This window comes from Anabrus simplex, chromosome 4 (assembly GCF_040414725.1).
Source record: "Anabrus simplex isolate iqAnaSimp1 chromosome 4, ASM4041472v1, whole genome shotgun sequence".
NCBI lineage: Eukaryota > Metazoa > Arthropoda > Insecta > Orthoptera > Tettigoniidae > Anabrus > Anabrus simplex.
This window is the reverse complement of record NC_090268.1, coordinates 128,030,829-128,102,917: the sequence shown is the minus strand read 5'-3', so window position 1 is coordinate 128,102,917 and position 72,089 is coordinate 128,030,829.

Here is a 72,089-nt window from a genome sequence, read left to right as displayed (position 1 = left end):
AATAATTAATTGTGGCTCTACTATCTGATTAACGTACAGCACAATACTTCTCTAAAGAAGTTTTCGTGTTTGCTACTAATGCTACAAGCATAAAACGTCCAGAACGAGAGAAAAAGTGCATTTGTACTTCGCGTGTCAATGTTAATATCCTATCAACATAAACGCCGTAAATCGGCATGATTTGTAGAGAAAATGGATAGAAATACATTGTTTTAATTGTTCTTGCTTCGCAGTAAGGCTCCGGAATAATGCTGTCAATATATGTACTGTCCGTTATTAGTATGAAATACCCCAGAATAATCTTTGAATGTGCGTGGTTATTTATTTATTTATTTATTTATTTATTTATTTATTTATTTATTTATTTATTTATTTATTTATAAGCTCAATCGAAAGTTATGTATCATGTATGTAGCTTTGAGAATAGGCTTATTAAATGAGGACATCTCGCTCGAAATTTCCTTTCACGCTTCTTATTACCTTCCTAAAATAATAGAATTAAAGCCACGATGGTGATGATATTTGTTCTTTAAAGGGGCTAACAACTAGGTCATAGACCCCTAATGATACGAGGTGAAAGGAACGAAATGGCAATTAAAATAGAAAAATGTATCCACTGACTGGAATTTAAAAGAAATTATGATGAAAATAATAACGAAATTTCAATAATCAGTGGATCGAATTCGCAGTGCCTTATTTTCGTACAAAATCATAAAGAAAAATCAACGTACAATAAGACATTGCCATCAAGTGCAATTAAATATATGTAACTCAGGTTTAAAAATTAAATATACAGAAAAAACTAAAGCAGAATTAATAGAATAAAACGTAGTTAACGGTAAAACAAAATTAAAAGCAGATAAAAACTAACTTTTATACACTATAAAACAGGCCACTATTCCCCATAAAATGGATGACGAGCTGTGTTGAATGCTCGTCATTTCATACGATGAGAGAGATGGTAATCGAAAGTTTTAGTTTATGGCGCAGATCGGTCAGATCCACGCACTGTGTAAGGATGTGTACAACGATAAGATGACCACCGCAAGTAGGGTAATTATTGCTTTAAGAGGAAGCACAACTAGGCAACCATCCTCTATATAACACTATCGGCCAAAGAAAGACAAAGGCCGTGAAGGGCTATAAAATTAAAAGTCACCCCAGGTCTCGCAACTTATAACCGTCGGGGTCGAAAAAAACAAGAGTTGCCAACGGAAGTCGGATAGGATAGATGAAAAAGAGGAGCCTGGCACAAGTAAGTGGAAGCAGTGCAAAGACTCAACTAAGAGACCCGTGGACGCCAACACATGCTCCAATTTCAGAGCCCCTGGAACGCCTTTTAGTAGCCTTTTAAGACAGGCAGGGGATACCGTGGCCACTGCCGTAGTGCACTAGCCATGCGTCTTGGTGGGTGTGCTATTTACCACCTGATGAGCCCAATTTAGCACACTGAGGTGAAACGCTGGCAACCAGGAATGAGTTAGCTGGAAAATTGCTAATGTCCAATAACGGACCAACTACTTTGGTATTATATAAATTTACTCATTCGGGACAAATATTTCAAGTTCCCTATGGGGATCAACATCTATGTCATCTGATGGCCAGCCAGGCATCAATTTTTGGAAATGAGACAAAGTCTCTCATAGTGCATTGGCACTGCCGATGGCTCCAAGTAGCCTATGCAGTGGCCTCCACGGTATGCACTAGTCATGCGTCTTCGTAGGTGTGCTATTTACCAACTGATGAGCCCAATTTAGCACACTGGGGCGAAACGCTGGCAACCAGGAATGAGTTAGTTAGAAAATTTATAATGTCCAATAACGGACAACTGCATTAGTATTACAGTGCTTCATGTCCCCCATCAACTCATTGTCAGTGTTCAAGGTGAAATTGTGGTGGAAGACAACTCGTCGAATCGAATCCAAGGTTTTGTGCTCTCCTACTTTGACGGGGATTTCGGCAAAGTGGTTTCGCTTGAGCAACCGATCAGCTAGCACGTCTGTGCGCGTCTTTAACAACAAACTACCGTTGCGCATTTTTTCAGTTTTTGTTTTCACAATTTGCTTTACGTCGCACCCGACACAGACAGGTGTTATGACGACGATGGGATAGGAATGACCAAGAAATGGGAAGAAAGTGGCTGTGGCCATAAGTAAGGTAAAACTCCAGCATTTGCCTGGTGCGAAAGTGAGAAACTACGGAAAACGACCCTTAGGGCTGCCAACAGTGTGGTACCAACCCACTATCTCACGGATGCAAGCTCACAGCTGCGCACCCCTAACCGCGCGGCCAACTCGCCCAGTTTTTTCAGGTCTACCAGTTCACCGTAGACATCTTCGATGTGTCTACTAAAAAGATTTTACCAGCTTAAAGCAATTCCCATCGGTTCTTTTAGCAACCAGGAATCTAGGGAACCTGGATCCCATACTAACACGCTTCGCATGTTCCCACGGAGTTGCCCGTCTGAGGGAATCAAATTTTGAAGACTTCGGTGGCGGACCACCTTGGGCAGACTGTAATCGTTTTTTTTTCAGCCATGCCCAGAGACATCCTGCCTGAATGCCACCCATTCGGATCAGGGTCCTCGGTAGGCGAACTAAGCCGTCAAGGCAATAGTGTTGGCTACTGAATGCATGATTCGAAGCAGTGTATCGATTCCTTCAAGTGTCCGAGTGAATCGATTCACAGGAACGGCGAGCTCAGGGCACACGATTCAGCTTGCTCCCAGCGGACAGTGCTGAGTGGCGCATTCACGGCTCACTAGCGGGACACTGGACGTTGGCGAGGAGCCGAGCTTCCGCTGCAGCGAGACAGTAAATCATGGCACACCGAAAGAATCGTGCGCGAGCACGGCTTAGTGAGACACAAGATAAACACGGCTCCTTATCTGCACACTGGACACTGGCGTAGAGCCGAGTTTCCGCTGCAGCGTGACATACTGTACCGTACCCAGGGGTCGTAACCCACTAGGACGATGCCTCCATTCCTGTATGAACATCCGACTAACTCAGGGTTGGGCAAAGAAGTGGGTTGGTTGTCGATGGGCTAGGCTAAAAGTTGTAGTTTCTCACTTAAAGATAAGTAAATGACAGGAAAATGGAGGTATAAATCGAATGAGAAACAATAACATGGGATAGGATGAATTTATTCACAAAATAGCCCCGAATCATACTAATATAAGACAAGAAAATCAAAAATAAAGATGACATTGACATAATCTTAAAATTTGAAGAAAGAACTGGACATTAAAAACGTTCATTAATAAAAATATTAAATGTGAAATGAAATTTCAAGCACAAAATTGAATACTTGTGATCTTTTCAAAATATTCTTCATCTGATTGTCCAGTGTTCATTTTGTGTAATAGTATACGTACGCGTATACTGATACGTAGTCGATTCGCATGGAGCCACATAATTTAAAGTATCACATTGATACGGGTTTAATTTTATCGAGTCGTCGCAAGATTAAACGTTAAAAGAAAATGAAGATAAAAGAAAATTACGATAAAAAGGAAAATTAAGACGCAATGGAACACAATACGAATTATGAAAAATACTAGTGGCATTTCCCTACTCTATATTTACAGTGAACATAAAATAAGCAAAGTATCTCGCATATCTACATCGGATAAAGAAGAGGAAAGACTTACATACTACACTGACTCGACGTGAAACGCGGTTCACCAAAGGATCTAGTGAGAACTACATTGACCATCAATATTACTCAGCACTCGGGCTGATCCCCATTAAACAACCAGACAACATTTCCGAACAACACGAAATATCACAAAACACCATCCTGTAAGAGAAAACATATTATTATCCTTTATTAACCATGTGGAAAGCAATGGGCAACATTGCCTTCCTCTGCTCCATTTGCGCACCCAAAAGCGCGTTCATCCGTCACATATTTCCTGCTGTGCTGTGGGCTGAAAGGAAATGTTATAACTCAATACTGTACTGAGGCTTGGATTCTGTTCGCCAAGATTGTATCACGGAAATACCATCTCATTCACGCTGTCTATGTAAACACGGCTAACAAGTAAGCTTGTGAGGCAATGTCATCTTTCTTCGACTACACGGAGACTCACGTACAATAGTACTTCTTACTGGCATGCTTCGATAATTTATTACACACATCAGACTCCTTGCTCTGGCAACAATTTCCGTCAATTCTGATAATTAATATTCTCTCAGAAGACAATAGCACGGACATATTCACTGCACATCATTCTTTTCACTTCATCAGGCATGCAATCGGCCTGCATAATCAACTTCATAAATTAGTATGCATTAAAACCTTTTATATTTCTTATAATTCTCATCAGCCTTTTCCGTTATGAATCTAGGTTCGATTCCCGTACAAATCATTGGGCGAAACAGTTTCCAACCTACATTGGAAGATCCTATTCATTCAACGTTGCTATGCAGGTCCACACATGTCAGCTTCTGAAATACCATGCGTCATGCAATCTAACTGTTACTAACTTTCTAAGTGACCAAAATTATATTGAATTTACTCTCAACGTAGCAAGTGTTTAAGTTGTAAATTGGATGATCTTGTCAATCTAATCCTCCTATCACTGATATACAAGGAAAAATCGGAATAATACTAAGCTAATTATCATGCATAATATAACAACAAAATAATCCTAACAACTCCCTCGTTATCCCATCTAACTAATCGTAAATAAAAATATAGAGATCATGCATTCTTCTCTTATCCGTATTTACAACATTAAAAAAATGAAATAAACACATGCCGTCAGGCTTAATTTACGTTAAAGAAAATCCCTACACTAAACTGCACTAGTATTTTAACATAACCCATATAACATTCCATAATTAAAAACATGCGCCTTATCTTGGACGACTCTCAGGACACTGGCAACGGCTCACATCCTTGCCGTGGTATGCGGTTACTCCATGTTGATCACTTATTTAACACATAGAAACAATCTTCCTTCTTCCATGGGAGGTGCCATTTTCTTGCTGAAAGTTACTGAACACTGCAACACAAAAGGCTTAGATGAATGTCTCTTCACCGCTCAATTCTGCACGTGCCGAACCAACCCTTGTTAGCTGTGAACTCAGCCAACATACTGACAAACAAATACTCTTGAAATTTAACAAATTAGGGTTTCTATATACAGTTATTAAGAGCGGCTCGCGGTACGGTTCGAAAGTTCTTCGCGAAACGCGACCGGCACGAACATGTGAAACAACTGAGCGTCTCCTCTTCACTTTCCAGACTGCGGCTAATTATTACCGTCTATTTATCTGTAGTGAACTTTGCGCCATAATATAATCTGCAATTTCACACTGCACCAGTTAATTTAGTCAACTGCACGACTGAAAACACTGTTAATCGGTCTTAAAAAACCATACACTGTTATTTATATATTCACGTGGCAACTTTCACGTACAACTATCGGAGCAATACCGAACAACGTTCACATCACGTCGGCTTCCGCGATCAGAGTGACCCTCTCCAGAGCTTGAGAGGCTAAGGAAGCGTGGCTAACGCCGTTGTAGCTATGGTATTCCCGCATGTTTAGAAAAACCACCAATCAGCGTGCTTGTCGTTCATCATGACTTAATATTAATTATAACATACCATAAAACAACCCCAAATAGCATCCAATATCTTCAGATTATTTATATCGCGTACTCCTGATTATATTTCACTTGTCGACCTGTGGAAATCCGTCAATTAAAGAATTTATTTCATGCAATTGCCCATGTTGGTTAACCTGGGATTATGACTTCGCCCGATCCAGACTCCATATTTTCCACCCCTACGCGTTCTCATTGGCTGAATATTACTCTTGGGCAACATCTTCTACACGTGCTGAGATGTGCTAACTTCTGGTGACGCTAAGCCTTTCTCACGGTCCTGAGGAAGTATCGCGCAATATCCAGCGACTTGATGTCTGCATGGGCTTCCGGTCTCCGCTATCCTGCGATTCATTACTTTTACCAAATATGACTGAAATTTATTTCAATAAAATTATATATCATGTCAAATAATAATCTGAGTATCTATTATGAGCCGTCAGGATCGTACGCAGTCACGGATCAGTGAGACACAACACACACACGGTTCATAATCGGTACACTGGACATTGGCGGGGAGCCGAACTTCCTCTGAAACAATAACAGAGCCGTGGTGCACTGAAAGAATCGTATGCTATAATGGACCATCGAGCTCAGCTCTTTTTAAAATAATACCACTGGCATTCACTGTCCTTTTCTTACAGGGAGGTTTGAATAATAGATGGATTTATTTGCAGTGTTAAAAAGGTAGTCAAAACATAATTCTAAAGTTGCTATTAAGTAGGTAGGCTATTAGGTTATACTATTTACTGTATTAGTTTAATGAATCTTAGTATTATAACTTAGTTGACATTTGACAATTAATTAAACTCGACTCTAGCCTGCCCTATGACTATGAGTCATGCTCATGACCACTCAAAAGTACCGGTTTTATCTTGGGAAGAACGGCTCAGTAATCTCCCAGTTCGAATGTCACATCGTTGCACAAGACTTCAATCATATGTGGACAGTAAGTGAGCCGACTGACGCAATAACTTAACCAACAGTATGTTGAATCAGAAAACCAGTGGGCTACTGTACATCTCGGGTAGCCTATACAAAATATGACGATTTTAAAAAAATGCATATTTTCAAAAATGACTGAGCGAGTTGGAGGTGCGGTTAGTATCGCGTAGCTATGCGTTTGCATTCGGGGGATGGTGGCAGCCGTTAAGATGGTTTTCCGTAGTTTTCCCATTTTCACGCCAGGAAATGCTGGGACTGTACCTTAATTAACGGCATGGCTGCTACCTTCCTAATGCCAGACCATTCCCATCCTGCGTCGCCGGAAACCTTCGATGTATTAGAGTGACTAGCATTTTTTCTAAGAAAGAAGTTCATAGTATGAAGACCAGATGGCAGCAGCGATGAATGCTGTTGCTGCTGTCTTACCAGTACATACTACACAGATGCAGTAGGAGTGGTGATTCTGATGTGCCGTGAATCGGATCACTGTATCGATTCAGTAACATGAACGGAATCAAATGAATCGATTCAGTAAAATGTATCGAATATCCCATCAATACAAGGCAGTACTCACCTGTTCGCAGCAGATATTGCCCAGGGTGCGCAGTTGGACGATTCCTAACACGGGCTGACTGTAGCAATGAGCACTAAGACTCCCTTCCTCGAATTACCCGCAATAGCAATTTCCTGGCAAGCAGCACGCACATCAAGAACTTTGATTCGTTCCACAACTAATTCTCATATAAAGAAAAAAGTGGAACGATGGCCACATGACCCTTTTAGTCGCCTTATACATGCAGAGATTACCTGTGGATGTATTCAGCCCATCCTATCCACAGCGGGGTCCAATTCATGGTATCAAAACTACAATTCATTTAACCGCCTAGGTCGCCCTTTTCAGTCGCCTCGTACGACAGGCAGGGAATACCGTGTTATAGTCTTCATCTGCGTTCCCTATCCACAGCGGCCGTCTCCCCTTTCACTAACCTCTTACGGCACGCAGGAGATACCGTGGGTGTATTCTTTGTCAGCGTCCTCTACCCACAAGTGGTATTTTTCAATTTTATTTCACAAACGATACTTAACACCCTTAGCGGAATCTCTATTGAAATGGTGGCACATTTTAAGTACCTAGGGATCTGATTAGGACTAGAACGGAATCCAGATGCAGAAATCTAAACCAGACCCGACATTTAAGAAGTGTGTTGCTCGTGAGTGTCTCGTGAAATGTTGTATGTTATCGATGCTGCTTCACGTTGCCAAAGGTTAGACAATTAACGGCTTCGTCGATGCACCAACTGTACCAGTGAACTTTTAAAATGTTGATATGCCGCTGAAGAACTCATGCTGAGACCGTGTTATCGAGGAGCAAGTACTCTGTCGTGCCAGGATATCATCCGAATTACTAACCCTCGCGAAACTTACGAATGCAGCACATGTGGGCTGCCTCTTCCGAAATGACAAATACAGGTTATAATAGACAGCAGGACCGACGGAAAACGTGGTCGTGGATGGAAAAGTTATCCTCGGTATGGAGCCTCCAGCAGTGGTTCAACATGCACGTCACGGAAAAGCGAAGGCGGGAAGAGCAAAGTACAAAAAATACTCCATGATAGAACCAGAAGAAGTTTGGAATAAACAATACAAAACAAGAGATGTTGGATGAAAAAGTTGAAGTTGGGATCTTGCTTTAAGTGGAAGTAATACCAGACTCATCTTAAGTTGCCATGGTCATCTCAATCTCTCAAGTTACGATCCGTTAGTGGGAGTGTTTGTCCCTTGATGATGATGATGATGATGCTTGTTGTTTAAAGGGGCCTAACATCGAGGTCATCGGCCCCTAATGGTACGAAATGAAACGACAAAGTAAAAGTTCAAAATTATCCACTGACCAAAATAAAAAATGTCATGAAGAATGAATGAACGAATGAATGAATGAATGAATGAACATGAATTTAAAACAATCAGTGGAACCGACTCAAAAAACTATCAGAGTTAATAGTATTACTGACCAAGGGACAACTTCAAAAAGCAAATCGAGGAGGCTTGGTGTCTAAATGGGTCCAAAATACAAGTCAAAGGCCCCTCAGAATGGTACTTATCGCTAGTAATGTAGAACCATGGTATCTGTCCTGTTGCGGTACTAATCAATGGTAGCAGAGACTTGCGGTATTCCACACATTATTGTACTACTCAAAGCTTATGAAATTCGACATAAATACAGACCTATGTTTTTCTCACTCTGCGGCGCCATTCACATGCAACGCTAACCTATGATGTTCATCACATAAGAGTACTAACCGCAGGGACCTCTCCCTATCCCGTGGTGTTCCTCATATAGTGTGTACTAATCACAGGTAAGGCAGGTCCATGGTAGCTATCATCCCATGGTCCCGCTCATATGGTGGTACTAATCACAGGTACTGCAAAAGCCGACCGCGCGGTGCTCCTGTGTGCTACTAATCACAAACCTATTTCGTACTTAATATAGTGGTACTACGCACAAGTAAAAGCGACCCTTGGTGTTCTCCGCGTGGTGGTACTAATCACATGTAGTTGCATGGTTCGAATACAATCATCCCTTGGTCGCCCCTTTTAGTCGGCTCTCACGACAGGCAGGGAATACCGTGGGTGTATTATTCGTCTCCCTCCCCCACCCACAGGGGGTGTGTGTTTGGTCCGCGAGAGGTATTTTATTTCCCTCAAGTCCGCCGGCAAGCCGGTTAGGACCCCCCTATCCGCCACCTGGGACGCGCCACGTGGGAGTATCACCTCTCCCCCTGCTACGCCTGCGTAGCAGGTTCGTGGTGTTTGTCCCTTATAGTTGCGTCCTATGATACGTGGAAGATGTCGTGAATGTATTCTACCACCATACCCACGTGGGTTAGAATGATGATGATGATGATGATGATGCTTGGTGTTTGAAGGGGCCTAGCATATAGGTCATCGGCCTCAAATGGTACGACATGAGACGAAATGAACTGAAAAATTAAAAGTCCAAAATCCTCCACTGACCAGAATTCAAAACTTAAGGGCGAAGAATGAATGGATGGAAATGAATTTAAAACAATCAGTGGATTCGACCCGCAATGCCTCACATTCACAGAAACTAACGTAAAACAAGAGTATTACTGACCAAGGGACTGCTTCTAAAGCACAATACTGAATCGATGATGCTTGCACTCTAAAAGGGTCGAAAATCCAAGTCATTGGCCCCTCATAATGGTAGAACCACGGTATTTGTCATGTTGCGGTACTAATCAAGAGTAGCGTAGACTCGCGCTATTCGACACATGGTGGTACGTACTACACACAGGTAATGAAATTCGCACATGTAATATAGACCTATGGTGCTTCGCATATTGTGGCGCCATTTACAGGCAACGCAAACCTATGGCGTTCATCACAGAAGTGTACTAACCACAGGGACACGCACTATCCCGTGGTGTTCCTCATATAGTGGTTACTAATCGGTGGCAAGCCAGAGCAATGGTGTTGCTCACCCATGCTGTCTAATGCTGACTTATCTGGTACTAATCACTGGCACTGTAAAAGCCGGAAGCGCACTCTGATGCTACTATTGTAACTGTTCGACCCTAAGCTTCTCAGTAGAGGAGACGAAAGTTAATACCTTGGGACACATGAATATCCAATAAACTATATGTGGCTTGCCCGCAAATTGCCACGCAAATAGAAACAATTATCATTCCATGGTTTCCCATTTCTCTATGTGATGTATGGGCGCCAGCGTTACAGTTTTAAACAAAACTGTAAAAGCAAAATTTATATTTACTAGCATAGAGACTTATACTTAAATCACAGGGGTAGGGTTTTAAATAATTAACCATTAAGTATCGTTTGAGAAAGAAAATTAACGCAATATAAAATACAAATGAATTTATTATACAAAAAAAAAATGAGATGAATCGGAAAAGTTCCAAAGCGTGGAGGGATTTAGAATTTACGTTACTCAAATTACTATTGCTTGCTTTATCTAATTGAAGCTCACCAATTGCAGTTTCCGTTGAAGTCATCTGGTTTCCGTAGTTACTCGTTCTCTTCTTCTCGATGTAGAATTGACTAAATGGACATCCTTCCTTCTCTGATGTGGTACGGGCTATCTGGACTAGCACTCCCTAATTGCCTAGTCTTTAAATTAGACATTGGCCCTATACTTGTAAAAACTGATGATGATGATGATTGATGATTGTTGTTTAAAGGGGCCTAACATCTAGGTCGTCGGCCCCTAATGGTACGAAATGAGACGAAATGGAATGACATATTAAAAGTCTAAAATTCTCCACTGACCAGAATTCAAAAATGTGACAACGAAGAATGAATAGATGGACATGAATTTAAAACAATCAGTGGTTGCGACCCGCAATGTCTCATATGCACACAAACAGGCGTGACAATATCGTATTACTGACCAAGGGACTACTGCTATAGCATAACCCTGAATCGATTATGCGTGCAGTCAAAGGGGGTCCTAAATCGAAGTTATCGGCCCCTCATAACGGTACTGATAGCTATCAAAATAGAACCATGGTAGCTGTCCTGATACGGTACTAATCAAAAGTAGCAGAGACTTGCGGCATTCCACACATTATTGTACTACTCAGAGCTTATGAAATTCGACATTTAATACAGACCTATGTTTTCCCAATTTGCGACGCCATTTACAGGCAACGCAAACCTATGGTGTTCATCACAGAAGAGTACTAACCACAGGGACCTCTCCCTATCCCGTGGTGTTCCTCATATAGTGGGTACTAATCATAGGCAAGGCAGAACCATGGTAGCTATCATCCCATGGTCCTGCTCATATGGTGGTACTATTCAAAGGTACTGCAAAAGCCGACCGCGCGGTGCTCCAGTGTGCTACTAATCACAAACCAATTTCGTACCTAATGTAGTGGTACTACGCACAAGTAAAAGCAACCCTTGGTGTTCCCCGCGTGATGGCACGAATCAAAAGCAGTTTCATGGTTCCAATTTAAACATCCCTTGGTCGCCCCTTTTAGTCGCCTCTCACGACAGGCAGGGGATACCGTGGGTGAATTATTCGTCTGCCTCCCCCACCCACAGGGGGTGTGTGTTTGGTCCGCGAGAGGTATTTTATTTCCCTCAAGTCCGCCGGCAAGCCGGTTAGGACCCCCCTATCCGCCACCTGGGACGCGCCACGTGGGAGTATCACCTCTCCCCCTGCTACGCCTGCGTAGCAGGTTCGTGGTGTAAAAACTGATCAGCGTTGATCGTATGAGGAGAAAATTCAGAGATATGAATTTTTCCATGTTAGTAGAAATCTCAATCCAACTGAGCTATACTATTTAGACGTTACAGACTTGTACCAAATTCCATGGACTTGAACTAAACATAGTTCTTCGTCCAGAAGATTTACTGAATATAACACAAGCCGTAAGCTTGTTTCGTCTCACGCAGATCCGATAACATTACCGCAGCTGGGTACTGTGTCGAAGCGACAACACACTGTACAAAAATAACTATGTCTCGGAGAGACCACACACTGTCTCAAAATCAATAACTTCGTTCAAAGTAGATGTTCACAGTAGAAGTAGCGATGTGAGTGAGAATCCGTGACTCCGTGATTCGAGGAATATTCTCCGCGCTACATAATATATCACCGGGCTCTCCCCACTCTTGGTAATAGCTCAATATCAGTTCTCTATATAACGAAGCATCTGATTCGTAGATCGCATTATCATCCTCTTCTTTCTTCTTGACAAGTCCAGTGGGCGTGGCGATGATGTAGTCTGCAGGCCTAGCCTTGCACGCAGGTCGCTGTATACTGCCTTGCTCATGAGTTTAACCCAATGACTCATGTAATTTTCCCCCTCTATTAGAATAACCTTTTCCGTATACACAAATATGAGATGAAATGACAACTATGTCTCAACATATTGACCATATTTACAGTACATAATGAATTCCAATCCTACCTATTATAATAATTTAAATAATAAATGATGTTATATTATATAATATGATCGCAAAAGCCTTATTTACAAATGCTTGACGTTGAATAAATATGATATTACGAATAATTGCCGATGGCGGATAAACTTGATATCGAGTGATATCGCGTAAAATGATAGTACACTGACTGGCAGAGCAAATGCAACACCAAGAAGGAGTGGTCAGAACTTTATGCCAATTGCAGGGTAGACTGACGTCACTGAGGTATGCTCATGATGTGAAATGCGCAGCTGTGCGCACGTAGCGAACGATAAATGGGACACGGCGTTGGCGAATGACCCACTTCGTACCGTGATTTCTCAGCCGACAGTCATTGTAGAACGTGTTGTCGTGTGCCACAGGACACGTGTATAGCTAAGAATGCCAGGCATTTCCAGCAGACAGACGACTTTACGAGGGGTATGGTGATCGGGCTGAGAAGGGCAGGTTGGTCGCTTCGTCAAATCGCAGCCGATACCCATAGGGATGTGTCCACGGTGCAGCGCCTGTGGCGAAGATGGTTGGCGCAGGGACATGTGGCACGTGCGAGGGGTCCAGGCGCAGCCCGAGTGACGTCAGCACGCGAGGATCGGCGCATCCGCCGCCAAGCGGTGGCAGCCCCGCACGCCACGTCAACCGCCATTCTTCAGCAAGACACCCTGGCTGCTCCAATATCGAACAGAACAATTTCCCGTCGATTGGTTGAAGGAGGCCTGCACTCCCGGCGTCCGCTCAGAAGACTACCATTGACTCTACAGCATAGACGTGCACGCCTGGCATGGTGCCGGGCTAGAGCGACTTGGATTAGGGAATGGCGGAACGTCGTGTTCTCCGATGAGTCACGCTTCTGTTCTGTCAGTGATAGTCACCGCAGACGAGTGTGGCGTCGGCGTGGAGAAAGGTCAAATCCGGCAGTAACTGTGGAGCGCCCTACCGCTAGACAACGCGGCATCATGGTTTGGGGCGCTATTGCGTATGATTCCACGTCACCTCTAGTGCGTATTCAAGGCACGTTAAATGCCCACCGCTACGTGCAGCATGTGCTGCGGCCGGTGGCACTCCCGTACCTTCAGGGGCTGCCCAATGCTCTGTTTCAGCAGTATAATGCCCGCCCACACACTGCTCGCATCTCCCAACAGGCTCTACGAGGTGTACAGATGCTTCCGTGGCCAGCGTACTCTCCGGATCTCTCACCAATCGAACACGTGTGGGATCGCATTGGACGCCGTTTGCAAACTCTGCCCCAGCCTCGTACGGACGACCAACTGTGGCAAATGGTTGACAGAGAATGGAGAATGGAGAACCATCCCTCAGGACACCATCCGCACTCTTATTGACTCTGTACCTCGACGTGTTTCTGCGTGCATCGCCGCTCGCGGTGGTCCTACATCTTACTGAGTCGATGCCGTGCGCATTGTGTAACCTGCATATCGGTTTGAAATAAACATCAATTATTCGCCCGTGCCGTCTCTGTTTTTTTCCCCAACTTTCATCCCTTTCGAACCACTCCTCCTTGGTGTTGCATTTGCTCTGTCAGTCAGTGTATATTAAATTAGTCTGGCTGGAGAAGCCTGGACTGTTACACTATCAGAAAGCTATTTTGTACCTAACATAGTAGTAGTACGATGCGCAAGTAAAAGCGACCCATGGTGTTCCCCGCGTGGTGGTACTAATTACAAGTAGTCTCATAGTTCTAATTCGATCATCCCCTCGTCGCCCCTTTTAGTCGCATCTTGCGACAGCCAGGGGATACCGCGGGTGTATTCTTCGTCTGCGTCCCTCACCCACAGGGAGTAGAGAGTGAGAAAAAAGAAGGGGACCGTTACTTCGAGAAATGAAGTAACGGAGGAAGAAAGGCAAGAGCTACGAAGGGCGTGTAAATGAAAGACCCCCTAGCCTTCGGAAACCTAATAGCATCGGGGTCGGAAAAGACCAAGAATTGACCAAGGGAAGTCGGACAGGATACATGAATGTGAGGAGCCTGGCACAAGTAATAATAATGTTATTTGTTATACGTCCCACTAACTACTATTTTACGGTTTTCGGAGACGCCGAGGTGCCGGAATTTAGTTCCGCAGGAGTTCTTTTACGTGCCAGTAAATCTACCGACACGAGGCCGATGTATTTGAGCACCTTCAAATACCACCGAACTGAGCCAGGGTCGAACCTGCCAATTTGGGGTCAGAAGGCCAGGTCTGAGCCACTCAGCCCGGCTCTGGCACAAGTAAGTGGAAGAAATACCAGCACTCAGTCCCTGGGGGCCCCTTTTAGTCGCCTTTTACGACAGGCAGGGGATACCGTGAGTTTGTTCTTCATCTGCGTCCCCCATCCACAGGAGGTTGTGTGTTTGGTCCGCGAGAGGTATTTTATTTCCCTCAAATCCGCCGGCAAGCCGGTTAGGACCCCCCTATGCGCCACCTGGGTCGCGTCACATGAGAGTATCACCTCTCCCCCCGTGACGCCAGCGTAGTAGGTTCGTGGCGGGTTAGAATAGAACTTACTTGTCCTTTATGACCATTGTCGGCGTGGCTAAATCGAGCTGGAAGGGGCTCTTAACTCGAAAGCGTGGATTGACATCCATGGGGACCTTAGCTCAGTGATGGCGTTACTTCCACTTACTTGTAACAGGATCCTAACTTCATCTCTCTGTCTGACCTCCTCGGTCAACTCTTGTTCTTTTCCGACCCCGACGTTTCTAAAGCATTCGAGGACTGAGAATCCTTTCATTTTCACACCCACCGGGCGAGTTGGCCGTGCGGTAAGGGGCGCGCGGCTTTGGGCTTGCATCCGGGAGATAGTGGGTTCGAATCCTACTGTCGGCAGCCCTGAAGATGGTTTTCCGTGGTTTCCCATTTTCTAACCAGGCAAATGCTGGGGCTGTACCTTAATTAAGTCCACGGCCACTCTCTTCCAACTCCTAGGCCCTTCCTATCCCATCGCCGCCATAAGACCTCTCTGTGTCGGTGCGACGTAAAGCCAGTAGCAAAAGAAAATCACATACTTCAGACCCCTTGTCTTTCTTTGGTTGATACCTTCATTTTTCCCCTCTGATTAGTGTTAATGGAGGATTCTTGCCTAGTTGTACTTACTCTTTAAAGAATAATCACCACCACCATATCAAACTGGGGACAGTTCATCAAATTTATGGTTAATCTACTGACACTGACTTTCCGTTTATTAGATAATCGATTACGCTGAAAGTCGTTTGCGCAACGTTCAGCGCAGAACATGAGTGCTTATCCAATTGCTCTATTCAGCGTGTCTGATGTTTGAGGTAAATGTAACAATCTAATCTCGATATGCGAAGGAAGTCGTGTTGGAGGACCGATATTAAAGTGGTGGTGATCCACGTGAACGAAATTCTTCGTCTATAATGCAATATGGCACGATTTCTAGAAATACTGAAACAGGTAGCTGAATACACATTTCAATTATTCTGTTCATGAACTATTCAATGGCCTTTGTCCGAACATGACCTACATTTTAAGGAATCAATAAGCAAGAGTATTCATACATATTTTGTTGACATCGTGTCAATAAAACTCCGAGAGCTGAAATCAACGTGTGAAAGGAAAAGGGACCATTTATACTACTACTACTACTACTACTACTACTACTAATAATAATAATAATAATAATAATAATACGAACTCCGAACTATTATTTGATTCCTCTGACGATGATGCTGATGATGCTGAAGATGCTTGTTTAAAGGGGCCTAACATCGAGGTCATCGGTCCGTAATGGTACGAAATGGAATGACAAAAAAAGTTTTAAAAAATCCACTGACCAAAATAAAAAATGTCACTAAGAATGAATGGATGGACATGAACCCCCCAAAAACCAATGGATCCGACTCATAAAAGGGTCATAAATAATAGTATTACTGACCAAGGGACAACTTATAAAGCACAATCCTGAATCGAGGATGCTTGATGTCTAAATGGGTCCAAAATCCAGGTCTAAGGCCCCTCAGAATGGTACATGTCGCGAGTAAAGTAGAACCATGGTATTTGTCATGTTGGGGTACTAATCAAAAGTAGCGAAGACTCACGGTGTTCTACACAAGATGGTACTACTCACAAGTATTGTACTTCGTACAGGTAAAGCAGACCTATGGTGTTTCTCACACAATGGCGCCACTCATAGCCAACCCAAACCGATGGCGTTCCTCACTAAGGTGTACTAATCACAGCCAACGCCAAGACCCGCGGTGTTGCTCACATGGGTACGACTCACGGGTACTGGAAACCCACAGGAGAACCCACTCTTTGCTGCTACTAATCACAAACCTATTTCGTACCTAATGATGATGATTGTTACGGGGTTACCCGTGGAATACAGAGATGAAAGAAGGTGTGGTCTGGAATGGGTCTAACTAAAATCCAAGAAATGAATTAAAATTTTAACGAAGGTTATATTTTTGAAAATGGCAACTTAAGAATTTTCACATAGAATTTGAAAATTTAACAAGTCAACAAAATCAACAATCTGGTGCATGACTAGAAAAAGCCAAGATTCAGAACAATTCTGGGCCTTACGCCCCTCGTTTTACAATTTCCTTGGGCTCATAGCTCAAAACACATATCTACCAAAGGGCAGAAATCCCCTAATTACATGGAGCCCTTGCTCCCACCTAGCAATGTCAAGCCTCCTAGAGGCACATATCCAAATATAAGAAAGAGCTGAGCCGCTCTCAATTTTTCCAGCCTATTAAAGGCAATACCAGACTTTTACACAAAATTGCCACCAAGGCTCAGCTTACATCAAATGAAACGGGGGTATCTTGTACCCAACCTACTGGGCCTTAGTAGAAAAATAACAGGTTAAGTTAATGGCCCAAAATGCAAAATGAATGGAGGCGAGAGTCTACACTCCTACATGAAACTTCTTAAAACCTAAGAGGCATTAGGCCGATGAAACAGGGGCTATTCCCAAACTATGGAGGTGACTCGTATACAGAATAAATTTAACACATTAAGGAAGACTAGAAGAACGGTTACGAAAACGTAGTCACCTCAAATTCAAAATGAAGGGGAGCTCGAGAGGGTAAAGCACTCTCTATCCCCGATTTACAGTTAAAGATATATGAAGATTTACAAAACGATGGGAGATTACATGTTTATTACATAGCAGAGGTTCGGACCTTCCCCGCGGATTAAACTGCTGAGCTAGCAAGAAATAAAAATGTTAAGTGGCCATTAGCTTGTTGAAGAGCTGCTGCCGGATGAAAGAGGTGCTTCCCGACTCCTGCTACACTTCCATACACTTCGAGTGGCCGAGAGACAGGAAAATCAGTAGTTTTTATACTCTGGGGGAAGATTGGAGACCTTTCATGAATAATTAATACACACCCATAGGCGTTTATTGGGTAGCTTACAGTTACACATCAAAATCGAAGAAGAAAGACACGATTGGTCAAAAAATAATTACAGAAATTCTGGATTGGCTAAGTTCAAAACCGGCGGAAAGAAAAGATTTATATTGCCAACCCACAAATGAAAGAACGAAATTTAGTAAAGAACAAACTTATGAATACAAAATTTCTTCAAATAAATTTCTTCCACTTCGCACCAGGATGCATAGTCATAGTTTTTTAGTAGAGACATCTATAAGAGAATGTCGACACTTCCTGATCAATGGAAAACAAAACAAGTTGAAATCTACACAGTATTGACAACTTCGTAATCACAAAATTTACTGTAGTGACATCTTCTGAGAAACTAATGAGTTGATCCAGTTTTTAAAGTTCAGAGTTTCTCCTGTAGAGGAGTACTTATTGGCGCAATATTTAAACTTGTGGCGTAGAGGTGTACCGCCGGTACAATGATGATTGTTGTTTAAAGGGGCCTAACATCGAGGTCATTGGCCCCTAATGGTACGCAATGAGACGAAATGGAATGACAAATTAAAAGTCTAAAGTTCTCCACTGACCAGAATTCAAAGCGTGAGAACGAAGAATGAATGGATGGACATGAATTTAAAACAATCAGTGGATGCGACCCGCAATGTCTCACATTCACAGAAACTGACGTAAAAGAATAGGATAACTGACCAAGGGACTGCTGCTATAGCATAACACTGAAACGATGATGCTTGCAGTTTAAAGAGGGTCCAAAATCCAAGTTATCGGCCCCTCATAACGGCACTGATCGCTAGGAAAGTAGAACCATGGTATTTGTCCTGTTGCGGTACTAATCAAAAGTAGCAGAGACTTGCGGTATTCCACACATTATTGTACTACTCAGAGCTTATGAAATTCGACGTATAATACAGACCTATGTTTTTCTCACTTTGCGGCGCTTTTTACAGGCAACGCAAACCTATGGTGTTCATCACATAAGAGTACTAACCACAGGGACCTTCCCCTATCCCGTGGTGTTCCTGATATAGTGGGTAGTAATCACAGGCAAGCCAGAACCATGGTAGCTATCATCCCATGGGCCTGCTCATATGGTGGTACTCATCACAGGTACTGCAAAAGCCGACCGAACGGTGCTCCTGTGTGCTATTAATCTCAAACCTATTTGATACCTAATATAGTTGTACTACGCGCAAGTAAAAGCGACCCATGATGCTCTCCGCGTGGTGGTACTAATCGCAAGTAGTTTCATGGTTCCAAGACAATCATCGTTTGGTCGCCCCTTTTAGTTGCCTCTTACGTCAGGCAGGTGATACCACGGGTGTATTCTACATGTGCGTCCTCCACCCGCAGGGGGTAGTGTGTTTGGTCCGCGAGAGATATTTTATTTCCCTCAAGTCCGCCGGCAAGCCGGTTAGCACCCCCCATCCGCCACGTGGGACGGTGTCGTCCCATTTGCGATCAGTCTCATTTGCGGTCAGTCCTATTTGCGATCACTCAGGTAGAATACAGAACAAGTTTATTTTTGACGGGTGAGGCATTGTCCCATTTGCGATCACTCTTATCAGTGGGGATATGGAATTCCCTACTAAAGGACTGGTACAGGCAGACGGCCTTTTAAATAAATGGCGACAACTGCGTGCTAGGATTCGGATGCTGAAACTCATTAAATTAATTATGTTTACCGCTTGAGTACGATGCGTTAATATCGGAACAAAGAGACTAAATAGGACTTATTTGTACCTTTCTTGCTATTTGCTTTACGTCGCACTGACACAGATAGGTCTTATGGCGACGATGGGATAGGAAAGGCCTAGGAGTCGGAAGGAAGCGGCCGTGGCCTTAATTATGGTACAGCCCCGGCATTTGCCTGGTGTAAAAATGGGAAACCACGGAAAACCATCTTCAAGGCTGCCGACAGTGGGACTCGAACCCACTATCTCCCGATTACTGGATACTGGCCGCACTTAAGCGACTGCAGCTATCGAGCTCGGTAAATAAATGTTTTGCTGTAACACTCTGCTTCCTCGACATTGCGACCCTTTTCGGGTTGTGTCTTGATTGCGGACAAGGCAAAAACCGTCCAGATTCCGAACAACTAAATATACCCTGTCCAGATTGCGAACAAGAGATTAGTACTGACGTGCGATACATAAAACAGATACAATTTTTAAAACAGTCTCATATGAAATTTTTGTTCTAGTAGTATTAACATTAACTGGTACATTGGGATGTTTTAGATAACCCAACAATATTTATAAAAATATTTTCTTATTGAAAATATTTAATAATTTAGTTTGGGGTAATCTTATGATTTAGAATATCCTTTTTATTGTATAACATAACTAGAGGGGCATTTGTTTATGGTGGATTAGTGAGAGTTGTATTATTAAGAGATTCTTCTTCCTTCTTCTTCTTCTTCTTCTTCTAATTACTATTATTATTATTATTATTATTATTATTATTATTATTATTATTATTATTATATTTTTGCTACTAGTTCTTATGGTGACGATGGGATAGGAAAGACCTAGGAGTTTGAAGGAAGCGGTCGTGGCCTTAATTGAGGTACAGCCCCAGCATTTGCCTCGTGTGAAAATGGGAAACCACGGAAAATTATCCTCAGGACTGCCGACAGCCGAACCCTTAAGCTGCCTGTTCCTGGAATTCGGACGAAACGCTACTCGGACGCTTCGACACCTCAACACGCGCACAGCTATGAAGATAGGTGTATTTGCTAAAATGCGCTCCTTTTGTAGACCATTGGCAGCGTCTGTCTTCGGATCACATGTAAAAAATATTTGGTGATACATGTAGGGTTACCGAGCGAGTTGGCCGTGCGGTTAGAGGCGCGCAGGTGTGAGCTTACATCCGGGATTAAGTGGGTTCGAACCACAGTGTCAGCAGCCCTGAAGATGGTTTACCGTGATTTCCCAATTTCATACCAGGCAAATGCTGGGGCTGTACCTTAATTAAGGCCACGTGCGCTTCTTTCCCACTCCTAGCCCTTTCCTATCCCATCGTCGCCATAAGACCTATCGGTGTCGGTGCGACGTAAAGCAGATCCTAAAAGTAAAATAAGTCTTTCTTTCTTTCTTTCTTTCTTTCTTTCTTTCTTTCTTTCTTTCTTTCTTTCTTTCTTAATCCGTTTACAGTCCAGGGTTGTTTTTTGGCTCGGACTCAGCGAGGGATCCCACCTCTACCGTCTAAAGGACGGTGTCCTGGAGAGTGAGACTTTGGGTCGGGGATACAACTGCGGAGGATGACCAGTAGCTCGCCTAGGTGGCCTCTCACCTCCTATGCTGAACAGAGGCTTGTGGGGGTGGGGGAGGATGGGAAGATTGCAAGGGATAGGCAAGGAAGAGAGAAGGAAGCGGCCGTGGCCTTAAGTTAGGTACCATCGCGGCATTTGCTTGGAGGAGAAGTGGGAAACCACGGAAAACCACTTTGAGGGTGGTTGAGGAGGGAATCGAACCCCCCTCTACTCAGTTGACCTCCGGAGGCTGTGTGGACCCCGTTCCAGCCCTCGTACCAATTTTCAAATTTCGTGGCAGACTGGGGATTCGAACTCGGGCCTCCAGGGGTGGCAACTTGTCACACTAATCACTACACCACAGAGGCGGCCTTAATTAAGGTACAGCCTCAGCATTTGCCTGGTGCGAAAATGGGAAACCACAGAAAACCATCTTCAGGGCTGCCGACAGTGGGGACACCATTACAGTAAATGAATGCGTAAATAATGCTCAAACTGTTCAAATATTCAAACTGATACGTTAAGTAAAGAAAATAATTACCCTACTTCCATCTAACTATATGTACGTCTACCCCTAAGTCCCGTTTCTTGCTACGGGGTAGCGGATGAGATGATATGAATTTTATGTGGTATGTTTTACGGCCGAATGTCCTTCCTGATACAAACCTCATTTGAGAAATTAATAAAGATGAAATTTATTGTGATGAATGAAATTGGGTAAGGAGGTGGAAAGATCGGCTGTGGCCTATGAAAAGAACCGTCCCGGCATTTGCCTGGAAGTGAAAATGGGAAACCACGGAAAACCATTCTCAGTACAGCCGAAGGTGGGGCTCGAACCCACGCGTCTCCCGAATGCAGAGGCTGGCTCCACAGGCGTAGCGCGTTAACACGCCCGGCCACTCAGCCTACTTTCATCTATATAAATAAAATTATAATTTTGTGTTAGCGCCAGCCAGAACCGCGTGCCTTGTTCATAAATAGGCACCTCAACTGTTTTGAGGTGAGCCTGTCTTGTCGCCACGTACCCAGCTTCAAGACAGGGGGTCAAATGACCCACGGACGCCATGGACCCGCACGGGTAACCGTACTTGGTCTTTTGAAGACCTAGTTCCATATGCAGCAATATCAACTGCCTTGTCATATCATATTTTTCATTTTCTTTCTTTTTTCAGATTTTTTTTCTTATTTTCTTGATACATGTTGTTGCCTTTTAGCATTAGTCAAGTTTTAGAACGTATGACATTGTCGTGATAAATTTTCCAACATCAGAATCTTCTTTGTACCTTCCAGTGATTCTTGCTATTCTTCCATCCAACTCTCTATACAGCTTTTTCCTTTTCACTCCTTCTAAATTCAAGTCCATCCTCAGAATCTTATGATTAGATTTCTCAGCTTCAGTTTTTAAGTACTTGATCAAGTCGTTCACTCCGGGATGCGGTCTTCCAATCCGACTGTTCAGTTTATGATTCCACCCTTCTACTGAATTATTCGTCCTATGACGTCGCCGGTAGCAGTTCCATAATTCAGGTGGCATTTCCGGATTTTGTACCCATTGGTCCACGAAGTAGTCAAGGAATTCGACGAACTTTTCTTCTTCTGGTGCTTGCCCGTGGATATGTAGCCAGCCTTCTTCAACATTTTCAGGTTTGAGAAGAGCAAGTGCAGCACACATTCGTACACACAGTCTGACGTCCTCCAGAGACATTGTGTAAAATGAAAAAAAAAAAAACACCTGCGGATATTAACTGAGGGAAATATCTCCTTTAAGGCTGAGATAGCCGACATTTCAAAATCAGTATATACCGTCTCAGGCTGCCAATCAGGTACTTCTCGTAGGAGCAGTTGTAGCATTCGTAAATAAGTTTCTTTCTTTCTGTCAGGAAGAAGAGCAAAGACGACTGGTGCAACGTTTGTTTCATCTTCTGAGCTTCCAAGGTCAACATGTATAGAATAGATTTGATTAAATTGACTACTGCAGCTTTTGAATGTTCCGTCCATGAAGAAAGACTTTTCTCTTCTCAAAACCTCCTTCCCTTTGCCTCCACCGAACTCCAACAACCTATCTTTTACACCATCATCGGCCAGGAGAAAATTTTCCCCGTCAGACATTTTTAAGATTTCCTCACGAAGAACAACCTCCTCGGAACTTCTTGGCTCCTTTTGTACTCCTTGGGCATGGTTTCTGTTTCGGTACAGCGTACTCTTTAAATCGTAGAACTGCGGCGTCGTTGTAACGAATTCGTAACCTCTGTTTAGTAAAGGCTGAATTTCTTCGTCAAATACCTGAGGAACTGCCGCACTGTCGTCCTCGCGGGATCGTTTCTTCGCTCGAAATACAGCTTCCTTTTTCTTTTTTTTGCTAGTTGATTTACGTCGCACCGACACAGATAGGTCTTATGGCGACGATGGGACAGGGAAGGGCTAGGAGTGGAAAGGAAGCGGCCGTGGCCTTAATTAAGGTACATCCCCAGCATTTGCCTGGTGTGAAAATGGGAAACCACGGATAACCATTTTCAAGGCTGCCGACAGTGGGGTTCGAACCTACTATCTCCCGAATACTGGATACTGGCCGCACTTAAACGACTGCAGCTATCGAGCTCGGTACAGCTTTCTTTACGTCCAAGTTCGCCTCGTCAGGAACGCACTGATGATCGATTATTCTCACCACTGTATCGTTTTGACACACTAGTCTTCCTTTACACTGCGATGTCTTCTCTTTTAAACATACCCATGTCACCAAACATCCTTGACTTTCTCGTAACTTTCTATAAGAGTATCAATTATACAATGCACAGGGCTTGCCTCTATTCGTCTCAATGTACTCCATGTCGTAAGCACGCAGATGACAACAAAAGCTACGTCAACGTCAACGTCTACAGCCGGAATAAGCATGTTAAAAACTATGGACTAATATTACCTGAAAAATAGATAAGAGAGAAGGGATGGGTTGGGAGAATCCCTGAGCCTAGCCTAATTAGCAGTCTCCCTGCTGCATGGACGTTGGAAAACCCCAACAGGTTGCTGATAACTTTAAAGTGATCGCAAATGGGACACGAACTGGTCTTTCTTCGCATTCCTTTTTTCTTCCGTAATGGAAGTTATCGCAAATGGGACAAATTTTGCTGTGATCGCAAATGGGGCACAACCCGTGGGACGCGCCATATGGGAGTATCACCTCTCCCCCCTGCTACGCCAGCGTAGTAGGTTCGTGGATTTGATTCCTCTAAGAAGTGTCAAATATTCGTTCCAACTCCGGGGGGCTACATCGGTGTATTTACCCAGGTCGTATTATTATTATTATTATTATTATTATTATTATTATTATTATTATTATTATTATTATTATTATTATTATTATTATTATTATTATTTATTGTTACTAACCATTGTTTGGCTTCTTGTCTGAAAGGTCAGCGTTAAAGCTTCGGTTCCGAGAATCTCGTGCGATTTCTGGCGGAGACTAGGATTTTAACCGCGCCTGCTTAATTCCCCTGAATCGAGGACCGGGTGTTTGTGTTTGCCCCAATACATACAAGGCTACATTTGCGTCACAAATCGCAGCCGCCATTCCACTAGGGTGTAGGATTAGTGGTGGAAGGTGATTTTTTGTACAATAGGCTTTAGGTCGCACCGACACAGATAGGTTTTATAGCGACGATGGCATAGGAAAGGGCTAGGAGTGCGAAGGAATCGATCGTGGTCTTAATTAATGTACAGCCTCAGCATTTGCTTGGTATGGACATGGGAAACCACGGAAAACCAGCTTCACGGCTGCCGACATTGGGGTTCGAACCCACTGTCTCCCGGATGCAAGCCCACTGCTGCGCGCTCCTAACCGCACGACCAACTCGCTCAATCGATGGAAGAAGACACGTCTATTTATCTGCTGAAGCTCTTCACAGACGCAGTCAGGTCATGGAACAGTTATAAGTAGTGTTCCGGATGTATGTGAAGCCTGTAGCTTTGTGGCAGCTAGACACAGGTGCGAGTATCCTAGTCTTTGCTCTGCCCCCATCTGCTGCCAGACTGAGACCTTGCAAAGTACTTGATTTTTAGCGTTTGACCTAGGCAAACCTTAACCTCTACTTCTCGGGCATTATAGGGGCGACCAGACAGCCTGATGCTGGCGGGGCCCACATTCTCTCTGTGTCACACCTGCTTGCTAACCTCAGCAGTTCCACTGTCTAGTCTCTCTTTATTCCTTATGCCTGAAAATATTACTAATTCCTTAGCTCACAAAGTTTTTTTGTTACATTACATAATTGCAAGGATAATTATCAAGCATAATCGCACTTTAATGCAGCCAGCGTACCCGTGCGAGAAACCCGACGCTCCCCTCTGCCTTATTTCCAACCACAAGTGTATGAAGGGCAAAATTTGTTGCGAAGTTCGATCCTGGCTCAGTTCTGTGATATTTGTAAGGTGCTCAAATACGCCAGCCTCTTGTCGGTAGGTTTACTGGCGCGTAAAGGAACTCGTGCGGGACAAAATTCCGGCAATTCGGTGTCTCCGAAAAGATTCTGAAGTAATAAGCGGGACGTAAAACAAAAATATTTGTAAAAGTTGACAGCGAAAAGTCTTTGTTATTTCTATAAAAATAGTATACAAACCTTACTAATTATGAAATACAAAATAAAAATTAAATGCAATACAATATTTAGAAGTCCTCCGTGGCTCAGGCCGGGTTCTCACTGCTGGGTTCCGTGGTTCAAATCCCGGTCACTCCATGTGAGATTCGTGCTCGACAAAGAGGAGGCCAGACAGGTTTTTCTCCGGTATTCCGGTTTTTCTTATCACCTTTCATTCCAGCAACACACACCTACATCGTTTCATTTCATCTGTCAGTCATTAATCATCACCCCACGGGAGTGCGACAGGCTTTGGCAGCCGGCACGGTTCGTATCCTTGCCGCTAGAGGGGGCTTCATTCATTCCATTCCTGAACCGCTCGAATGACCGGAAACAGGCTGTTGAATTTCATTTTTCACAATATTCAGCTTATTTTTAAAATATTTATGCAATTGAAACAATTTTTCAGAAAAAATTATTCAATACTATTTTTAAAAGTTTCATGGGATGACAAGTTTACACTTCCTTAAAAAACAGCGTTGAAAGCAATGATACAATTGACAGCTTTTTTCAGTTGTTTTCGGAATGCAGAGTGGGCTTTGGCCTACAGATAGCCAGGGCTGGTCCGTGGTCCGACAGCTCTGCACTCCGACCGGCCAACTGAGCATACGAGAGGTGGCTACCGCCCTGCCCTGCCGTGGCTCTACGCCTCTGCATTCGGGAGACGGAGAAGGGCTGGACCCTACCGTCGACTGTTCTGCGAATGGATTTCCGTGGTTTTCCATTATCCTGCACTAAGATGAATGCCGGGACAGTTCCTAATATAGGCCACAGCTGCCAACCCTCTCACCTTCTCCGCACATAGCCTTTACCGTAACAAAACTTCCAGCTTGAGAGACGGTGTCACCGTCTGAGTGGCCCGCCTCCCCCTTCAGGGGAGGAATGAAAACATTTTAGTAATAGTAGTTTTCCGTTTTCCTTGATATATAAACCTTTTACTCTAGAGCAGGGATGGCGAACCTTTTCCAACTAATGTGCCATTTTAAGTCTAGTTTATTATTCTCAACTGTCTACTGTGCCACTTGTTATTTTCGTTTGGAAGGGCTGCTACCACCCCTCCGCTCCCTATGCACCACCACCACCAACTTCCATTCCTAATTACATGTTTCATAATATGTTTTTACATGTATACATTGAAAAATAATACATTTGATTGCATGTTTCGCGGTCGTATTTTGCCAATACCGCAAAAATTCTCATTAGCTATGTCATTAATATTAGGATCATGACGTGTTGATTTCAGTAACACACGAGAAGCACTTAGATCTGAACCAATACAGTTTCTAACTGTTGAGAAAACAACCTTCATTGTAGAAAATAGCTGCTCTCAGGCGTACGATGACCCGAACAACTTTACAAGCGCTATAGCAGGTTTCTTCATGGCCGAAAACATTTGTGGCAGGCTGTTCGACTGTTCAAGTATTAACTTCTCCGGCTTCTAGTGAGAGTAGATAGATAGATAGATAAGAAATGGGTGAGCCCTGTTTTTGCAGAGCTCCACACGTAGGTCTATGAAGACCCTTTGTGCCCCTTGAACGGGTTTGCCTAGTCCAGACCTAGTGCTCCTATAAAGGATACTAGTGTCCGGATTTTGGCGTTCCTGATGTCCTCCAGGCTCACAAAATGTGAGCCCAGGTATCGATGTCTAGTGCTTGCAAAAGCCTCGCACTGACATAACACATGCGCGGAGGTCTCCTCCTCCTTGCCGCATCTTCTACACATCGGATCCTGGGTGATTTTCATGATGTGTAGGTGTCTCTGTAAGGTATTGTGGCCTGTTAACAGTCCAACTACCATTCTCATTCTGGTCCTATTCAAATTCATTAGGACCTTTTTATAGCTTTGACTAGACCCTTTGATAAGTTCACGTGCCTGTCTTGCTATGGTTAACCTCTTCCAAATATCTAGGTGAGACTGGTTTATCCATTGGGATATTGCCAGTCTCACACTTTGGAGTGACACTCCCAGGAAGGGCTCTGGTCCTGTGAAGGAACCCATTGAGCCCTGTTTCGCTAGTTTGTCAGCTTCTTCATTTCCACTGATTCCTGTGTGCCCAGGAACCCATAATAAGGTAACTGAGCTAAACTCACACAGCTGATCTAACATCCTTTGGCATTCCCATACCAGTTTTGATGTTGTTTTAACTGCACATAGTGCTTTTAACGCTGCCTGGCTATCACTACATATAGTGATGTGTCTTCTGTGTCCAGGCATTTTCCATATATTTAAAGCACAGGCTAGTATTGCGTATACTTCAGCCTGGAAAACAGTAGCATATTTACCCATAGGAAGGGAGAGCCTTGTCTTAGGCCCCCAGACCCCGGCGCCTGTGCCCGCCTCCGTCCGCGAGCCATCTGTGTACCATGTACAGCCCCCAGACTTAAGACGGGCCCCAGCGTCCGCGGCCCACTCCTCCCTTGTGGGTATCACCACTGTGAATTTATAATTCAAATTAAAGCTAGGCTTCATCAGATCCCCGATCATCATTGTCACAGGGCAAGTCTGGTGAAGCCTTGTAAGAATAGAGGCATGACCTCTATTCGGGTTTTTGAAGGACCATTCTCCGAGTGACCAAAGGCGATAGGCACTCATTCCCGCTATTACCTTAACATATAAATGTAAGGGGGGAAAACCTAGGATGGCCTCCATTGCACATAATGGTGTAGTATCCAGTGCCCCTGTTATTCCTAGACACGCAAGTCTTTGGACACTGTTTAACTTGGTGCTCACAGTTTTACTCTCTGAGCCTGGCCACCAGACTATAGATGCATAGGTGATCGTGGGCCGTACAATGGAGATATAGAGCCACTGGACCACCCTAGGTCTTAGGCCCCAAGTCTTCCCGACGGCCCTGCGACAGGCCCACATAATCTTGCGAGCCTTATCCACCTTATGATCTATATGTTTCTTCCAACTCAGTCTTGCCTCAAGGATTACCCCTAGGTACTTAACCGAGGTTGTCTTAACTAATTTTTTTCCGAATAGGAAAGGCTCTGACAGTCCGTCTAGCCTCCTCCTCCTGGTAAATACCACGAGCTCCGTCTTATCGGGATTAACCGACAAGTCTGTCTCGTGACACCATCTTTCCACCCTACGTAGAGAGTTCTGTACGAGTTCGGAAACCGTACTGGGGAAAGTTCCTACCGCCATCAGGCTTATGTCGTCTGCATAGCCTTGGGCGTATATTCCTCCAACATTTAACCTGGTAAGTAGTTCGTCCACTACCAGACACCATAATGTTGGTGATAATACTCCTCCCTGTGGACACCCCCTGTCTATATTAGCTCTCAACATTACAGCGTTGAGAGTAAACAGAACTTGACGGCCCTGCAGTGAGGCCATAATCCATTTTATGAGCATACTGCTCACTCCTCTTCTCTCTAGACTACGTTCTATGGAGCCCAAAGATGTATAATTAAAGGCCCCTTCTATATCTAGGAATACAACCATAGCAAGTTGTTGCTGATCCAAGGCACTCTCCAGCCTAGAAACCAGCTGGTGTAGTGCCGTCTCAACCGACTTCCCTGGTTGATATGCATGTTGATGAGAATGCAGGGGAAAGTCTCTTAATACTTTCTCCCTGATATGTCTATCCACCAGTCTTTCCAAGGTCTTAAGTAGAAAAGACGTTAGACTAATGGGTCTATAATCCTTAGGTCTAGTATATGAAGACCTTCCGGGTTTAGGTATAAATACCACCTTCGCCTGACGCCACAAGGAGTACACGTACCCCATAGTGAGACAGGCTCTAAAGATTCTGACCAGGTATGGTATAAGGACCCCCCCCGCCTCCTGAAGAAGCGCCGGGAAGATCCCATCCACACCTGGGCTTTTGTAAGGGGCAAAGGATTCTAATGCCCACTTAACCCTTCTTGGGGTAACAATCTCTGCGGCTTCCCTCCAGCCACTTTTATCGGGTCTGAAGGATCCGCTCGATTCTACCTCACTATTCGTGATTACCGAACCTGGAAAGTGGGCATCAAGCAGTAAGCTCAGGGTCTCCCCCTCTGTGGATGTGTATCCACCAGAAGGAGTCTCCAATGAGCCCAGCCTTGCCCTTCTATCCAAGGTTAAAATTTTATGAAGCCTTGCCGCTTCATGTTGGCTTTCAATGGAGTCACAAAATTGTCTCCAAGATTTCCTAGAAGCCTTCTTGACTTCTGACTTATACCTTCTTTGTGATTCTTTGTAAGAATCTAGGCTTTCTTGATCCTGAAGTTCCCTGTATTTATTCCAGAGCCTTCGTGTATTTCTCCTCAGGTGTTCAAGATAACTATTCCACTTGAAGCTTCCTGTTACTCTTTTTGCCTTAACAATAGGGCAGTTTAATTCATAAGAGGTAACCAGTGTCCGTGTGAGAAAACTCACACTGAGCTCCAGCTCCTCTTTGTTTTTAATTATATTTGAGGGTCCTCCCTCCAGTCCCCTCCTCACGTCCTCCCTAAAAGATATCCAATCGGTTCGTCTAGGGTTTCTGTAAGACGGGATCTCGATGGAGCCCTCCATATAAAACACAATGTGTCTATGATCTGACAAGGAAGGCTCCAGAGAGACCTTCCAGTCTTTAAATTCCTGCATGATTCCCATGGAACCCAGGGTAAGATCTATGATCCCTTCGCTCCTATTATTAATGAAGGTAGGGGTATCACCAATATTCATGATCTCAAGATCAGTTGTACATAGAAATTCTATGAGGTGCTCTCCCCTTCGGTTTGTATTTTTACTTCCCCAAATGCTATGATGAGCATTGGCATCACATCCTACTACGAGGTTTAATCCTTGTTTCCTACAGTATATCACCAGTCTCTTGAACTCCTCCGGCGGGGGTGGAGATTCAGAGTCTCCTGGGAAATAAGCAGAACAGACAACCAAGTCTCTTGGCTGTCCGCCCTCTTCATATCTCATTAAGACTGCTACTAGGTCTCTAGTAATGAAACCCGGTATAGCCCAAGCGTTATGATCCTTAACTAGTATACATGCTCTAGGCTTCTCCTCTGCTATTCCACTGAATAGAGTGAAACCTGCACAATTTAGTCCCATGATATGTCCCTGTCTAAGCCAGGGTTCTTGTATCAGGGCGACCGAAAACCCGCCTTTCTGGATACTTCTATTAAGTACCCTAGAGGCCGCTATACAATGTTGTATATTTGCTTGTATGAAAGTAATCATTCTTTACTTTCATAGAATACTTTACCTTATGCGGTCTCCGGAACTTGCAGCTCCGTCTCCCGCGATGGATCCTGGGGTTTGGCTGGCCCCAGTTCCTGTCCGCGCTCCAGCTCTTCGCCCCTGCTGGTCTCGGTTTTATCTGTGGTGGGGTTGGTCCTCTGCTTGTCACGCTTGCCCTCCACTAATGTGAAGGTAGCCACATGCACCCCGCAGAAGATCTTCTTCCCCACCACTTTCTCCACATCCCTGGAGTCCATGCTGACCACAAGGCGGACGCCTCTCTTCTCCTCCTTGCGGTCGTAGACCCTCCAGCTGGCGGGATTTAAGCCATGGTTCTGGCGTGCCATTCTTCCCAAAAGGACGTTATTGTCCTTTGGTTGTCCTGGTATCCAGACCATGACTCTCTTGTAGGAAAGGAGTTTGTCCATGCCCACAATTGTGAGCCTGGCTCCTTCCCACGGTTGTATACCTGTAACGAGGCTAGAAAGCCATGCTACAGTTTCATTGTTCTCCGCTATGATGACGGCCGCACCCCTTGACAGATAGCAGTCCAGGAACTGAGGCTTAATGGGCCCCTGCTCCGGAAGCTCGTCTATCAGATTGGTGATAGCCTCTTCCACAGCTTCCACCTGTTTCTCGGATAGCTGCTGGTCAGGATATCCCACAGGTACTATGGCCATCCTGATCCCAGCTTTAGCTATCCTGGCGTACTCCACTTTGGGTCTCTTGCGGGTCTGCCGATCTTCTTCTGGGGTTGCCCCCGACAGAAGTCGTTTCCCCGCTGGCATCTTAGTGGGTGGGGTCCTCTGTGCCCTAGAAGCAGAGCCCTTTTCAGGGTCCCGCCTCTTGTGCCCATTGGATCCCTCCACTGTTGTCGCTGTTGTGGTAGTAGAAGTCCCCTCAGCCCCAGGAGTTAGGCCTTCTTTGGCCTGCTCCCGGGCCTTTAAGGCCTTCTTGTATCTCCTCTTTTCAGCGCCAGAGCGCTGTTTCTTCTTCTTCTTCACCTGCAGATTGCCCACCTCTTGAGTGAGCCCTCTAATTGTTGAAGTCGAACTGTCCGAGGGTATCTCCGAAGAGTCCCCTTCGGTTGTTGTTGTGCTGGTATTTCTCTCGGAGGCCCCAGAAGAGCTCTCCGGTTTATGGGTGGCTACGGAACTCATGTAGGTCCCACGAGTAGCTAGGGAAATATATGTCCGCCCAGGCAGAGCCCCGCATACCTGGGTAAGGCTACTTACTTCGAGAGGTCGCCAAGTATCTCGAAGGCTCCGTTCAAGACACATCTCCCATGTGCCATGCACCCCATCGGCACGGGTCGCGTTACACCTTAGGGTTGGGCGGTGCTTTAGCTTCCTCCTCCTTGTATGCCGAATGGTTACCCAATAGGGCTCCATTCGGCATCGCAAGAAAGGAGCTACTAGTCCCCCTCACCGCGAAGAGGATCTTCAATTGAAGAGGGTAACCAGGGTTAGCCCCCTACAATTGTAGAAGCACACACGAGGGGGTCTAGTGAGAGTATTCACCATCAACAGCACACACGATTTTCATCAATGCCTCGTAAGTTGTACGAATCTGTTCACCCGTATACTGCTTTCTTGAAATTCAGTCGACTCCATTTCTAAACTGTCAAAAAATTGACCTTAGTATCACTCATTTGTGTATTATGAGGTTTTGAAATAAAGTGCGATAGTTTCTCCAAATCTCGAACTTGGGATAATCTCTCGGCAGCTATTTGTCTTACAAAATTCAAAACAATAAACAGTTACTCACTAAGAATAATAACGCGATGCTGCTAAACACACACAAGCCAAACTTCACTAATTCACGGATGTGGGTGAGCGAATGGCTCTTCGGCTGCATCTGACATTATCTCACTTGACTTCCGGACCTATCAGTGTTGCAGTGTTACCATGATGCACGTCCCAATGGAACTAGAATTTAGATTTTCGGCATTTATTTCTTAAACCTGAAACACTACGACTATACGGTGCACGAGATATGTATAGTCTATAGTACATGACGTACATAAAAACGTGAATATGTGCATATAGTGTGCCACCAAAATCGTGTCCGCGTGTCCTCGAGTGACGCGCGTGGCATAGGTTCGCCATCCCTGCTCTAGAGAAAGCTACTTAAACTTTTCCACGCTATTATACAGGATTCATTACCCCTGACAGTAACACCATACGTTTTTCTGACGTGTTGTGCGAATGAATCCCATCTATTCCTCTTAAGGAGGGGAGAGTTATCACCTCCACCACCTCTATTCCTTGTTCATTCCATCTGGTAATGTTAATGTAACTTTAAATAATAGGCTTTGAGTGACACGTCTTCGAAACGTGTGGTGTAACTAAAGCGATATTTATAGACGCGTTACTGTCAGGGTTAAGTAATACCCTGCTTTTTTGCAGTGTTTAACCCTGTGATTTATTAATGGTCATATCACAGGCAATGTTAATGAGACGAAAAACATTCCAGTAACGCACAAAAACGGGTGAATTTGGCACTAAAAGAAGGACTGAAGTTTCTCCTTTACGATAAATCAACGATAAGTTAGAAATAGATCCATGGCGAGTAGCAGACTTCGTACTATATTTCCCACAGCAAGAATGGAGACATCATTAGCGGAAATAAAACAAGTTATTTTCTTTTACAATTTGCAGATTTACAGATAGGCTTTTGGCGACTATGGGATAGAAAGGCCTACGAGTTGGAAGGAAGCGGCTGTGGCCTTAATTAAGATACAGCCCCAGGATTTCCCTGGTGTGAAAATGGGAAACCACGGAAACTCATATTCAGGGCTGACGATAGTCCGCCACTCCTCTCACCTTCTCCACACATAGCCTTCACCGTAACAATCCACCCAGCTTGAGAGACGGTGTCACCGCCTAGAGGGCGTTGCCGGTTGGCCAACTCGCCCGGTACGAATTATTTTAAAAGATGGTTAATATTTGGTGATGATGTTAATGCTTGTTGTTTAAAGGGGAATAACATGTAGGTCATCAGCCCCTAATGATACGAAGCGAGACGAAATGAAATGATAAATTAAAAGTCCAAAATCCTCCACTGACCAGAATTCAAAACGTGAGGACGAGGAATGAATGGTTGGATGGATGTGAATTTAAAACGATCAGTGGAACCGACCCACAGTGCCTCACATGCACAGAAGCTGGCGTAGAACAATATCATTACTGACCAAGGGACTGCTTCTATAGCACAATACTGAATCGATGATGCTTGTAGTCGAAAGGAGTCCAAAATCTAAGTCAGCGGCCCCTCACAATGGTACTTATCGCTAGGAAAGTAGAAACATGGTATTTGTCATGTTGCGGTACTGATCAAGAGTAGCGTAGACTCGCGGTATTCCACACAAGTGGTACTACTCACAGGTAATGAAATTCGCACATGTATTACAGACCTACGGTGTGCCGCACATTGCGGCGCCATTTACAGGCAACGCAAACCTATCGTGTTCATCACGTAAGTGTACTAACCACAGGGACTCGTACTATCCCGTGGTGTTCCTCATATAGTGGGTACTAATCATAGGCAAGCCAGAACCATGGGTTCCGTCATCCCATGGTGTTGCTCATATAGTGCTACTAATCACAGGTACTGTAAAAGACTCGCGCTCTCGTTTGCTACTAATCACAAACCGATTTGGTACCTAACATAGTGGTAATACGCGCAAGTAAAAGCGACCATGGTGTTCCCCGCGTGGTGGTACTAATCACAAGGAGTTTCATGGTTCTAATATAACTATCCCTTGGTCGCCGCTTTTAGTTGCCTCTTACAACAGGCAGGGGATACCGTGGGTGAATTCTTCGTCTGCGTCCTCCACCCACAGGGGGGTTGTGTGTTTGGTCCGCGAGAGGTATTTTATTTCGCTTACGACCGCCGGCAAGCCGGTGAGGACCCCCATATCGACCACCTGGGACACACCACGTGGGAGTATCACCTCTCCCCCTGCTACGCCAGCGTAGTAGGTTCGTGCGGTTAATATTTATAATGAGAAAGTGCAATTCGTCACTACTCCGGGAAATTCTCTTTCTTGTGACTGCACATATGTTAAGATTGGTTGTTTGTGAGAGCCGTAGACGTGATCTGTACAGGAGGAACAACATAGGCCTATATAATAGTTAAATGACAATTTGATGGTGATGATGATGATGCTTGTTGCTTAAAGGGGCCTAACATCTAAGTCATCGGTCCCTAATGATACGAAATGTAGTGACAATTTAAAAGTCCGGAAACATCCACTGACCAGAATTCAAAACGAGGTGACGAAACATTAATGGGTGAATATGAATGTAAAACAATCAGTGTATCCGACCCGCAATGCCCTACATTCCCATAAACTGTCGTAAACCAATAGTATTATTGACCAAGGGACTGCTTCTAAAGCACAATCCTGAATCGATCATGCTTGTTTTCAAAGGGGGTCCAAAATCCAGTTCATCGGCCTTTCATAATGGTACTTATTGCTAGTAAAGTAGAACCATGGTATTTCTCATGTTGCGGTACTAATCAAACGTAGTGCAGACTCGCGGTGTTACACACATTATGATACTCCTCACAGGTAATGTAATACCGGCATGTAACGCAGACCTATGGTGTTTTTCACATTGCTGCACCACTTATGGACAACGGAAACCTATGGTGTTCCTCACATAGGTGTACTACTCACAGGGACTCGTAGTATCCCGTGGTTTTCCTCACATAATGCAACTAATTACAGGCAACACAATCCCGCGATGTTCTGCATGTAGTGGTACTAATCACGAGTACTGCAAATGCCACCCTGATTCACATTCTGTTGCAACTAATCACAAACATATTGTGTACCAAACATAGTGGTACTACTTGCTAGTAAAAGTCTTATGGTTCTAATTCTATCAACCCTTGGTCGTCCCTTTTAGTTGCCTCTTATGGGAGGCAGTGAATACCGTGGGTGTATTCTTCGTTTGCGTCCTCCACCCAAAGGGGATGTGTGATTGGTCCGCAAGAGCTATTTTATTTCGTTTAAGTCCGCCGGCAAGCCACCTGTGACGCACCACGTGAGAGTATCATCTCTCCCCCTTGCAACGCCAGCGTAGTAGGTTCGTGGAAATGACAATTTATAAAAATAACCTATCATTAAGGAATTTTATACGCAGTTCTGCGAACTATCGGCTTCTACACCCTCCGATCAGATAGACAACCATCTGAAACTGGCTCAGGAAAAGTTTCGGTTTTTTTAATGTACAATCCTGTTGCTCCGATCACAACCGGTACTGTGGTTACTTGGTCCACTCCCCATTGATTTTTAATATACTAGGCTAACACTTGATATTTCTGTATTTTCAGCTGATAAGTTTACTGAATCGTTGTACTACAAGGCAGTACAAAATCGACCATCCAAATGAACGTATTTCGTAATGGTCTGTTTTGTGCCACATTTCTGTCATTCAAGATGCTCCAGTCCCAATGGAGCATGTATACTGACGTTCATTAAAAACTCTTGGCCAGAAATATTCCTTTCAGGCAAGGAAATTTGTACAGCCCTAGGAACGTTACAGTACCCGGCTTACATTCTCTCCCATTGTTTCAGAGCCATGCACACATCTGAATAGCGAAAGGAGATACAGAGAGCGAAGATAAATACGTCAACCCATTGAGGGTCAAACTTTCCTGTTCTTTGAAATTCCTGCGTGCGAAGGCTGGCTGAAATATTAGTGGTTTCGACCATGACTTTATTATCAAATGGCATCGAGCTCAATTACTGTAGGAAAGAATGATCCTTACCTTCGTCAATAGATGTCCTATTAAACTAAACTATTTTCATACTTTCCCGAGTATCGTCAAGGAAGAATTAATATATTAATTAATACACTGATTAATAGTAATTACTAATTAATATACTATAATCTGCACTAAAATATGCAGGGACATAACATTTGAACGCAAGAAATTAAGATAAAATAACTTTCACTAAAAACTTAGTAGGACGATTACGGTTTCATTTAAAGACGTATTCTTTTACTGAAATATCATACGATGCTTTTTTCTTAATATAATTATGGGAAATGAGAAAAACATTAAATGGGTGTAAAATGACATATAAATACAAGAGAGGAAATGCTTACATATTTAAAAAAGTAAGAAATTTAGAACTAAACATTCCCGTAAAGCTAGTTAAAAATAGAGGATTCCGGAGCCGTCTAGTTAAACCGAAGTGGCTTGCAGACAGAGTGGTACAATTTTCTGATGATGGATGCCAGTGAGATCGCTCTTAACGGATAAAATTACATCTTTATCCTAACATCTTGAAGTTCACCCTAACAAAATGAGCAAAATAAAATTAATATCCTCTCATTAAAACGATACATTATGGAGGTTATATTTATAGGACAGTTAGTAATAATCCTGGGGGCGATTCAGACTAGAATATCAACCTATGAGTAATTGCGGGTTTGAAGTAGTGAAACTAAATTGATACGGGTTAGACCTTCTAGGCATGATATGTTGGTTGTTCCGCTATTACCATATTATGCATTAGAGCCACATATTGAACAATGTATACTTTTCACTATTTATTGACACAATTTGCACTGGATAATTGTTCAACCTTCTCCAGTTCAAGGACGAGCCTTTCTTAGCCAGTCGGTTCTTTTGAACGTTACGAAGTTAAAGCTGGGCAGAGAAAGCAAATGATAAATCGTCTGAGCCATTCGGCCCGACTCGCACACAGCCTCGTGGGTTCGCAGAAGCAAACTCCGTCGCACATGATGACTTGAGTCTGTTTTACTACCGGATGACCTTCTGAAGTAGAAAATAGCTCTAGTTTTAACAAATTTCGAGAATATCTTCAGTCTGTTTAGATGCGATGATGCTTGTCATTTTAAGGGGCCTAACATCTAGGTCATTGGCCTCTGATGGTACGAAATGAAATGATAAAACAAAAGTTTTAAATCATCCACTAACCAAAAGAAAAAAAGTGACATGAAGAATGAATGGATGGACGTTGTAACGGTTCGACCCTAAGCTTCTCACTAGAGGAGACGAAATTTAATACCTTGGGACACATGAATATCAAATAAACTATATGTGGCTTGCCCGCTAATTGCCACGCAAATAGAAACAATTAACATTCCATGATTTCCCATTTCTCTATGTGATGGTTTGGGCGCCAGGGTTACAGTTTTAAACAAAACTGTAAACCAAAATTTATATTTACTAGCATAGAGACTTATACTTAAATCACAGGGGTAGGATTTTAAATAATTAACCATTAAGTATCGTTTGTGTTCCGAGGTATCTGTGGAACAGCAGAGGTGAAAGAAGGTGCGGGCTGGAATGGGTCTAACTACAAGTTCGAAAGATGAATTAAAATTTCAACAAAGGTTATATTTTCTTAACAATGGTAACAGAGAATTTGAAAACTTAACAAGCCAACAACAAGCCAAAATCAGATACAAAAAATTACAAGAGTTAGGGGATTATTACAAGGTCTGGGCTTCGAGCCCCACAATCACAATCCTTGAGCTATTAGCCCAACTTTACCAAGGTACAAAATTGAACAAAGGGACAGAAAACCCAATCATGCCAAGGAGAACTTGCTCCAAATTACAATGTTAAGCCTCCTAGAGGCACACAGAAATCAAATTTAGGAAAGAGCAGACCCGCTCTCAATGTTCAAGCCTATCAAAGGCCACAACGAATTTCACATCTATCTGCTCTCAAGGCACACAAAGAAACAGGGGTATTTAATACCCAACATACAGGGCCTTAGCAATGAAAATAAAACAACAGTACAGAGAGTACAGTACAGAGAGGACTGGAGGCGTGAACTTGTACTCCAAATACACCTTTAAAACCTAAGTGGCTCTAGACCGACACACAGGGGCTAGTCCCAAGCTAGGGAGGTGAGCCGTATGAGAAAACTTTAATACATTAAGGAAGAGGAGAAACTGTTATAAAAACGTGGTCACCTCAATTTCAGAATGAAGGGGAATTCGAGAGGGTAAAGCACTCTCTATCCCCGCTTTACGGTGAAAGAAATTTGTAGATTTTATATAGACAGAAAAGGAATTTACATTTTAAAAAGATGGGTTACATAATAAAGGATTCGAACCCTCCCCGAGAGTTAGACTGCTGAGCTAGCAAGAAATAAAGATGTTAAAAGGCCATTACCTTGTAGAAGAACTGCTGCTTGAAGAAAGAGGCGCTTCCCGCCCCCTCCTATATATTCACACACAGAGTTAGATGTTATACGAGTGGCCACGAGACAAGAAAATCAGCAGTTTTATACCCTCGTGGAAAATTCGAGACCTTTCAGGAATGAGAAGACACACGCCCCAATTTTATTGGATAGCTTAGAGCTACATATCCATATCGAAGAAGACATACATGATTGGCTGAAACTTAATTAAAGAAATTTGGGATTGGCTAAGTTCAACACTGGCGGAAGGCAGGATTACTATTGCCAACCCAAAAAATAAAATAACAAAATTTAGTAAAGACAACAACCTCTGAATACAAAATTTCTTCAAGAAAGTTCATGCCTTCGCACCAGAGCGCGTAATCATAGTTTTTAGTAGAGACATCTGGTAGACAACGTCCACACTTCTTGATCAATTACAAACAAAAACACATCAAAGAGAGCCATCTTCGGAGAAACTGTTGAGTTAATACAGTTTTTTAAAGTTCAGGCTTTCCCCTGTAGAGGAGTTTCAATGGGCGCAATATTTGAACTAGCGGCGTGGAGGTGTACCGCCCGGTACAGTTTGAGAAAGAAAATTAACGCAATATAAAATACAAATGAATTTATTATTAAAAATGAGATGAATCGGAAAAGTTCCTTAAAGCGTGGAGGGATTTAGAATCTACGTTACTCAAATTACTATTGCTTGCTTTATCTAATTGACGCTCTGCAATTGCAGTTTCCGTTGAAGTCATCTGGTTTCCGTGGTTACTCGTTCTCTTCTTCTCGTTGTAGAATTGACTCCATGGACATCCTTCCTTCTCTAATGTGGTATGGGCTATTTGGACTAGCACTACCTAATTGCCTAGTCTTTAAATTAGACATTGGCCCTATACTTGTAAAAACTGATCAGCGTTGATCGTATTGGGAGAAAATTCAGAGATATGAATTTTTCCATGTTAGTAGAAATCTCAATCCAACTGAGCTATACTATTTACACGGTACAGACTTGTACCAAATTCCATGGACTTGAACTAAACATAGTTCTTAGTCCAGAGGATTTACTGAATATAACACCAACCGTAAGCTTGTTTCGTCTCACGCAGATCCGATAACATAACCGTAGCTAAGTACTGTATCGAAGCGACAACACACTGTACAAAAATAACTATGTCTCGGAGAGACCACACACTGTCTCAAAATCAATAACGTCGTTCAAGGTAGATGTTCACAGTAGAAGTTGCGATGTGAGTGAGTATCTGTTACTCCGTGAATCGAGGAATGCTCCGCGCTACATAATATATCACCGGGCTCTCCCCACTCTTGATAATAGCTCAATATCAATTCTCTATATAACGAAGCATCTGATTCGTAGATCGCATTATCATCTCCCTCTTCTTTCTTCTTGACAAGACCGGTAGGCGTGGCGATGATATCGTCTGCAAGCATAGCCTCGCGCGCGGGTCGCTGTTTACTGCCTTGGCTCATGAGTTTAACCCAAGTGAGTCATGCTAAATTCCCCTGCTATAAGAATAACCTTTTCCGTATACACAAATATGAGATGAAATGACAACAACTATGTCTCAACATATTGACCATATTTACAATATATAATGATTTCCAATCCTACCTAATATAATAATTTAAATAGTAAATGATGTTATAATTATATAGTATGATTGCAAAAACCTTATTTACAAATGCTTGACGTAGAATAAATATGTTACTACGAATAATTCCTGATGGCGGATAAACTTGATATCTAGTGATATCGCGTAAAATGATAGTACACTAAATTAGTAGCGCTGGAGAAGCCTGGACGGTTACATACGCCCTCCTGTTATTTACAGATATAACATATATGAAAATGACACACTACACCAATACGGCTGATATATACATCATTACATCTTACAAACACTTACTAAAAAAATACATAATCAAATATAGTATCTCACTGTAGAGTGTCTGTTTCAATGATACCATATTACATAATTCCTGCCGATTTTCTTCCGAAAGTTTGTCAGCAACACTCATAATATTTACAACATACCAACTGGTAAATAACTCTATCTTTGCACTTCACCATCTAAGTGTTCGGCAGTTCCAGGTTATCATAATATATACACCACACACACACGTAATCACACGTGGCTTACCTCTCTTAGACGGCCGCAAGCAATTTCTTGTTTTCATTGCAAAATATATTACTACTTAGAAAATTATTGCATTAATTTCCTTCTGCAGTTTAAAAAAAATCCCAAGTTACTCATGGCTTCTACAATAGTGTCAGGTCTAGGTTCACAACCTATACATGAATTCACGTTTTCTAGCTCAAGTACATTTAATGTTATCAAAACAACACCTGGGAGACATTACACTTAATTCGCAGAAATATATCGTCTCAGAGGACGAATATTATAAGTGCCCAACATGACACGATTACCATCTTTCAATCTGTACAGAACAGAATCTCCTACCTGAAATTCGTCTGACACCTGACGTTTCTGCCGTTTGCTACGCTTCTCAGCCGCTTTAATCAAATTCTTTCTCGCTAATCCGACATATATCTGAGAGTCCCGCTGAGGTTCCTGTGTTCATACACATGTGTTTTACCAGGTTTCAATGAAAATACTTCCTTGTGTTTTCTCAACACATATAACAATCGGTCCCTCTGACCTTCTTCCAACTTGCTACTATCTACCGCTTCTCTCAAAGCCTCATCGTGGTTATCCGCTAACCATACTTCACATAACTTAAAATCTGCTCTTTCTTCATTTTTTGAAACCTCATTAACGCACTACATGTTACAAACCTCCACTTTCGTCTGAACTTCGGCATCCCACGTGACTTTAACATCCTCATTATCCCACCTTAAATATACTATCGCCTCATTGTAATCTAACCGAGCTGAGTATAAACTTAGCCAGTCAGATCCCAAGATAACATCAAATATAAGATTCGGAATAACAAGACATATCTGAATTTTCGACTTCCCGTTAATAAAAATAGGTATTGCAACTTGTTTACATATTTGCTTGGATCTTTTACCTACAGCAGTGAAGATATATGTGGATTTCACAGGCATTTCCTCAATCTCAATATTCTCCTTTTTCTGTCCTCATACCACTTCAAACTTACACATGATCTTTGACTGCCTGAATCCAATAAAGCCTGATACTGCGCCCTCCATATAACGATCATAACAACGGGGTTATCACTTTTACTAGCAACTACGACTTGATCCATTTCCACCTCCCTTAATAACTCATCTCTGACATCGAGATCATAATTCATGTGCGTCATTACACAATTTCTCGCAACATGTACTGAAGACTGATAATCTGATCTCTCATTGCCGTCTACTATCAGTTTAAATTACTTTGTCTCCTTGTATCCTGATTTCGGCTAGTGCCTTCCTCAACATTACGTTCCCTCTGAACATTCCTATTATGCTGGTGTGACTGATTACCTATAGGTTGTTGTCTCGGTTGAAACTGACCACGGTGATTGTGTTCTTGTCTTCTGGGTGGTGTTTGATAGTTTGTGTGCTCTCGTGTACTATTACTATTTCCTAACACATCGAAACTTGCTGCAATCTTTCCATTCCCTGAATAGATTCTATCTGTTGCATACAGCTAGCTTCGCGGATTTTGTTGGGAAAATGTCTGAGTAATAACTTCACAATATCTCTCTCCACTGATATTCCATCTACGTTTTTACAAATCATAACGTGGGCCAAAAAAAATCGGTCATAAAAACTCCTTCGTGTAGCCTAAATTTCCCAAAGACAATGCGTTCTCTTTCCCTGCTTTGTATAGCTTCACTCCAAAATTTCTCCGTGAAATATCTCACAACGTAAGTAAAGGTCAAGAGTGTTAGCACGACCAGGGATAAAAAATAAATTAAAGGAAATACTTACAATTATCCCAACAAAGGCCGTCGCTGATTGAGGAAGCACTGGACACAAGAGGCCTAGCGAATCAACTAAAAATTAGCTTAAATAATTGACTGAAATAATAATTCCTTGATTCATTTAAGAAAACTTTAATAATACCAAAACATTTATAATTTACCGACCTCAAAATTAATTTTTTTTAACTGTTTTAAAGATACGATAAATACTGAATTCTATTTAGATCAATTAAAAGAATAACCCAGTAGAAGGTAAAATCCTTATATCAATAATTGCTGAATGAAAACAGAAAACCTCTTTAGAATAATAAATGAACGAGGTTCAATTGAAAATTAAATAATTAAATCCACCATAATAGAATGGATAATGAAAACCTATCTAATAGACTATCTCGGTTTTCGGAGGTTGCGTGAAAACAGTAAGGATCAACCAAACACACTATATCACCAAACGAAGAAATAATTCAGGAACATAAAAAAAATCACAGAAGTAGGATAAAATAATTCAATATTCCCCAGAGACGATTACTAAAATCGAAGGAGTAAGTCAAATACAGCAGAAAAGATCCAATGCACGCAACTATTTCCAATACAGATGAACGTCAATACTACAATAATCCGCAGATTCTCAAATGTCAGTTTCAACACAGCAACGCCCCCCATTGCGTTTGCATTCTATTACACAGGACAACCGCCATGATTAAAATGAGAACACGATGTACCGAGTAAGTCATTAGATCAGCTTTCATTTAAAGCACAAGTTTACCTTTAACAGCCCGAAATGGTTTAAAAAAATTTAAATAATAAATATTTGATTATGTTTGAAAACAGGAAAGAAATAAAACCAGGCCTTTAAGGTTATACAATAAATTCGTACATCATCTTGTCGGAGCTCCTTGAACATAATCATTCCTTTCGTGCACGAAAGCTAATATAACTGAATGCTGAAGCCCAAAATTAACATATAATTATCTTCATAAATTAAATAGAAACCTCAAATATTTTCACATTACCAGTCAACGACAATGACCTGTTTTCGACTCTAAATTTTTTTTTTTTTTACCCACAAATTTTCCGAACATCACCTTTAGAAATTCTCACATATCATAGACTTTAAGTACTTAGCATCTTAGCACAACAAAATAACAGGATTAGTTCCTCAGTTAAAACAGTCACAACATCCAATGAAGCTACTTACGAGGTCGGTGTTTTCAAAAATTAATTCGTTTCAAAAAAAGACAAACCACATCCTTGGCACTTATGCCAGATGGAGAATCCATCAACCGGGATCAAATATCCGCACCATCTTCCCTTCTTGCAAGATAATTTGTATCTTTAAGACACAACCAGCAGAGATTAGCTCAACGCGTCTTCCAGTTTAAAGGGCAAGAAATAGAACAACTGCACACGCTGATTGTTAGAGCACGGTTCATGGTCAAGCAAGCTTATCTTCTTGGCGCCCAGATAGCAGCACAACTACTCACTTCGAATGGCAAGTACTAAATCCACCACTAGATGGCTCACCATCAGCAATTTAATGAAAAGCCCATACAGTTACGATATTCAACACTCGGAGATGCAGACAAATGATGTGAAGGCATGAATGTAATAGAGACAACATAGTACCATGACGAGTAGTTATTCAAACTCCATTACAAATATTTCTGGAATTCCACCATACTGGTCATGCTGCTCTTATACACCGCAAACCAAGATTTTGTTTCCCCAATAAAATCTTTACCTATTATTTCTAACGCTTCTTCCCATTCAATGATTCCTTCTTATATTCGCTTTTCAAACCGTTTCTTAACAGTGTTTAAAACATCTAAAGGGGTTGTCTGCCTCCCATTAAATTTAGGTAGTTCTGTTTCATATATGAAATTTGTACCATGGCACTGACTTCCTATATTACCCTGCTTTTCTCTGATTTATTTACGTATTTGTGCCTCCGACCTATCAATACGTTCATTTATTCTTTTCACGTCATTCGCAATGTGTTCCTGTCTTTCCTTGGTGGCTTTAATTTCAACTGCACATTCCTCTGCTTTCTTAAACTTTCATTACATATTTTGGCATTAATTTCTACCTTACCACACAGATCATCGTATTGTTGTTGTACTTGTTTTCTAACTTTAGTAAGTTCTCCTGTGATCTGCTGGTCTACTTCGCTCCTAACGTTACAATTTTCTTTCTCTACCAACTCCAAGACTTCGCTTCTATGTTCAGTTAACTTTCTTTCTACCACTTTCTCATGTTGGCTACGTCTCATCTCCTGTTCTGCTAACTGATTCTCAAAAAGTTTCTGCTGCTCTGGTGCTTCATCTAATCTATGATTTAAAGCATCCATCCTAGCATTCACTTCTCTGCTAATTTCGGTTTTCGTCTGTTCTATTTCTCTGCTAATTTCGGCTTTCGTCTGTTCTATCTCCTTTCTATTTTCTTTAATCTCTGTCTGAGTTCTCTCTACTTCCTTCCTGATTTCATCTATCCCTTTCGTTTCCTTCCTAATTTCATCTCTCCCTTTCGTTTGCTCTAATATACCTTGCATCATCACAAACAGTTGTTGAATATTCATTTCACTATTCTTATTACCTTCTTTCTCGCCCTCCATCCTAGCTACATCAGATTCTGTGCTATTTTCCATGCTCCCACCACACTCTACCGTTCTATCTACTTCAATGCTTTCATCAACAACATTCCTAGAATTCAGCGTCTCGCCTCCCTTTACTAAGTTTCCGCTACGTAATTTCATGTCCTTTTCACCTTGTGCAGCCATGATTCCCCCAAAATCACACGTATAAATTATACTGACACTCACTTAACCCCCACAAACACAGACTCTACTTTACTGCTTTCTTTCCACGAATACTTAATGGTTTTCGAGCTCCACGTTGGTGCGACAAATGTAACTGTTCGACCCTAAGCTTCTCAGTAGAGGAGACGAAAGTTAATACCTTGGGACACATGAATATCAAATAAACTATATGTGGCTTGCCCGCAAATAGCCACGCAAATAGAAACAATTAACATTCCATGGTTTCCCATTTCTCTATGTGATGTTTTGGCACCAGGGCAAACCGAAATTTATATTTACTAACATAGAGACTTATACTTAAATCACAGGGGTAGGCTTATAAATAATTAACCATTAAGTATCGTTTGAGAAAGAAAATTAACGCAATATAAAATACAAATGAATTTATTATACAAAAAATGAGATGAATCGGAAAAGTTCCTTAAAGCGTTGAGGGATTTAGAATTTACGTTACTCAAATTACTATTTTTTGCTTTATCTAATTGAAGCTCACCAATTGCAGTTTCCGTTGAAGTCATCTGGTTTCCGTGGTTACTCGTTCTCTTCTTCTCGATGTAGAATTGGCTCCATGGACATCCTTCCTTCTCTGATGTGGTACGGGCTATCTGGACTAGCACTCCCTAATTGCCTAGTCTTTAAATTAGACATTGGCCCTATACTTACATGTATTTTATTTTATGAAATACTTCCTCTCATGCAGAGGCTGCCTTGCGACAAAGTATAATTTTACATTTATTTTTAGAAGATAAATAGATATACTGTACTCGATAAATGTTGAAGGTAACCTACTTGTAACTGTGATTTGTTAGAATTATCGGCGAGCCCATTAAGGCTATGAGGGCAATCTCCCGTAACGCTGTAACTGGCAGAGACATCTGTTTCCAGAAATTAGCGGCAAAAGCGGTAATCGTTCCCCTTGCTCCAATCATCAGGCATACTATGTCGATTTCCCCTATCTGGTATTTCTCCCTGTAGTAAGGAATTGTTGGTAAGTAAATATTCCTTTTCTCTAGGTTAACATCTGAGGGCTGCGACTTATGGCTTTCAAAGCGAATTGTGGGGTCGGTGATGTAACCTCTCTTCTTATTCTTGAAAGCAATGATGTCAATCCTTCTGTGGCTTCCGTTGTCCGCTAAGCCATGAACCTCTTCAAATACCTGGAAACCATGGTCTTTTAGCGTTGCCGCAATTAACGAGCGAATGATATGAATTTTTCCATGTTAGTAGAAACCTCAATCCAACTGAGCTATACTATTTATACGGTACAGACTTGTACCAAATTCCATGAACTTGAACTAAACATAGTTCTTCGTCCAGAAGATTTACTGAATATAACACAAGCCGTAAGCTTGTTTCGTCTCACGCAGATCCGATAACATAACCGTAGCTAAGTACTGTATCGAAGCGACAACACACTGTACAAAAATAACTATGTCTCGGAGAGACCACACACTGTCTCAAAATCAATAACGTCGTTCAAAGTAGATGTTCACAGTAGAAGTTGCGATGTGAGTGAGTATCTGTGACTCCGTGAATCGAGGAATGCTCCGCGCTACATAATATATCACCGGGCTCTCCCCACTCTTGATAATAGCTCGATATCAGTTCTCTATATAACGAAGCATCTGATTCGTAGATCGCATTATCATCTCCCTCTTCTTTCTTCTTGACAAGACCAGTAGGCGCGGCGATGATGTCGTCTGCAAGCCTAGCCTCGCGCGCGGGTCGCTGTTTACTGCTTTGGCTCATGAGTGAGTCATACTAAATTCCCCTGCCAAAAGAATAATCTTTTCCGTATACACAAATATGAGATGAAATGACAACAACTATGTCTCAATATATTGACCATATTTACAATACATAATGAATTCCAATCCTACCTAATATAATAATTTAAATAGTAAATGATGTTATAATGATTGCAATAATATGATTGCAAAAACCTTATTTACAAATGCTTGACGTAGAATAAATATGTTATTACGAATAATTCCCGATGGCGGATAAACTTGATATCTAGTGATATCGCGTAAAATGATAGTACACTAAATTAGTAGGGCTGGAGAAGCCTGGACGGTTACAACGTGAACCCAAATCAATCAGTGGATCCTACCCAAAAACTACCAGAAAGAAACAGCGTTACCGACCAGGGGACCATTCTAAAGTACAATCCTGATGATGATGATGATGACGCTTGTTTTCTAAAGGGGTCCAAAATCCAGATCAACGGGCCCTCTTAATGGTATATGTCGCTAGTAAAGTAGAACCATGGTATTTGTCATGTTGGGGTACTGATCAAAAGTAGCGAAGAGTCACGGTGTTCGACACAAGATGGTACTACTCACAAGTATTGTATGTCGTACAGGTAACGTAGACGTATGGTGTGCCTCACACAATGGCGCCATTCATAGCCATCGAAAACCGATGAGGTTCCTCACCTAGGTGTACTAGTCACGGGTGCCGGCATTCCCGTGGTGTTCCTCACATAATGGGTACTAATCACACGCAACGCAGACCCACGGTGTCGCTCACATGGGTACGATTCACGGGTACTGGAAACCCACAGGCGAACCAACTCTCTGCAGCTACTAATCACAAACCTATTTCGTACCTAATATAGTGGTACTACTCGCAAGTACAGGCAACCCATGGTGTTCCCCGCGTGATGGTACGAGTCAAAAGTAGTTTCATGGTTCTAATTCAATCATCCCTTGGTCGCCTCTTATTGTCGCCTCTCACGGCAGGCTGGGGATACCGTGAGTGTATTTTTCGTCTGCGTCCTCCACCCGCAGGATGTAGAGAGAGAGAAAAAAGAAGAAAGGAGGGATCCGTTACTTCGAAAAATGAAGTAACGGACGATAAAAGGCAAGGGCCACGAAGGGCGTGAAAATGAAAGACTCCCTAGGTCTCGAATGATCTAATACCTTCGGGGTCGGAAAAGAACAAGAGTTGACCAAGGGAGCTCGGACAGGATAGACGAAAGTGAGGAGCATGGCACAAGTAAGTGAAAGCAATGCCAAGACTCAGCTAAGGGCCCCGTGGTCGCCAATCCACCCTCCCAAATTGAGAGCCCTTTGGGCCCCTCTTAGTCGCCTCTTACGACAGGCAAGGGATACCGTAGGTATATTCTACATGTGCGTCCCCCACCCGCAGGGGGTTCAGTCTGTTTTTATACCAACGATTACATGGAGGGATGCGTGTTTCTGTGATGCTTGGTAGTGTGGTACGTTATGTAAATGAAGAGCCTTTATGTTGTTAGGAACACTTACTCCCCGCGCCAGAGGAATTCTCCGGCCGAGAATCGAATCCACTATCTGCTGAAACACGAAGGTGACCTTTCAGCCAGTGAGCTGGACAATTGTACTTTTCCAAGGTTATGAATTTCAGTATTGCTTCCATACTGAATTAGGAGTACATATAATTTAATTGACAAAGTTTTAATCCACTTACTCAATACTATACAATAATATTGTAATGCCTATGTATATATTACAGTGTATTAGGGGAATAGTTTCGACCTTGTGTGGGTCATCATCAACCTAAATAAGGTACACTTTTTATATGTTGAAATCCAGGAACAATACTTTGTCATAAATTGATTAAATTTCAAATGAGCAAAATGTGTAATGTGATAATGTGATGGTGAAATGCATGAAGTGTTAAGTAAGATAAAATTGATTGATGATTGATTGATTGATTGATGTTTGTTGTTTAAAGGGGCCTAACATCGATGTCATCGGCCCCTAATGGTACGAAATGAGACGAAATGAAATGATAATTTATAATTCCAAAATCCTCCACTGAGCAGAATTCAAAGCATGAAGACGAAGAATGAGTGGATGGACGGAGATGAATTTAAAACGATGAGTGGATCCGACCCACAGTGTCTCACATGCACAGAAGCTGACACAAAACAATCTTATTACCGACCAGGGGACAGCTTCTATAGTACGATGCTGAATCGATTGTGCGTATAGTCGAAACGGGTCCAAAATCCAGGTCATCAGCCCCTCATAATGGTATTTATCGCTAGGAAAGTAGAATCATGCTAGGTGTAATGTTGCGGTACTAATCAAAAGTAGCAGAGACTCGTGGTATTCCACACATTATGATACTATTCACAGGTAGTGTAATGCGCACATGTAACACAGACCTATGGTGTTTCGCACATTGCGGCGCTATTTGCAGGCAACGCAAACCTATAAAGGCAACGCAAACCTATGGCGTTCCTCACATAAGTGGACTAACCACAGGGACTCGTACTATCCCGTGGAATTCCTCACATAGTGGTAACTGAGCATAGGAAAGGCAAAACCGTGGTGTCGCTAATCCCATGGTGTCGCTCATATAGGGTACTGTAGGACCCACATCCTGATTCACAAACCTATTGCGTACCTAACATAGTGGCGCAAGTAAATGCAACCCATAGTGTTCCCTGCGTGATGGTACTAATTACAAGTAGTTTCATGGTTCTAATTGGATCATCCCTTGGTCGCCCCTTTTAGTCGCCTCTTACGACAGGCAGGGGATGCCGTGGGTGAATTCTTCGTCTGCCTCTCCCACCCACAGGGGTGTGTGTTTGGTCCGCGAGAGGTATTTTATTTCCCTCAAGTCCGCCGGCAAGCCGGTTATGACCCCACCATCCGCCACCTGGGACGCGCCACGTGGGAGTTTCACCTCTGGTTCGTGGTAAGATAAAATTATATCGTGGTATTGATCAATAGATAGTGAAGTGTTCAGGTTTACATATTGCAGTGAGACTATAAATGTAGTACAACATCGATTATTTACAGTAATGGTTGAAATACTGCACTTTATATATACTTGTACATTAAAATTGCCTAGTGATAAGGTATAAAATGCCGGTCAGAATATTAAGTCCAGCTGCTTCTAGTGAATTCTATCATTACATTACGTCTTCTGTCAAATATTGAATATATGTTATGTACAACATTGGCGCAGAGGGTATCTATCTTGCTTAAAGTCCAGTATTTACTATTCAGAAAATGTATGTAGGCTGAATATAAGCGACTTCTTGTTATACAAAGAGTTCTGCATATGGTGAGAGGTGAAATTCCCAATCCAGGATGGAACCAATGGAACCTTACGCGGCAATGTGATCGACCGGTCAGGTCCTTTACAACCTTGGATGATGCAGCTAACCAAGCAAAACAAAAAGCCTTCCAATACCTAGGCATAAAGCTAAAAATAGCCAAGAAACGCAAATATGTCGATTTCCTGAAGTAGTGCATTTTACAACAAAATATTGTTCCGAGATATCGACAAATAAAAGTGTACCTTATTTAGTCTGATGGTGACCCACACAGGGTCGAAACTAATCCCTTTACAACATATTTTAATGTATACATAGGCATTAAAATTACTTATAGTATTGAGTAGGTAGAATAAAACTTTGTTAATTAAATTATATGTAATCTTAATTCAATACGGAACTAAAAATGAAATTCATAACCTTGGAGAACTCTAACACACAAAAAACAAAGAATAATTAACTCAGGGTAGTAAACCTTAAAATAAAAAAAATACTTTAGAATTTTAATAGTTTCTATTCATACCAGAGGGCATAACATCAGTTTTGTTTTAGTAGAGACATCTGTGGAGAAAAGTCCAAACTTCTTATATTAGTTGTTGCAACCTTCATATATCAGATGGCATTCTCCAAGGCGCTTCAATTGAATGAACTGGGCGGGTGTACATTTCGGTGTAGACCTCCCCCCCAAGCAAAAGTCCTTCCTCGTGATGACAGTTTGAAATTTAGGTTTTTAGAAAAAATCTAATTTGGATTTTACAGATAGAATTTATTGATGAAAGTTCATTTGTAAGAAATTACGTCGAAAACAAGTCTTGAAGTCTTCCTGCAGCCGTACCAGTCCGGGATGTACAGTTAAAGTTTGACGGCAAGAGCGGCGCCGATACCCGGGTGGGGTCCCCCGGACCCCCAAGTACCCTCAGATACCTCTTTCCCGCTACCTTGAGAGAGGTAGCCATGGTGATGATCGCCACAGACCAGATATAGAGACACTGCCCCAAGATTGGTAGGCGGTAGAGTTACCGCATCTCAGCCCTCGCCGGAAAGGATGGTGCTACAGCACGCCGTTATGAAGGAGACTGAGCCAAAGAAGGATGGGCCCTTACCCCACGCCAGTATCACTCCCCAGATGTTGAGACACGGCCACAGATGACGGAAAGAGCACGGAAACAGTCATTTACTTGGCGACAGAGATTGTTTTTATGGAGAACGAGGGTTTGTTTATTTTTCTAAGCTGCAGGTTCAGATGAGGCGGCATTGTGGATGAGTGTGCGAATTGCAGGTTTGATTTTGGAGGCGGGGGAAGGGTAATGGCAGCCAGGTAACGGGAGAAAATAAACCTTACTAGAGGGGAAGGTTGTACAGGATTGCATATACAGCCGCAAGATAGTACTATATATACATGTGGGCGGGGCAGAAGGCCCTTAACTAATGACATTTTAGTTACTGAGCTGTTGAGGAAGGAACTATAGCTAATTTCTTACTGCCATAACTTAGTGGCCTATATTGCAGAAACAAGAGATTCATACCGGTTTTGTCTGGGAGATATGAACCCTAAATATCCTCAATGATTGTGTTACTCATCAAAAATGTGACCGATGTTAAGAAATCCAAAATAATACATGGACCATGAAATCTGGGGGCAAGCTTGCCTGCTGGTACAAAATTCTTAATCATGACCTGATCTCCGACCACGATCATTTCTCTCTCTAACCTTCTCATGAGAAGCCCTGAGGTTACTTTTAGTCTTCTTCCACAGGTCCCTAATATTATCGGGATCTATTGTCTCTGGCAATATGTCATTGAGTGACCAAGATCAGAGCGCGGCGCGTTGGGAACAAACTTGAACATTAGAGAGGCAGGAGTGACTTGTGGGACTCATGAACGGCTGAATTTAGAGCAAAAGATAACCAATGCAGAGAAGTATCCCACCTGGAATGATCTTCATGATGAAAAACTATCAAAGCAGATCGAAGATTACGATTGACCCGCTCAGCCAGAGATGGTTGAGGGTAATAAGCGGTAGTAGTTACGTGGGATATGAACAAATAAAAACAGATTTTTCGGAATAAGTTAGAGGTGAAAGCCTCTGCATTATCAGAAACTATACATTGGCATGGACAAAAAGAAACAAAGATAGTACTGAGACAAGAAATGGTGGACTGAGCGGTAGCCAGCTTAGTCGGAAATAACCATAAAAATCTAGCGAAGCCATCTACACATACAAGGATGAACTTATTCCCGTTCCTTTTGATTGAGGGAACGATCTGACGTAGTTATGTATAAACGTTCCATGAGGCGAGATGCTTGATGAGATGACAATAGCCCTAACTTAGTAGACAAGGTAGGCTTACTAATCAAGCAAGTTTTACATGTTTTAACCATTTCTCTGATTTTGCCGTCCATACTCTTCCAAATAAACATTTCTCTCATTTTCTCTCGGCTTTTGCAGGTGCCTAAATGCCCCCCTAATTGGGTCTCATGATAGTATTTGAATATCATGGGCACAAGAACAGCTGGAACAACTACTTTCATCTTCTGATCGTGCATCGAAGGGCAACACAAAACCCCGTTCCTCAACACATAAGGGACATGTTCCCCAGAAGAAAGGGTTCCCGTTGTAGGAGCCAGCACTGGATCTTCTCGTTGATATTTCTCGATATCACGAAATAACATATGGGATCAGTCAAAATAGCACTAATACTAGAAAGTATGGCATGCGAAGAGAAGAACTCTCTTCCTGTTCACTGGTCTCAACCTCATTAGAAAATATGTGGCTTAGTTCATTTGCGATTACATTTTCTGATCCTCTAATGTGTCGCACATCAAACCAAAAGTCTGAAATCCTGATAGCCCAACGGGCGATATGCCCAGTAAGACGAGGCCTAGCTAAGACCCAACTTAAAGCTTGATTGTCTGTCTCTAATTCAAATTAGACATGTTCCAGATAAAGGCGAAACTTCTCCAGGGCAAACAGGACTGCCAAACCTTCTAATTCATAGACTGATAATAATAATAATAATTGTACCGGGCGGTACACCTCCACGCCGCTAATTCAAACTTTGCGCCAGTTGAAACTCCTCTACTGGAGGAAGTCTGAACTTTATCTACTGTGTTAATTCTCAAGTTTCTCAGAAGATGTCCCTACTTGTAAATTTTGAAGTTTCTGATCTGGGTCGTTTTCGATGTATTTTTGTTTTGCCTGTAGTAAGAAGTGTGGACATTCTCTTCCAGATGGCACTACTGAAGGACTACAATTATGCACCCTAGTGCGAAGTGAAAGAACTGTGTTTTTGGAGAAATTTTGAATTCATAAGTTTGTTCTTTGTTAACTTTCTTTCAGTTATTGTTTAAGTTGGCAATATTAACCCTTTCTTTCCGCCAGTTTTGAATTCGACCAATAAGGAATTTCTGTAATTAATTTTCCACCAATAATGTGTTTCTTCTTCATCTAGTGTAGGGGTTTTCGTTATTAGCCAATAAAGTGATTGTGGGCGGGTGTTCTCATTCCTAAAACGCCTCGAACTTTCCGCGAGGGTATATAAACTGCTGATTTTCGGGTCTCCGCGCCACTTCAGTAACATCTATCAGTGTGTAAAGTACGTAGCAGGGGGCGGGAAGCGCCTCTTTCTTCGGGCAGCAGTTCAACCACCAGGTAATGGCCGTTTAATAACTTCTTTTCTTGCTAGCTCAGCAGTTTAACTCTCGGGGCAGGTCCGAAGCCTTTTACCATGTTACTTTCCCCTAAAATGTAAAGACACTTGGTATCTATTCTATCTTTTTAAACTACAAATTCGGATAGAGAGTGCTTAACCCTCTCGAGCTCCCACTCATATTGCGTTGAGGTGAACTTATTTTCACAACCGTTTCTTCCTTAACGTAATGTAAATTGTCTCCTTCTATAAGTCACCTCTTTAGTATGGGATTAGCCCTTACATTAGAGGCCTAGTGCCAAGTAGGTTTTAAATAAAGTGTAGTAGGAGTGCAAGATCGCCTCCTCTCAAGTTGGTATTTTAGAGGCCATGTAATTGACCTGTTTCTTTACTGAATAGGCCTCAGTAGGTTGGGTATTTTTACCCCTGTGTTATTTGTGTTTGGAGGTCAACTTGAAAGTGGAGTTTGGTGTGGCCTTTGATAGGCTTGAACTTAAGAGCGAGTCGCTCTATCTTAAAATTTGTTTCTGCGTGCCTCGAGGAGGCTTTACTGTGTAGTTGGGAGCAAGTGCTCCTGGGCATGATTGGGGTTTTCTGCCCCTTTGTCGAACCTTATATTTGGGTAAAGTTGGGCTAATTGCTCAAGAATTATGTGTCTGGCTCTCGGAGCCCAAATCCTGTAACACTGTAATTGTGCATTGTCGATTGGTTGCTTTGCTACTCTGTACCTGCCACTCCTGTTATTTCTTGATTTTGCAAAGAAAATATAACCTTGTTAAATTTTATCTTAACTTTAATTTCGTATTTTGAGACCTGTTCACCCCCGCACCTTCTTTCACCTCTGCACATCCACAAAACTCGGTAACAATAATAATAATAATAATAATAATAATAATAATAATAATAATAATAATAATAATAATAATAATAATACAGCAATATAAACCAACAGAGCATAGACAAGGATGCGTCATGCATGTGGTTACAACGTGGGCGCTTATTTGGGGAGACAGCGTGATTTGCTGTTGCAATACAAAGACCAAGTAATAGCTACAAACAATTACAAATAGTACATCATCAAAGACATCAGCGTACTCCCCGACAAATGCAGACGATGCTCCGTTCATCTCGAGACCATCGATCATATCAATGCGGTCTGCCCAGTATTTGCCTCCGTAGAATACATAAGACGGCAAAATCATGTCTCGGAAATGATACACCATGCACTTGCTCCGGAAAACCAGTTAACTCAGGAGCGTATCCCTTATTACAAGTACCATCCAACACCACTCCTGGAGAACGAGTCGATTAAGCTTTATTGGGACACTGCTGTAGTGACAGGCAAAACAATCAACCATAACAGACCAGTCATCATACTGGTAAACAAGAAAACTGGGACAACTTTCGTTACTGACATCGCAATCCCCAATGATACCAACATTGCCAGGAAGTACCATGAAAAAAGAACTTGCAGAAGAAGAAATCAAGAGTATCTGGAGATGAAACTGGTACGGATAGTCCTTGTGATTCTGCCAGTCAACGACTTCATTCCACACACACTTCATAAGAGTCTGCAAGAACTGGGTCTTCCACCGAACATCTACAAAATTATGCGACATTCTGTCCTCCTGTCAACATGCAACATTGTGCGATCGTTCTTCTCGCAAGAATGAAGATTCCGTGATCTACAGTTTTGTGTATACCTGTACATGAATATTTTTACAGTAATGTGTAAGTACATTAATTATTTTAATGCACTTGGCGCATCCCTTCCCCGTTACTACCCATATTTCCTGTGGAGAAGTGTATGAATAATAATAATAATAATAATAATAATAATAATAATAATTGTACCGGTTGGTACACCTCTACGCCGCACTTTTGAATTTTCCGCCTTAAAGTACTCCCCTACAGCAGAAACTTGGAACTTTAAAAACTGAATCATCTCAACAGTTTCTCAGAAGATGTCACTGTGTTAATTTCGAACTGCTTTTGTTTACTCATTATCAAGAAGTGTGGAATTCTCTGATAGATGTCTCTACAAAATTATGACCATGCACCCTGGTGCGAAGTGGTAGAACTTTATTTGAAGAAATTTTATATTCATAAGTTTGTTCTTTACTAAATTTCGTTCTTTCATTTGTGGGTTGGCAATATAAATCTTTCTTCCCGCCAGTTTTGAATTTAGCCAATCAATAATTTCTGTCATTAATTTTCAGCCAATCGTGTCTTTCTTCTCCAATTTTTATGTGTAAATTTTAGTCAGCCAATAAACGCCTGTGGGTGCGTCTTCATTATTCGTGAAAGGTCTCGAATCTTCCACGAGGGTATAAAACTGCTGATTTTCATGGCTCTTCGCCACTTCAACAACATCTAGCTTAGTGTATGGAAGTATATCAGGGGGCAGGTAGCGCCTCTTCCTTAGGGCAGCGGCTCTTCGACAAAGGTAATGACCGTTTAACGTCTTTATTTCTTGCTAGCTCAGCAGTTTAACCCTCGGGGAAGGTCCGAAACCTTTTCAATGTAACCTATCTGTGTAAAAATGTAACTTAGTGCCGGCTTTTGTAAAATTTTCTTATTACTTTAACTGTAAATCGGGATAGAGAGTGCTTTAACCTCTCGAGCTCACCTTCATTTTTGATTTGAGGTGACTGCGTTTTCATAACCGCTTTTTAACTCTTAATATATTAAACTTTTCTTATACGAGTCACCTCCCTAGTGTGGGAATAGCCCCTGTTTAATCGGCCTAGTGCCCCTTAGGTTTTAACAAGTGTTCATGTAGGAGTGCAAGTAAACGCCTCCATTCTGCTTTGCATTTTGGCCCATTTACTTATCCTATTCTTTTTCAACGAAGGCCCAGTAGGTTGGGTACAAGATACCCCTGTTTCTTTGTAGATGTGCCTTGAGGGCAGTTGATAGTAATGTTGGTTGTTGCCTTTGATAGGCTCAGAAAATTGAGAGCGGGTTAGCTCTTTTATTTGTGGTAAAAGTGCCTCAGAGAGGCTCGAGATTTGAAGGTGGGAGCAAGTGCTCCATGTTATTAGGGGTTTTCTGCCCTTTGGTTAATATGTGTTTGGGAGCTGAGAGCTCAGGAAATGTAAAGTGAAGGCTTGAAGCCTAAGTTCTGTTATACCACCAAATTTTGTCGTTCCAAGACTTAAATTTTGTTACTGGTACCTTTTTACTTGTTGTTATTGGTTAAAGTTGGAAATTCTATATCAAATCTGTTAAGTTTGGCTGTTTTGAAAATATAACCTTTAATGAAATTTTAATTCATTTCTGGGTTTTGTAGTTAGACCCATTCCAGCCCGCACCTTCTTTGACCTCTGCCTTCCACGGGTAACCCTGTAATAATAATAATAATAATAATAATAATAATAATAATAATAATAATAATAATAATAATAATAATAATAATAATAATAATAATAATAATATATTTACGAGATCTAAAATGTCTCATTTTCTCACAATTCCTTAACATACACTAATTTTCTTTCGATTTATCGTAACTCCTTTTCTCCCCTGTGGGTGGAATCAAATAATCTATTTTCTGTAACTTCTGCATGTCGTAAGTGGCTGCTAAGATGGAAAAAAGCAAAGAATAACATATACTCTCCTCTCGTCTGTTTTCTTTTTTGGTCTTTTATTTGTTTATAATTTGCTTTATGTTGCACCGGTACAGATAGGACTTATGGCGACGATGGGATAGGAAAGGCCTAGGAGACAGAAGGAAACTACTGTGGCCTTAAGGTACCGGTGTGAACATGGGAAAACTACTAAAAACCATCTTCAGGGTTACCGAATACATTATCTCTTGGACGCAAGCTCACAGCTGCGCGTCCCTAACACCAGGGCCAGCCTGCTCTGTCTCGTCTCAAAGCCGAAAATTATATTCATGATTCTATGCTTTTCGGCAGCGGAGAGTGGTGGTGGTGATGATTATTGTTTTAAGAGCAAGTACAACTGGGCAACCATCCTCTATATCTATATAACACTAATCAGAGAAATATAATGGAAGGGATCCGACACTTTGAAGCATGAAGTTATCGGCCAAAGGAAAACAAGGACCACCTAATACCATCGGGGTCGAAAAGAAAAAGGGTTGACAAAGGACGGTCGGATAGGATGGATGAAATTAAGGAGCCTGGCACAAGTAAGTGGAAGGAATGCCAGGTCATCAATACGGACCCCGTGGTCGCCAACTCACGCTCCGAAGTTCACAGCCCCTGGGGGCCCATTATTTTAGTCGCCTCTTACTAAGGCAGAGGATAGAGTGTGTGTGATTCTACTGCCCCCATCCACAAGAGGAGGTGATGATGATGCTTGTTGTTTTAAGGAGCCTAACATCTAGGTCATCGGCACCTGATGGTACGAAATTAAATTACATATAGTTTTAAATCATCCACTTACCAAAATAAAAATGACATGAAGAATAAAGGCATGGATATGAATTTAAAACAATTAGTGGATCCTACCCAAAAACAACCAGAATAAGTAGTATTACTGACCAAGAGACCACTTCTAAAGCACAATCCTGAATCAAAGATGCTTGTTTTCTAAAGGGGTCCAAAATACAGGTCAACGGCCCGCATAATGGTACTTATCGCTAGTAAAGGAGAACCATGGTATTTGTAATGTTGGGGTACTAATCAAAAGTAGCGTAGACTCACGGTGTTCCACACATGATGGTACTACTCACAAGTATTGGACGTCGTACAGGTAACGCACACCTATGGTGTTTCTCACATAACGGCGCCGCATACAGGCAACGCAAGCCGATGCTGTTCCTCACCTAGGTGTACTAATCACGGGCGCCGGTATTCCCGTGTTGTTCCTAACATAGTGGGTACTAAGCACAGGTAACGCAGACCCACGATGTTGCTCACAAGGGTACAACTCACGGGTACTGGAAACCCACCGCGACCCACCCTCTGCTGCTACTAATCTCGAATCTATGACGTACTTAATATAATGGTACTACTCACAAGTACAGGCAACCCATGGTCTTCCCCGCGTGATGGTGCATTTCAATCATCCCTTGCTCGCCCCTTTTATCGCCCCTCACGACAGGCAGGGGATACAGTGGGCGTATTCTTCGTCTACGGCCCCCACCCACAGGGGTTAGAGAGAGAAAAAGGAAAAAAATACGAAGGGATCCGTCACTTCGAAAAATGAAGTAACGGACGAGGAAAGGCAAGGGCCACGAAGGGCGTGAAAATGAAAGCTTTTCTAGGCCTCGAATGCTCTAATACCGTCGGGGTCGGAAAAGAACAAGAGTTGACCAAGGGAGGTCGGACAGGATAGATGAAAGTGAGGAGCCTGGCACGAATAAGTGGAAACCATGCCAGATCTCAGCTAAGGGCCCCACGGTCGCCAACCCACGCTCCCAAGTTGAGAGCCTCTTGGGCCCATTTTCGTCACCTCTTACGACAGGTAGGGGATATGGTGGGTGTATTCTTTATCTGCGTCCCCCACCCACAGGGGGTCACAAGAGGACAAAATATACCAGTACGAAGTTTTATTTTTCTGCGGTTTTCCGCCCACTAACTCAGTTTTTTGCGACGATGAGAAAGTAAAAGGCTACGACTGAAAATTAAACGGCCGTGGCCTTAAGTTGTCTGGTGCGAAAATGGTAAACCACAGGAAAACCTCTTCAGAGCTGCCGATTGTGAGGTTCGAACCCACTGCTTCCGACTGCAAGTTTACAGTTATGCAGCCAACCTGGTCTGCGACACTTCTAAGAAATTGGTTGAGATAACAATTTTTTTTTTTTTTTTTTTTTTTTTGTTCACGGCACAGTGGAGCGGGACGGCGAGTTTTTATCTGTTCCGTCTCTAGATTGATAGCTGTTGTTCATTTAAATATTTGTCTTAAGTAGGTCACAGGAGGCAATTAAAGTATTGGTAGGAGCAATACATTTGGCAGTACCATGTGCGGTGCTTTGTATGGGCTGACACCTGTCTAGTGCCTTTGCTGCAGGTGAAGCATCTCGGACACTCGCTGACTTTCCTCCTAACGGCACCACGATTTAAGACTCTCCTAACCGATCATTAAGGTAAACGGTGCTTATCTCGAGATCGAATCAACCTACTCCTCCGTAAAGGTATTCACCCAGTGTTTCATGGCACATCAGGTGCGAAAAGTCGAACATGAATGTGTTAATAAGAAGTGTCATATCCAGCCACAGTAAGTTAACGAGCTGATCTAAGCCAGGAGACTTTCGACGAACCATATTAAATGATGATGATGATGATGATTGTTGTTTAAAGGGGCTAATGAAATTAAAACTTCAACATGTATCCACTGACTACAATATAAAACGAATTGAGATGAAAAAAATGATCGTGAAACAAGAAACAATCAGTGGACCCAATTCACAATGTCTTAATTACTGGGATGATGCTTGATATCTAACGGGGTCCGAATTCCAGGTCACCGGCCCCTCACAATGGTACTAATCACTGCTAAATCAGAACTATCGTATACCTCATATAGTACCGGGCGAGTTGGCCGTGCGCGTAGAGGCGCGCGGCTGTGAACATGCATCCGGGAGATAGTGGGTTCAAATCCCAATGTCGGCAGCCCTGAGATGGTTTTACGTGGTTTCCCATTTTCACACCAGGCAAATGCTGTGGCTGTACCTTAATTAAGGCCACAGCCGCTTCCTTCCAACTCCTAGGCCTTTCCTATCCCATCGTCGCCATAAGACCTATCTGTGTCGGTGCAACGTAAAGCCCCTAGCAAAAAACCTCCTATAGTGGTACTAATTACAGGTAACGTTGACTGATGGTATTTCTCGCCTGGTGGTACTAATCACAGGAAATATAGACCTATGGTACGTCACACACAATGGCACCACTCACAGGTAACACAAACCTATAGTGTTTCGCGCAGAAGGGTACTACTTACTAGCAACGCAGACCCGCCATGCTTGTTGTTTAAAGGGGCCTAACATCTACGGCATCGGCCCCAAATGGTACGAAATGAGATGAAATGAAATAACAAATTAAAAGCCCAAAAACATCCACTGACCACAATTTTCAAAACGTGAGGATGGATGGATGGATGGATGGATGGATGGATGGATGGATGGATGGATGGATGGATGGATGGATGGATGGATGGATGGATGGATGGATGGATGGATGGATGGATGGATGGATGGATGGATGGATGGATGGATGGATGGATGGATGGATGGATGGATGGATGGATGGATGGATGGATGGATGGATGGATGGATGGATGGATGGATGGATGGATGGATGGATGGATGGATGGATGGATGGATGGATGGATGGATGGATGGATGGATGGATGGATGGATGGATGGATGGATGGATGGATGGATGGATGGATGGATGGATGGATGGATGGATGGATGGATGGATGGATGGATGGATGGATGGATGGATGGATGGATGGATGGATGGATGGATGGATGGATGGATGGATGGATGGATGGATGGATGGATGGATGGATGGATGGATGGATGGATGGATGGATGGATGGATGGATGGATGGATGGATGGATGGATGGATGGATGGATGGATGGATGGATGGATGGATGGATGGATGGATGGATGGATGGATGGATGGATGGATGGATGGATGGATGGATGGATGGATGGATGGATGGATGGATGGATGGATGGATGGATGGATGGATGGATGGATGGATGGATGGATGGATGGATGGATGGATGGATGGATGGATGGATGGATGGATGGATGGATGGATGGATGGATGGATGGATGGATGGATGGATGGATGGATGGATGGATGGATGGATGGATGGATGGATGGATGGATGGATGGATGGATGGATGGATGGATGGATGGATGGATGGATGGATGGATGGATGGATGGATGGATGGATGGATGGATGGATGGATGGATGGATGGATGGATGGATGGATGGATGGATGGATGGATGGATGGATGGATGGATGGATGGATGGATGGATGGATGGATGGATGGATGGATGGATGGATGGATGGATGGATGGATGGATGGATGGATGGATGGATGGATGGATGGATGGATGGATGGATGGATGGATGGATGGATGGATGGATGGATGGATGGATGGATGGATGGATGGATGGATGGATGGATGGATGGATGGATGGATGGATGGATGGATGGATGGATGGATGGATGGATGGATGGATGGATGGATGGATGGATGGATGGATGGATGGATGGATGGATGGATGGATGGATGGATGGATGGATGGATGGATGGATGGATGGATGGATGGATGGATGGATGGATGGATGGATGGATGGATGGATGGATGGATGGATGGATGGATGGATGGATGGATGGATGGATGGATGGATGGATGGATGGATGGATGGATGGATGGATGGATGGATGGATGGATGGATGGATGGATGGATGGATGGATGGATGGATGGATGGATGGATGGATGGATGGATGGATGGATGGATGGATGGATGGATGGATGGATGGATGGATGGATGGATGGATGGATGGATGGATGGATGGATGGATGGATGGATGGATGGATGGATGGATGGATGGATGGATGGATGGATGGATGGATGGATGGATGGATGGATGGATGGATGGATGGATGGATGGATGGATGGATGGATGGATGGATGGATGGATGGATGGATGGATGGATGGATGGATGGATGGATGGATGGATGGATGGATGGATGGATGGATGGATGGATGGATGGATGGATGGATGGATGGATGGATGGATGGATGGATGGATGGATGGATGGATGGATGGATGGATGGATGGATGGATGGATGGATGGATGGATGGATGGATGGATGGATGGATGGATGGATGGATGGATGGATGGATGGATGGATGGATGGATGGATGGATGGATGGATGGATGGATGGATGGATGGATGGATGGATGGATGGATGGATGGATGGATGGATGGATGGATGGATGGATGGATGGATGGATGGATGGATGGATGGATGGATGGATGGATGGATGGATGGATGGATGGATGGATGGATGGATGGATGGATGGATGGATGGATGGATGGATGGATGGATGGATGGATGGATGGATGGATGGATGGATGGATGGATGGATGGATGGATGGATGGATGGATGGATGGATGGATGGATGGATGGATGGATGGATGGATGGATGGATGGATGGATGGATGGATGGATGGATGGATGGATGGATGGATGGATGGATGGATGGATGGATGGATGGATGGATGGATGGATGGATGGATGGATGGATGGATGGATGGATGGATGGATGGATGGATGGATGGATGGATGGATGGATGGATGGATGGATGGATGGATGGATGGATGGATGGATGGATGGATGGATGGATGGATGGATGGATGGATGGATGGATGGATGGATGGATGGATGGATGGATGGATGGATGGATGGATGGATGGATGGATGGATGGATGGATGGATGGATGGATGGATGGATGGATGGATGGATGGATGGATGGATGGATGGATGGATGGATGGATGGATGGATGGATGGATGGATGGATGGATGGATGGATGGATGGATGGATGGATGGATGGATGGATGGATGGATGGATGGATGGATGGATGGATGGATGGATGGATGGATGGATGGATGGATGGATGGATGGATGGATGGATGGATGGATGGATGGATGGATGGATGGATGGATGGATGGATGGATGGATGGATGGATGGATGGATGGATGGATGGATGGATGGATGGATGGATGGATGGATGGATGGATGGATGGATGGATGGATGGATGGATGGATGGATGGATGGATGGATGGATGGATGGATGGATGGATGGATGGATGGATGGATGGATGGATGGATGGATGGATGGATGGATGGATGGATGGATGGATGGATGGATGGATGGATGGATGGATGGATGGATGGATGGATGGATGGATGGATGGATGGATGGATGGATGGATGGATGGATGGAACCGACCCACAGTGCCTCACATGCACAGTAGCTGTCGTAGAACACTAGTATTACTGACCAAGGGACTGCTTCTAGAGCACAATACTGAATCGATAATACTTCTAGTCAAAAGGGGTCCAAGTCAGCGGCCCTTTACAATGGTACTTATCGCTAGGAAAGTAGAACCATGGTATTTGTCCTGTTACTGTACTAATCAAGATTAGCGTAGACTCGCGGTATTCCACACATTATGGTACTACTCACAGGTAATGAACTTCGCACATGTAACAGAGACCTATGGTGTTTCGCACACTGCGGCGCTATTTACAGGCAACGCAAACCTATTGCGGTCTTGACATAAGTGTACTGACCGCAGAGACCCGCACTATCCCGTGGTGTTCCTCACATAGCGGGTACTATGCATAGGCAAGGCAGAACCATTGTGTCGCTCATCCCATGGTGTCGCTCATATAGGGGTACGAATCACAGGTACTGTAAAATGCATCCTGAGCGCCACACTGTCGCTACTAATCACAAACCTATTTTGTATGATATAGATGTTGATTCCCATAGGGAATCTGAAATATTTGTCCCGAATGAGTAAATGTATGATACCAATATAAATGGAATGAGTTAGCTGGAAAATGTATAATGTCCAATAACGACCATTTATGTTGGTATTATAAATTTACTCATTCGGGACAAATATTTCAGATTCCCTATGGGAATCAACATCAATATCATCTGATAGTCAAGCAGGCATCAATTTTTGGTAAAGAGACAAAGTCTCTCATAGTGCATTGGCACTGACGGTGGCTCCAAGTAGCCTACGCAGTGGCCTCTTAGGTATGCACTGGCCAGCGTCTTGGTAGGTGTGCTAGGTACCGACTGATGAGCGTAACCTAGCACACGAGGGCGAAACGTTGGCAACCAGGAATGAGTTAGCTGGAAAATTTATAATGTCCAATAACGGACCATTTATATTGGTATTATAACCTATTTTGTACCTAACATTGTGGTACTACGCGCAAGTAAAAGCGACCCATGGTGTTCCGTGCGTGATGGTCCTAATTACAAGTAGTCTCGTGGTTCTAATTTGATCATCCCGTGGTCGCACCTTTTAGTCGCCTCTTACAACAGGCAGGGGATACCGTGGGTGTATTCCTTGTCTGCGTCCTCCACCCAAAGGGGGTTGTGTGTTTGGTCCGCGAGAGGTATTTTATTTCCCTCAAGTCCGCCGGCGAACCGGTTAGGACCCCCTATCCGCCACCTGGGACGCGCCACGTGGGAGCATCACCTCTCCCCCTGCTACGCCAGCGCAGTAGGTTCGTGGTGGGATGGTTACAGTAACTTTCATTGCTCTGTCTCAGTCTTATTCTCGGCTTTGACAATATGAAGGTGACTGATGTACGAGCGATGCCAGTAAAATGTTGCTCATGGGGTCGGTTGGTGCATGCATTTCACTTGAGTTGGCAGACTGTATGTAATAGCAACTTCTGGCTCAGTGAGGAAAGCAATGGGAACTACATCTCTCCTCATTTCCCTTGAACGCCTCTTTAGTGATAACTAGGCCATCTATGACAGCTAATGGTGGAAGTGTTGAGAATACAAACAGCCTTGGGTTGAGGACTGAATATATACATACTAACTGTATCTGGCGAGAGGCCGGGGCAGCTTGTAGATACGGCAAGAGTAACAGATACTTCACTCTTAGCTATAAACGTTAGTCGTGACAGACAATGTGTGCTCTCTGAATCAGTGCATATTCCTTATTAAACTATTCAATATGCAGTACTCACTCATTATAGTAAATGCGTAACTACTGCACAATATTGTACTACCACTTAGAAACTTCACGACAGCACTTCAATTCACAAGAGTCAGCGTGGACGGAACCGGTGTTTATTGTCAGGCCTTGAGAATTGAGACAGGCGCATGCGCGGCAGCCATGCTTACCCCTCACACCTCTTCTCGTCAGGCGACTATAGTACAGTCTTAAATTCTTATTTTAGCCCTTCATTTATAACCTCGTTCATATTTTCAATAATATAGTACCCCACTATCGCCAGCCTTGAAGATGGTTTTCCGTTGTTTCCCATTTTCATACCAGGCAAATTCTTTCATTAAGGAAACGGCCGGGTCCTTCCCATTCCTAGGACTTTCTTACCCCATCGTCGCCATAAGACCAATATGTGTCAGTGCGACATAAAGTAAATTGTAGCTGAATGACAATGAATGAGGTGCCCACAATGATCTGGAAGTGGAAACTACGAGAATCTTCTTCGGGCTTAAAAGAAAGAGACTGAGTCGGTCCGGAGTAAGTCCTGAGTGAGTCAGTTTTGCGTCAGTCGGGAGTGTGTTAAGAGGTGGTCGCGAATTCTGTGAGTCAGCGGATGCTGTGGTGATTCCAGACTCTTGATTACGCGGTGTGCGACTAGCTGGGAAGAGAACTGCTGTGGAATGGGCTGCGCCTTGAGAGAGTTTAAAACTCTGAAGTGTTGTGTGACCGCCAGTGTACGTGTCAGGACTGAGAGTGAAACTGTGTCGAGTGGATTATTCAAACGTAAATGAACTTGGAATGAATGAATGAATGAATGAATGAATGAATGAATGAATCAATCAATCAATCAATCAATCAATCAATCACCAGCCGTTATCGGCCCCGGAGGACCTTTGGCCTATTAAGTGACCGCTGCTCACCCCAAAGACCTGCAGATTATGGGGTGACGAGTGGTCAGTGTGACGAATCCTCTCGGCCGTTATTCTTCACTTTCTAGATCGGGGTCGCTACCTCACCGTCAGATAGCTCATCAGTTGTAATCATTTAGGCTGAGTAGACCTCGAACCCGTGCTCATTTCCAGATAACAAATCGCTCTATTGGCCGGGAATAGAACTTGGGGCTATCCCTGCACCACAAGGCTGGCAGTCAAAATAAAGTAGTTGGATACATTTAATGGTTAGTAACATACGTTACCTCCTCGAATATGAGTTTAGTTTTAAGGACCCAGATAGGCCACCACAATATATTATGTATCACAATCGTTTCCAATGGTAATCTGCATTTATCGACGAACTTTTTCTTAAAACTAATTGTGAATTTTACGTTCATTGAAGCGCACAGTTACCACTAGTAACATCCGCTGATAATGGTTATGCTTATTGTTTAAAGGGACCTAACATCTAGGTCATCGGCCTCGAATGGTATACGAGGTGAGACGAAGTGAAATTACGGGTCTATTTAAAAATTTCCCACTGACTATGATTTAAAAAAATAATGAAATGATTGTGAATTAAAATAAACCGTGGATCTAATTTTCAATGCCTTATTTTGGTATAAAATTATTTTTAAATATATCAAAATATAATAAAAGTAAATAAGGCATTATCTTTAAAGTGAAAATGTACACTTCAGTCAAAATAAAAGTTAAAATAGAGAACATATTAAAATGTACGAAGATAAATACAAAGATAGTCAATCGAATAAAAACTTAGTTAGCAATAAAATAAAATTCCGCCCCTGTGGTGTAGTGGGCAGTGTGATTGTGATTAGCTGCCACCCTCGGAGGCTCGGGGTCGATTCTCGGCTCTGCCACGAAATTTGAAAAATGGAACGTGGGCTGGAATGGTGTCCACTCAGGCTCAGGAAGTCGACTAAGTAGAGGGGTTCGATTCCCACCTCAGCCATACTCGAAGTTGTTTAACGTTGTTTCCCACTTCTTCTCCAGGCAAATGCTGGGGTGATACCTAACTCAAGGCCACGGCCGCTTCCTTCCCTCTTTCTTACAATCCTCCCATCCCCCCCACAAGGCCCCTGTTCAGCATAGCAGGTGAGGCGGCCTGGAAGAAGTACCGATCCTTCTCCCCAGTCGTATACCTCATGCTCCAAAACACTGCATTGAGGCGGTAGAGGAGGGATCCCTCGCTGAGTCCGGGGTAAATGCCAACCCTGTACGGTAAACGGATTAAATAAATAAATAAATAAATAAATAAATAAATAAATAAATAAATAAATAAATAAATAAATAAATAAATAAATAAATAAATAAATAAGTAAATAAAATAAATAAATGGCAATAAAATAAAAATAAATACAAATGAAAACTTCAGTTTTAAACACGATAAAACAGACCACTTATCCCAAACCAAAGGGAGTAACTTCCGGCTCTTTGGTTAACTGGTTAGCATGCCGCCTACACAAACCACTTCGGAGGCCATATGCCATTATTGTTATGAATAATAAAATTAGTAACACAATTAAGCTCAAAATAAACGAAAACAAATGGAGAAAACTCAATAGAAATAACCAAAATATAACTCACCGCTCAATAGCTGCACATAAATGTTAAGTAGTTAGAATGTGTTCTTCAGAAGAAAGTTACTTTGGAACTTGCACGTTTGGTATTTGGACAGGTTAAGGCAGCCAAATAACTTGAACACGTATCTCTATCGATTGTAATTTAAATTCTACAGTTTCAGCAAGCAGGTGCATTTTGCACAAGTCTCGTAATTGGTTAACTCGTACGCAATATCTTTGTAACACGATACGTTGAAGAAGTTATCACATCAACGTTTTTTGTATTCAAGTTCAGCCATTAAAAATATTAAATAAACTTGAAATTAAATCAGTGACAAGAAACAGCTCATTAAATTAAGAGATGCTTATGTTGAACGATATACTGCATTTCTTGTCGATGCTCTTGAAACTTGGAAACAGGAATGCTTTAGGAATGCAGCTACGATTGCAGTGACCGCATCAGTTCAAGACGAGAACTAGTTTTGAATGAATTGCAATTGAGGAAGGAACGGTTATTAAATGCATTTATAAATTTACATTAAATTAAAATTATGTGAAAAAAATCTCGTTTTATTTGAAGCAAACAATAGTAATCAACCAGCAAATACTTAGCTCATTATCGTCTGCCCATGGCTTCATCCAGACCAGAAATGTACTGTTCTGAATTCTGCCATATGTCTCATATTGACCTATCACTTCTCAAAGCACTTCCTAGAAGATGCTGACAGAGTAATAAAAAGTACACTGAAGGGAATATTCTCTCTTCCTACCGATACTCCATATTCAATTCTATGCAGATAAACGATAAAAAGTCCTTAACTGATGATGCTTCTTGTTTAAAGGGGCCTGACATCTAGGTCATCGGCCCCTATGGTACGAAATGAGACGAAATGAGGTTAAAATTTAAAAGTACAAAATTCATCCACTGGCCTGAATTCAAAACGTGATGATGAGGAATGAATTGATGAATATGAATTTAAAACAATAAGTGGATCTGACGCGAAATGCCTCACATTCCCAGAAACAGTATTACTGACCAAGGGACTGCTTCCAAAGCCCAATCCTGAATCGACAATGCTTGTCTAAAGGGGTTAATATCCCCGCCAACCGTCCCGAATAATGGCGCTTATCGCTAGTAAAGGAGAATTATGGTATTTCTCAAGTTGCGATACTAATCAAAGGTAGCGTAAACTCACGGTGTTCCAAACATTATGATGATGATGATGCATGTTGTTTAAAGGGGCGTAACATCGAGGTCATCGGCCCCTAATGGTACGAAATGAAAGAACAAAAATGTCAAATTCACCACTAACAAAAAAAATAATAATGTCGTCATGAACAATGACTGGATGGACATGAACTCAACGAAAAAAAAAAGGAAAAAAAAAAAACAAAATACAGTGGATCAGACTCAAAGATCATACATAATTGATTTTGACCAAGGGACCACTCATAAAGCACGATGATGCTTGATGTCGAAAGGGGTGCAAAATCCATGTCTAAGGCCCCACAGAATGGTACATGTCGCGAGTAAAGTAGAACCATGGTATTGGCATGTTGGGGTACTAATCAAAAGTAGCGAAACTCACGGTGTTCCACACAAGACGGTACTACTCACAAGTATTGTACTTCGTACAGGTAACGCAGACCTATGGTGTTTCTCACACAATGGCGCCACTCATAGCCAAGGCAAACCAATGAGTTTTCTCACCTAGGTGTACTAGGCACGGATGCCGGTCCCACGGGCCCCGTGGTGTTCCTCACAGAGTGGATACTAATCAAAGGCAGCGCAGACCCACGGTGTCGCTCATATAGTGGTACAACTCACAGGCTACGCCCAGACCCGCGGTGGTGCTCACATGGGTACGACGCATGGGTACTGGAAACCCCCAGGCCACACTCATGACTACTACTAAACACAAACCCATTTCGTACCGAACATAGTGGTACAACTCGCAAGTACAGGCAACGCATGGTGTTCCCCGCGTGATGGTACGAATCAAAAGTAGTTTCATGGTTCTAATTCAATCATCCCTTGGTCGCCCCTTTTAGTCGCCTCTCACGACAGGCAGATGATACCGTGGGTGTATTATTCGTCAGCCTCCCCCACCCACAGGGGGTGTGTGTTTGGTCCGCGAGAGGTATTTTATTTCCCTCAAGTACGCCGGCAAGCCGGTTAGGACCCCCCTATCCGCCACCTGGGACGCGCCACGTGGGAGTATCACCTCTCCCCCTGCTACGCATGCGTAGCAGGTTCGTGGCCAAACATTATGGTACTACTCACAAGTATTGGACGTCGTACAGTAACGCAGACCTATGGTGTTTCTCACACAATGGCGCCACACATAGGCAACGCAAACCGATGGTGTTCCTCACCTAGGTGTACTAATCACGGGCGCCGGTATTCCCATGGTGTTCTTCACATAGTGGGTACTAAGCACAGGTAACGCAGACCCATGGTGCCGCTCATATAGTGGTACTAATCACATACAACGCCCAGATCCGTGGTGTTGCTCACAAGGGTACGACGCACGGGTATTGGAAACCCACAGTGAACCCCTCTCTGCTACTACTAATCACAAACCTATTTCGTACCTAATATAGTGGTAATACTCGCAAGCACAGGCAACTCATGGTGATCCCCGCGTGATGGTACCAATCAAAAGTAGTTTCATGGTTCTAAGACAATCATCCCTTGGTCGCCCCTTTTAGTCGCTTCTTACGACAGGCAGAGGATACCGTGGGTGTATCCTTCATCAGCATCTCTCACCCACAGGGGGTAGATAAAGAGAAGAAAGAAGAAAATATAGTGATCCGTCACTTCGAAAAATGAAGTAACGGACAAAGAAAGGCAAGGGCCACGAAGGGCGTGAAAATGAGACACCCTCGGCCTCGAATGCTCTAATACCATCGGAGTCGGAAAAGAACAAGAGTTGACCAACGGAGGTCGGACAGGGTAGATGAAAGTGAGGAGCCTGGCACAAGTAAGAGAAAGCAATGCCAGGACTCATCTAAGGGCCCAGTGGTCGCCAACCCACGCTCCCAAGTCGAGAGCCCCTGGGGCCTCTTTTAGTCGCCTCTTATGACAGACAGGGGATACCGTGGGTTTATTCTTCATCTGCGTCTCCCACCCATAGGGGGTGAGATGAAATGTAATGAATGACAATTTTAAAGTCCAAAAGCATCCACTGACCAGAATCAAAACGTGATGATGAAATATGATGATGCTGATGATGATGCTTGTTGTTTTAAGGGGCCTAACATCGAAGGTCATCGGCC